Here is a 72,089-nt window from a genome sequence, read left to right on the forward strand (position 1 = left end):
TCTTTTAATAGTTACCTGAATAGCAAGCCAGAGGTGACTATGAGAAGAAAACAGTCCCTTGGAAGACAATAGAAAGAAAGCTTCAAAGGAATCAAACTGAAATGGAACCCATCCTCTTCTACATTACAAAACATACTGGGAATATGAGTATCAGGGATTCTACTGATTAATCGGCAAAAATATTTAATCGTGATTAATCACACGATTGTGAATAATCGCAACTTAATTGCCAATTTTGTCAATTGTACTCAACTCAACATGGGCATGGACAAATATTGATGCTTTATGCAAATGTATGTTGACTTTTAGTAAAATATTCCAAATATTATGTAATTATGGTGTTTTAAATGATGTAAATCATCAGAACACCCAAAAAAACTTTTACTATGTTTCCACACCGACGGTTATAATTGTTTGAATTAATATGCGGGCATTAGGGCGCATTTTGGTGCTTGATTTGAGACGCAAAATGAATGTTCAGTGATTCCAAAATATTTTTTCAGTGGAGTTTATTTATTGATTTTTTTTTATAACTAAGTTTAAAAAAGGATGACATAAAGAAATGTATGTTGCTGTCAGGGAGCTACCTGTTCCTTCTCCTGTGCGGGCCACGCCCGCTCAAAGCTCATCTCCAGCATACTAGACACACACACCTGAACCTCGTTAAGCACTGATCACCAAACCCCATATAAGCCCCTCACCTCCACTTACACCTTGTCAGTTATTGTTCTATGGTTTTGCTGCTCGTCACACGCGTACCCGTGGACTGTTCAGTACCGCGCTTCTTCCCAAGCGCACCGTGGATCTTTACACCAACTACCTGTCTGTTTTGTTCGTGCACCGTGGACCGTGCTGCCGCTGCGCCCCACCGGAACTCTCTTTTGCATCCACATCGGCTTTCGCCTCAAGATTCCTCGCATAACAGAATAACTGAACGAAGGAAACAGTAAGGAGCGATTTTCCGGCTCTTACCTGGCGATGGATACCAGACCCAGCAGCTCCTCCGATCCGGTTTGGGATCTCGTCGCCACGCTGCAAGCCGCCTTTCCATCTGCCGCGGCTCGAACAAACCCCCCCGCGGTCACCGGCAGTCCCATGGCTCTCCCGGGAATGTTTTCGGGAGAAGCGTCGGAGTGCCGCGGCTTCCTGCTCCAGGTAAACCTCTATATAGAGATGCAGCCGCAGCGATTTCCATCTGAACAGTCCAAGGTAGCATTCTTCATCTCACTCCTCTCTGGGAGAGCGCTAGCTTGGGCTGAATCGCTGTGGGATTCGGAAAGCCGGTATTAAACGCCTACGCTTTGTTTACCGCGCACTTCCTGGAGGTTTTCAGCGCCGCTTCCGGGGTCCTAACCACAGCCGACCAGCTGCTCAGTTTTCGCCAGGGGAGTGATGACATCACGGCTTACAGCCTGCGTTTCCGCACACTGGCGGCATCTAGTGGTTGGAACGAGTCGGCGCTTCTGAGTATATACCGAGTGGGTCTTTCACCAGAGATTAAATAGGCTATGGCGATTTATGATGACACGATGGGACTGGAGGAGTTCATAGGAAAACCCATCGGCCTTTCACAGCGGCTGGCGGCGTGCCCGCCTATACCCCATCCCTCAGGGGCCCATCCTGGATCCACCATGGCCTCCGACACCGAACCGATGCAGCTGGGCTCTCAAAGGTTGTCCAGGAGGGAGAGAAACAGCCGCTTGGCCGCCGGTAAATGCCTGTACTGTGGAAACCTGGGCCACTCCATCGCCAGATGCACTAGACGTCCTGTTCGCACAGCGGTGAGTACGGTTGAGTTCCCCACAGACATATCTCCCTTGTCTAAGCTCACAGTTCTAACCCCAAACCTCTCTATTTCTGTATGTGCTCTGGTGGACTCTGGATCAGCAGGAAACTTCATCTCCCAAGATTGCCTCGACCGCCTGCGGCTCCCCCGAGAGAGGGGCTCCCAGGACTTATCCGTCCAGACCATCCAGGGACGCCCACTGGGACGGGGCTGGGTGAAGTACTGTGCGCCAGTTGTCACTCTCCAGGTGGGGCTATTTCATCGTGAGGACATCAGGTTCATGGTGCTCGACGACTCAACCGTCAGTGTGATCCTGGGACGGCCCTGGTTACAACAACACGCCCCCCAATGTTCCTCGGACCCGTGTGACATTCTGGAGTGGATTGCACACTGCAGGGAAAACTGCCTCTCCCAGCTCCCCACACGGGCCCCCAAGGCCGTGGTCGGCGCCACCAGGGAGGAGGAAGCCACTACAAAGACCCAGGCGGCGATTCCCAAGGAATACCAGGCGTTCGAGGATGTGTTTTGTGCCAAAGCAGCCACTTGTCTCCCCCCTCACCGGCCTGGGATTGCTGCATTGACCTGCTTCCTGGAGCTAAGCTGCCCAAGGGCCATGTTTATCCCCTGTCCGCTCCTGAACACCGAGCTATGGAGGAGTATGTCCAACAGGCGCTCCAGCAGGGATTTATCACCCAATCTTTCTCTCCGGCGGCCTCAAGCTTTTTCTTTGTGGGGAAGAAGGACGGGGGTCTTCGACCATGCATTGACTACCGGCAGCTAAACGCCCAGATCGCTCCTCTCCCTTACCCCTCCTTCTCATACCTTCAGCTCTGGAGGACCTAAGGGAGGCGAGGGTTTTTTCCAAACTCGACCTCCGGAGCGCATACAACCTGGTACGCATCAGAAGGGGAAGTGGAACACCGCCTTCATTACACCCTAAGGGCACCACGAGTACCGGGTCATGCCGTACGGCCTCTCCATCGCTCCGGCCGTATTCCAGGGGTTCATGAACGAGGTGCTCCGGCCCTTCCTCCAGAAGTGTGTCATGGTCTACATCGATGACATCCTGATCTACTCATGGAACCTGGAGGAGCACCATCGTCATGTGCACGATGTCCTAGGGGCACTTCGTTCCAACCAGCTCTATCTGAACCTCTCAAAGTGCGAATTCCACCTGGAGAAGATACAGTTCCTGGGATACGTGATCAGTGCACAGGGGATACAGATGGACGAAGGCAAGGTGAGAGTTGTGTGGAACTGGCCCATTCCGGGGTCGATTAAGGAGCTCCAGCGGTTCCTGGGCTTCGCTAATTTCTATCGTCGGTTCATCCAGGGTTACAGCCAGATCACTGCACCCCTCACGACCCTCCTCAGGGGTAAAGCACGAACCCTGAAATGGACCCCAGAGGCTCAGGAGGCCTTTGACGAGCTCCGCCAGCGCTTCAGCCTCGCCCCTGTGTTGCGTCATCCTGATCCCCGGAGACCATTTGTGGTCGAGGTCGATGTGTACTCAACGGTGTAGGGACTGCTCTCTCCCAGCTATCAGGCACCCCGCCAGAGCTCCACCCCTGCGCTCACTTCTCGCACAAGCTCTCAGCTGCTGAACAGAATTACGATATCGGCAACCGTGAGCTTTTGGCCATAAAGATGGCCCTGGACGAATGGAGGCACTGGCTGGAGGGCGCCGAGCACCCATTTACCGTGATCACCGACCACAAGAACCTCCAGTACCTACGGGAGGCCCGGAGGCTCAACCCCAGGCAGGCTCGCTGGGCCCTCTTCTTCACCCGGTTCCGGTTTCACGTCACCTACCGAGCAGGGGCGCTCAATGGAAAGGCCGACGCCCTCTCCCGGGTGTTCGGGCCTGAGGAACCCAGCGATCCGGACCCCATCCTTTCTCCCGCACTCATCGTGGGGCCCATCGTTTGGGACATGGACAGTGAGATCCGCTCGGCTTCTCTCCAGGAACCGGGCCCCGAGGGGTGTCCAGAGGGACGTGTCTTTGTCCCCACCTCCTGCCGACGAGGGCTCATGCAGTTGGTTCACGAGGGACTGGGCACGGGCCACCCAGGGGAGAAGAGGACGGTTCAGCTCATCCAGACGCGATACTGGTGGCCAAGGATGGCAGAGGAGATTACCCGGTTCATCCAGGAGTGTCCCACCTGCGCCATGTCCTAGGTGCCACGCTACCTACCCGTAGGCAAGTTGGTGCCGCTCCCCGTCCCGCAGCGCCCCTGGTCCCACCTGGGAATCGACTTCGTGACCGACCTGCCACGGTCAGGGGGACACACGTGCGTCCTGGTAGCGGTGGACCACTTCTCCAAAGCCTGCCATTTTGTTCCCCTCAAGGGCCTGCCAACCGCCCTCGAAACAGCCGAGGCCCTGTTCACCCATGTTTTCAGGAACTTCGGTCTCCCGGAGGAGATAGTCTCGGACCGTGGGCCCCAGTTCACGTCTCGGGTTTGGAAGGCCTTCTTCCAGCTCCTGGGGGTTTCGGTGAACCTAACGTCTGGTTACCACCCGCAGTCAAATGGCCAGGTGGAACGAAAGATCCAGGAGCTGAGCAGGTACCTAAGGATGTACTGCAGCCAAGACCAGGAGGACTGGGCTCGTTTCCTGCCCTGGGTGGAGTATGCCCAGAACTCGCTCCGCCAGGATTCCACAGGCCTCACCCCTTTCCAATGCGTGCTGGGGTTCCAGCCGCCCCTGTTCCCGTGGTCGGACGAGCCCAGCAACGTGCCCTCGGTGGATGTCTGGTTCCGGGAGAGCAACCGGGCTGGGAGTGGGCACACACCCAGCTGCGTCGGGCCCTCCGCAGCACTCGCAGGCACGCTGACGCCAGGCGTCTGGAGGCTCCTCGTTTCCACCCAGGGGATCTGGTGTGGCTATCAACAAGGGACCTGAGGCTGAAGCTGCCGTGCCTTAAGCTGAGCCCCGGTACATCGGGCCCTTCAGGGTTTCCAGGCAGATCAGCGACGTGTCCTACCGGCTGGAGCTGCCACCCAGGTACCGCATTCACCCTACCTTCCATGTGTCCCTGCTAAAACCGTGTGTCTCGCCTTCCTCTCGTCCTCCAGGTGACCCCGTGGCGTCCGTCCAGCCGGAGGTCGTAGCTCAGCCAGACGTCTACGCGGTGTGGGAGGTCCTGGATTCCAGACGGCACAGGGGCCGCCTCGAGTACCTCGTGGATTGGGAGGGGTACGGTCCAGAGGAGCGGTCTTGGGTGGCCCGACAGGACGTGCTGGACCCGGCGTTGCTGGCAGAGTTCCACGCTGCTCACCCACACCGCCCGGCGCCCCGGGCTAGAGGTCGTCCTCGTCGCAGGGTCAGGGCATCCGGTGCCGCCCCTGGGGGAGGGGGTGGTGTCAGGGAGCTACCTGTTCCTTCTCCTGTGCGGGCCACGCCCGCTCAAAGCTCATCTCCAGCATACTAGACACACACACCTGAACCTCGTTAAGCACTCATCACCAAACCCATATAAGCCCCTCACCTCCACTTACACCTTGTCAGTTATTGTTCTATGGTTTTGCTGCTCGTCACACGCGTACCCGTGGACTGTTCAGTACCGCGCTTCTTCCCAAGCGCACCGTGGATCTTTACACCGACTACCTGTCTGTTTTGTTCGTGCACCGTGGACCGGGCTGCCGCTGCGCCCCACCGGATTCTTTCACCTTTTTGCTAAGTGTGTTTGGATTTGCCCTGTGTCTCAAATAAACTCTCTTTTGCGTTCACATCGGCTTTCGCCTCCAGATTCCTCGCATAACAGTTGCGTTGGTTTTGATTTCGCCTTTTTTTATATTTATTTTGTATATATATATATATATATATATATTAAAAAAAAGGTCAAACAGAAATGCGTGCTGCATTATTCGTGTGTTAATAAAATTTGTGCCGTTGAAATAGATTTGCGTTAATGCGTTATTAGCGCGTTCATTTTGACAGCCCTAATATAATATATAATTACATGAATATATATTATATTATATTATATTATATTATAATATAGACTTACGATACAGATGTGTTCCGATGACCCCATTATAACTTGAGAGTATTGTTTAGGTCAAAAATATCTACACTAGAAAAATCACCAAGGGGCTCAACATCAGAAAATACTTTAAATAAGCATTTAAATAAGTAGAGACAAATATTTAACAAATAATCAACAAGAATTTGCAAGCCACAAAAGGAAAAAGACACAAAACAAACAAAATTTGTCATTATCAAATTCTTCTAATTACGGAAAATCCCAAAATCCAACAGGATCAACTGGAGCCTTTGTTGGACAAGACTTCTGAAGGATACAGAATGGAAATAAAAATTGGAAATGTGATTTTTTATCTTTTAAAAGCTAAATACAGCACGCTGCCATTGTTTTTGTAGTGCCTTTAAAAAAGAAGGTGACATAGACAACAATAGGCATTACTAGGTCAGCAACTTGCATCCTGGCTCTTGAGAAGAACAAGTCTATCTGGGAAGATATGTTTCTCCCTTTGAGCTTTCCAGCTGACCTGGCAATATGTTCCACTCTGTTAACTCATTGCTGGTTTCAGAGCCAATCCAGACTGTTAGTGAGGTGCCGAAGACAGACTGACTGGTACAAAACTGGGCCAATGGTTCCTGTGGTGATTTGTGGTTTCTCAGCTGATGCTGGAAATATTTGCACTGCTGGCAAAACCGTTGATGCTGGCTTCCTGATTCAATCAAGTCCCGAGAAATTGCAGCTTCCCAAAAATGTAACTGTGATAGCTTTAGGGACTGTGGTGTCCAGTAGCTGTTAGGGAAGTCAGCCATGGGGGCACATGCTCAAATCTTTTGTCAGGAACACTGTTTTAAGTGCATTAAACACTAGATGGACCAAATGACCAGCTGTAACTCTTCTTCTCTAAATGATGCCAAGGAAAGAAAGAAGACCTTCAGGTTTGCCAGAAAATTTTGAGGCAATGCCAGCTAATCATTGATGAGGACTTTCTTGCCAGACTCCAAGGCAGGAAATATAATTAGAATTTCAGAATATTGACCATTTAAGCACTATAATGTTTGCTCAAAGATTCTTATGAGTGCTTTCTTAATAGGTCTTTATCTATGTTTTGGAAGAATGTTCTACTCAAGCTTTTTAAAGAAAGCACCTTTGTTACAGGGTTGAACATAAGCCAATGGTGAATAAAACCATTTAAAAATTGCACACCAGGAACATGGACTAATACAACCTCCAACATGTAGAAACCTGAGCATCTTAGCAAAAAAACACTGTATAATCCTGTAGAATTTAGTACAGTGAAGAACCAGAAGATAGAAGGTTGCACTGACCATTAAACGCTAGAAATATTCAACCCTTCCCTAGAACAGTCACTAATCCTTATGTGCTTTAAATAGTTGATTATAGAGCTTCACCACTTCAATGATTATTGTAGAGTAATCCAGGTGAAGTTCAGTGAAAGATTGGTCAGAGTGCTCACTTCTTTGACACCCTGGACCATCTGGACACCAGGAAGGGAAACCATATCAAAATGCTTGTTTGTGGTCTACAGGTGAGCAATTACCACTATAATTTCCTCCAAACTCACCACCAAGTTGAAAAACCTGGAACTTGACTCTGGGTCAGAGAGAGGATTAAAATCCTAAAGAACCAATGCCAGGAGAATCTTCTGGATGTTAGCAGGACAAAAGACCACCACAATCCAGGAAATAAGCTACTACCACCTTAAGATCTGTTTGACCTCAGTTAACAGAATGAACAGTTTCCACCACCTTTTCCCACCTATGATATTTACAGTTGAAGACTTTCAACTGCACTCCATGGTGCATGGGAACATTTACACCTCCATCCTGAAGGGAAACATTACAGCCTGGATTATTGCACCAAGCTGGGATGTGGTGGGCTCCTCAGAGGGCGATGCAATCAGCAGGGTGCCCCATTACCACTGTGCTCCTGACTTGCAGTCAATCTCCAACAGGTGGAGCTGTATTAATTCCAGGAAGACAAGGGCCTCAGCCTTTCAAACAATAAACTTTTCTTTATGTTGCGGTCAGGATAGTGTTTCTGCTTCCTGAAGACAAACACAGACGGAATAAGGAGCTCCTGAGGCAATTTCAGCTTGCAACAAGGAGAAGAGCTTGGATTCATTGCACCCATTAGATTTTTTTTATTTTTTGCATTCTTCACAAACAATTACATACCTTACACGTTTGGACTTATTAGGTATACTCAACATAAACCTTTTTTGTTTTCAGAATATAAATGCAATATATCTTTTTTTTTTCTATATTATTATATTGTAAATGTATTCTTTTTAGATTTTTTTAAATGTTTTTTCCAACCCCAGCCACTCTTAGTGCCGGTCCCAAGCCCAGATAAATGGGAAGGGTTGCGGTAGGAAGGGCATCCAGCGCAAAAACATGTGTCAAATCAAACATGCGGAGGATCTGCTGTGGTGACCCCTGATGGGAGAAGCCAAAAGAAAGAAAGTTTTTATCATAAAAAAAAACCATAAAAAATAAATCTTATTATACTCCTTTTTAATTATTATCCTTGCATTTTTTTTCCTATTCCATTTGATATCATAGACCAGTTATTGGAAGCATTACACTGCATGTCATACTGTGTATTTCTGCTTATGAAACAAGTCAAATTTGTAATTGAACATTTACTTTGACCATACAAATATATAAATGACCAGATCTTCAACTTTATTCTCATTGAAGATTCTCTCTTAGCACGAATAACTGCTTTACCCACTCTTGGCATCCAGACAGTTTGTTTCCTCAAACATCTCCAAAATTTAACTGAAATACTTTGCCAGGGCTCTTGCCAAAGGTGGAGATTTTTATCTGACCTTGTGATCCAGTTCATCCCAGAGAAGTTCAACAGGATTTAGGTGCGGTGACTGGGCCAGCATTCAATTATAGATTACACTCCTGTTTGCTCTCTAAATAATGCTTATAGAAGCTTACACATATTCTACAGGTTATTGTTTTTTTATATGGTGATTTTTTTTTTTTTTTCCAATTAGAAACAGTCCAGACAGAATTTCATGGCAATGAAGTATGGAATGGTAGCCATGTTGGTTTTCTTTCAATAAATCTTCAATCAACCTTCCCTGCTCCTAAACAACTCAAACCCATTGCATATTCACCTCCATGTTTGACTATTGTGGTGAGAAAGTCTGGTAACAATTTCTTTCTATCTATCTTACAGAAGATCTTTGTCAAATTTGGACTCACAGAACTTCCTTTTAGTCATTCACTGCGCAATACTTTTGCGTTTCTTGCATATAAACAAAAGGAACATGCAAGAACGATAAAAGACTAGATGTTTCCAAAATTTTGACAGGCTTAATGCTCAGAATTGTCTACATAATTACAGACTACAGTGATTTTGGCTGAAATCACACCCCATTCTCCATGTAGACTTGAGCATTGTTCTGAAATGAGGAGCAGTATTATGTCCAGAGTTGCCAATTGTAACCACAATGCTTTTTCTTTTTTTTATTTGTTCATTTTTAGCGCTCTAAATTCACTTTAAAGCATTAAGTAACATGGGTAACATAGTATACGTATACCTCTTTATAATTTGTCAAGCTTATTTTTACATTCTTTTTCCCATAAGAAAGAAAACATAGCATGCGATATCAGCTCGGTTGTGTGCAATGCGTTTTTCAAGGCCAAAATGTTATAAATAAAATCCAGAAATAGCTCTAGTTGAGTGAAATGAAGTGTAGTGCTTGATTTGCTTATTTTCAAACAATGGGCACATTTTCTTCAACAGTAGAACCTGCTACATTTAAACAACTTGCATTGCGTATATACCTACGCAGCTAGCCTTAAATTAACTGTGAATTGGCGTTCTTAGAAATTACAGGGTTGAACATATAACCAGAGACGTTTATGAAACTTTGGGTGGGTTAAAGAACATCATATTTAAGACCCTAATTTTCTGTTTACAAGTTATCTGGTAACTTCAAGTACAACTATGTATAGTGATTACAACCATAAGCCATTGGTGGATAAAACCATTTACAAAATGCACACCAGGAACATGCACTAATACAACCTCCAACAGGCTCAAAGTGGTGAAGGAGATAAAGTAGCCCTACTAGAGACCAGCAGTTCCAGCAGGGCGGCTGTAGAAACCTGAGCATCTCAGCAGAAAACACCTCATCCTGAGGCCTTTAGGCTTAAATGAACTGTGAATTGGCGTTCTCAGATGTTACAGGGTTGAACATATAACCAGAGACGTTTATGAACTTTGGGTGGGTTAAAGAACATCATATTTAAGACCCTAATTTTCTGTTTACAAGTTATCTGGTGACTTCAAGTACAAATATGTATAGTGATTACAACCATAAGCCATTGGTGAATAAAACCATTTTCAAAATGCACACCAGGAACATGGACTAATACAACATCCAACAGGCTCAAAGTGGTGAAGAAGATAAAGTAGCCCTACTAGAGACCAGCAGTTCCAGCTGTAGAAACCTGAGCGTCTCAGCAGAAAACACTGTATCATCCTGAGGCCTTTAGGCTTAAATTAACTGTGAATTGGCTTTCTCAAATGAGCGCAAGTTCATTTTTATTATAATAGCAATAGCAATGTTCAGGTAGAAGGGGGTGTAATTATTAAAATCAGGAGGTAATAGTTTGGTTTCAGGGAAGCACAATTGCTTACATTATCCATGTGGGACCTTCTGGAGCAACAGACCATGAGTCATTATCGCAGAATCTCCAAGAAAAGTGTTGCATAATCTATTGTTATTCAGATAAGCAATTAAAAACATGATCGTTTCCAAGTACACTTGTTTTTGTTGTATTACAGGCCACCTAGTTAACTAATGAGCTGAATTTTAGATGGATTTGGGAAATTAATGGAAAAACAAAAATCTTTGATAAAGTTGATATACATTGAGAAATGCCTAGCTAATGGTTGATCTTATGAACCGCCGGTAGCAAACGGTACCCGCTTCAAAAAACAAATCATACTGATTGAGCAGCTTTAATAGCATTTCCCCCTGACTAATTCGCCCGATCCTGATACTCAGCAGTGCTGAAGACATTTTTACTGCATTGTGGTGCTTTTACTGCGGTGCGGGGGCTTTTATTGAGGCTTGCGGGTTTTACAGCTCGAATAACATCACCGTCTACACGTTTCGAGTGTACAGTCCTCTTGGGGAACGTTTCTCTTTTTGTCTTCTGTAGATCATGTGCATAATCCGTCAGTGCCGAAGCCATGAGTCAGTTCATTTCGGTCCACCCGCTTGATTTAGTCCAAACACATCCCACATACGACTAATTAATTAGCGGCAAACCCGGTAAAGCTGCGCAGAAAGGACTTTTTTTTTTTAAAGCTTGCACACTGGAAACATTAAGACCCTCTACAATCGCTAGAATATCAGTGGCTTTTAAATTATGGTCTTTTGTTTAATTAATGATACAAGTACTTTAAATCCTTTCAGTGGTTACAGTGAACGAAGCATGAGAAATGCAATGGGTTCCAATAAAGTGTATCAGTGGGAGTCGAAGTTTGCATCAACTGTTTCAATGTGGTTCAAGGTTTAATGGTTCCAAATGTAAATGTTTTGGGGAAAAAAATCACCTGTGAAGTGCAAGTAAAAAAGAACGAAAGACGATAAGCTAAGCAAGAAAGAAAAAAGTAAATAGAAAAACATGAATGAGGAAGAAACCTGAAAAGAAACAAAAGCAAAAGAAAGAAGAACAGCAAGCAAGCAAGGGAAAAAAATGCAAACAGAAAGACATGAATGATGAAGAAACCTGAAAAGAAGAAAAAGCAAGCAAGAAAGGAAGAAAGTAAAAAAATTGCAAACATAAAGACATGAATGATGAAGAAAAACCTAAAAAGAAACAAAAGCAAAAGAAGAAAGAAGAAAATCAGTCGAGTAAGAAAGAATATATTATAAAAGGGAAAACAGGCAGGGCAGAATATAGATGCAGAGAGAGAGAGAGAAAGAGAGAGAGAGAAAACATTCAGGGCAGAATGATAAAGCAAAATGGTCGGACGAACGAACGAACGAACGACTCACCTGCCTAAAACTGGGCTGGTCCTGCTTCTAGCTCTGATCTATTGACCCATGGCCTCCACAAGCCCTCTGTAGGTGTTCTGTAAGATCTGTGAATTTGGGATCAACACATTAGCGGTATGTTCTTTATGTTGTACTTTATGTTCTTTAAGATCTGAGGTGGAGCCTCAGGATGGACTGAACATGTTTGTCGAGCACATCCTACAGATCCTAAACCTAATCCTAACCCAGCCACTTGATATGATGAAGAGGAATCTGGAGGCCGAAAGTTAACATTGTGAAAAACCATTGCCCTAAAGGTGGTCTGTGTCAAAGTACCTAAAGATACTACAGGAATACTAGGGCATCTAGTAGGTATCTAGAAGGTATCTGAGCAGAACATTGCCAGAACATCAGTATCACACTGAGTCTGCTGGCTTGCCTTCTTCCATCTCCTCTATAGGCACCTTCTTCTAGATGGTTTTGATGGTCACTTGCCCACTGAAGGTACTTTTGGTGGTGGTTTCTTAGCTTTTTTCAGCTTCTACTACAGCAGAAGTATATTAAAACAGAGTTAAACTGTCTTTAATTCTCATCAGGACAGGTGACTATGTTGATTAAAACACTTGAATAGCAGTGTTGCGTGCTGAATATTCAGTTCACACTTCAACCTGCTCAGTGTTTCTCCTCCTCACAAACCTGTTGTGACAAAAGAGAAATAGGATTTGGCAGATCTGGAATTCACAGCGTGACAAAATGTCAAGAGTCTTTACCAGGAACATCTCTTCTTTAAAAATTAATATTCACCACAGTGGCTCATGTTCCGGCCTCCCTGCTGGGTGTGTGTGTGTGTTTATGTTTTTGTTTAAGTGTGTGTCTGAAGGACACTTTATCACGACAAAAATAACTCGTATTCATTTTCTTCTTTGGTCCATTTCAAAGTGATTATTATTAATAATTAGTATTTCAATTATATTTGAAAATTTTGAAATAAATATAATTTAAAGGCAAATACATACAAAGTTATTTAGAGAGCAAACAGTCGTCTGGAGTGTGTTATCAATCTTGGAATGTCCTGTTCAGTCACCGCACCTAAATCCGATTGTAATGCTCTGTTAGGAACTGGACCTCAAGGTCAAAAAGAAATCTTTTTATTATGAAGAACACCTTTGGCAAGGTTTACAAGAGGCATGGCAAAGTATTTCATTCAACTGTCCGGATGCTATGAGTGTTTAAAGCTGTTATTCATGTGAAAGGAAGATCTTTCAATGAAAATAAAATGGAACATCTGGATTTATATATTTGTTTGGTCAAAGTTAATCTTAATACCATTAACAGACCTCGTCTGTTGAATACAAACACAAGAAACTTGCATGTGACTCTCAAAAACTATAAAAGTCTAGGTGGTTCCAAACCTTATACCGTAATTTCCAGACTATAAAGCACACCCATATATAAGCCGCACCCACTGAATTTGACAAAGATTTTCATTTTAAACATAAATAAGCCGCACCTGTCTATAAGTCTAAAATGTCTACATTGAAACTAATAAACTTTACACAGGTTTTTACCAAAGACAGTGTCTGTTACACGGTGTAACAGGAGCATAGCGGTATTTTGGGAATAGCCAGCTGCCGCATTTTTACGCTATTACTGCATGTGTGCAAGACCGAGGAATATGTCCTTATTATTTTCTGATGCTCATTTCTAAGTTTCTTTGACTAACCCGTAACGCTGTTGCCAAGAAAAAAAAAAGCAGGAGTTTTGGAAACCTGTCTGTGCTTATATGATTTCTGTTGCAACTGGAGTTAGCGAGCTCTCCCTTCACCCAGACTCAATGCGCTACAACGGCTTGTATCTAAACCAGGGGTGGCCAACCAGTCAGAGACCGAGAGCCACATTTTTTACTGTGTTCCCGCAAAGAGCCACATCATACACATGGGCACACGTGAACATCACCCATCCCTTCCTCTTACACAGACACACACACACACACACACACACACACACACCTCTGCTCAGCCAGATTTTTGTAAATGTCACACACCAACATAATGACAGAAATTGACTCCTACAGTTCTAAAACCACAGGCCAGTCATTTTCAACAATGAACATTGTGTGCACTGTCTCACACACAAAACCCACAAACAAAAATATAATAATTTACAATAGCGTTTTTCTTTTACTATGCATGTTGCTTAGTGGGACTTTTGGCATTCCTTGCCTTGAACAATCCCCTTCAATTCAATTCAATTCATTTTTATTTGTATAGCGCTTTTAACAATGAACATTGTCTCAAAGCAGCTTTACACAGATAATGTGGTGATTAAACGTAAATATGTTCTTTGTAAGTAAGTTTGTCCCTGATGAGCAACTGTGGCAAGGAAAAACTCCCCAAGATGGCACAAGGAAGAAACCTTGAGAGGAACCAGACTCAAGAGGGAACCCATCCTCATCTGGGTTGCACCAAATGTCCATTTGAAGCAGATATACAAAGTTGCGGGGTACAGTGATGACGATCAGAAGCAAACTGCACTCCCGGGTCAGTGCAGCAGACCGCCAACACCAACTACAGTCCAATCCGTCCTCAAAAGCACCTGTTCTACTCCGGAATTATATGGAACCACCCAAGGTGTTGATGAGATACCGTCCCAAGCTGCACAGAAGTGTGAAGATCCACGGAGGGGAGAGGGGCAGGAACAGTGGTCACTGGAGCCTCAGGAGCATGTTTAACTCGACCGAGAGAGAGAGAGAGAGAGAGAGAGAGAAGGATATGGATTATTAAGTGTCCCTATTGGTGTATGAAAGTTAATGTCACTGTGCAGTTTGGACTCCGGCAAGACTCGCTATGGCAGCATAACTAAAAGAGAGGACCAGAAGGTAACACAGACATGAGGGATCTCTGGGATAAGAGACGACCCACCACACCACCGTCAACAAACCCGAGTAAACGTGTGAATGTGAGGGGACGACAGCATACAAATATACCAGTTCACCAAACACTCTATATCCATGCTCCATCCAGATCTGAGCCTTTACCTAAGAAAAACCTACTGATAAAAGGCTTGACTAAATAAATAAGTTTTCAACCTCGACTTGAACACTGAGACTGTGTCCGAGTCCCAAACACTGGTTGGAAGGTTGTTCCATAACTGTGGGGCTTTATAAGAGAAAGATCTGCCCCCTGTTGTAGTCTTCATTATTTGAGGAACCAACAGATAGCCAGCACCTTTTGATCTAAGTAGGCGTGGAGGATCATACTGGTACAGAAGTTCACTCAGATACTGTGGTGCGAGACCGTTAAGTGCTTTATACATCAGTAGTAATATTTTATAATCAATGCGAGATTTGATTGGGAGCCAGTGTAGATTGATTAAAACAGGGGTGATGTGGTCGTATTTCCTGGATCTAGTGAGGACCCTTGCTGCTGCATTCTGGACTAACTGAAGCTTATTTATGCACTTACTCGAACTTACCCTTCAAATCTGGCTCGTATTCCGTTGTTGCCACTCGAAGCAATTCTTTCACGTGTGTAAGTCAGAACAGATCTATGCTTTGATTTCACGTGAAAACACAGACTTTGTTTGTGGGTTTTTTTTTTTTATGTGCGTGTTCACTTCGCTTGAGTTCAATACGGTATTTTTGTCAAATGCACATGTGTGTGAGATGAATATACCGCAGGGGTGGGCAATTAATTTTTACAAGGGGCCACATGAGAAACCTGAATTGTGTCAGAGGGCCACACCAACGATAATATTTTAGAGATGCACCGAAATGAAAATTCAATTCAAAAGGCAATGAATTCCATCATTTTTTGTGTTATGCTTTTTGCCTTGGCACCATCACTGGAAAACTTTCCTGCCTTTTCCAAAACGTCCTCTACAGACGGAGTGCGCATGCTCGGATTGACTACTTTTCTGCGCCGCGTTCTTCTCATATTTAGAATGGCAATCGGGATGTTTGGATTTCAGGTGATAAATTAAACCCGACTTGGAGAAACTCTTTGCAGATACACCCCTCTTGAAATTTCAGCATTGCATGTTTTGCAAATCGCTATCCGCACACCGCAGACATGTTGCTCTTATCCAGATAACCGTGTGCTGCTGCGCTTTTTTATTGCGTCATTACAATTGTTTTTCTGCCATGGTGTTTCGGTGATTTAGGTATTTTGGACGAAAATTTTCGGTGCATCCCTGTAATTTATGATTGGCGGGATGTGGCCTGCGGGCCGTAGTTTGCCCAGGTCTGATATACCGCAAAGTTTCCCAGTAGGGGCAAGCTCATTTTAGTCTTAAAAATACCATATTGAACTCAAGCGAAGCGAACACGCACATTAAAAATCAAACACACACAAATTCGATATGAACGTAAGAGCCGCATGAAACCAGCCAAACAGCCGCATGCGGCTCGCGAGCCGTGGGTTGGCCACCCCTGATCTAAACAGTAAGAAAGTCATTGTTCACTGTCTTCCTCCTTCCTTTCACAACTATTTCTCAAAAGAGTTTATCTTTTGGCATCGTCGTGCGTTTAAAAAAAACTTTTTTTCTCCCGATGCCGTGCAGCTCAGAACACAGGTGAGGTGCGTTTTTTTCGTTTCCGTTTGGAAATTTCATTGGTCTAATGTTATGGGGTTCAGTTTTTTGGCTTGAAGTTTGTGAAACTGAGAAAAACTCAGGAAAAATTCATAAATAAGCCGCTTCGTTGTTTAAGCCACGTGGGAAAAAAGTAGCGGCTTATAGTCCGAAAAATATGGTATATAATAATTTGGGGCTTGGAAAATTCGTGGGGAACCTGACTTACAGCAAGCTGCAATTGATTTTCAAATTTGTGGGAATCAGCAATGGGACCGAATAGTCAGGAACTTTAGAATGTAAACTATTACATTTATAAAGTGCCATTAAGTCTAGATGAATTTACTAAGGTACCATAGGGACTGCGTCCAAAATTTGAGGATTTTCGGAACTCTTAATACGTAACCCCCGCAAGTTCCGGTGCCACTGTAAATATAATTAGATTTTTTTTTGTTGTTTTTAACTTTTTCCTTCTTAAAGGACATTTTAATGCTTCCAGCAGAGCAAATTCAAATATATTATTATTATTTGCAATACACACAACCATACAACATTTATGTGCAGGTGGCGCTCATAATTATTTTTAGTTATTTAAACAGTTGTTTTGATTAGCTACCAATTTAGAATAAATAACAATTTCCCAGATCTGTTTTGTAGATTTGCATTTATAAAAAAAAAAAAAATCTATATATAAATATATATATATATAGTGCGTTTTAAAAGGGCAAGCAATATACATGTTAAATAAATTGATTATCTGGACTTAACAATTAATTGTTTAATATAATACATTTTCAACAGTTAATTGTTTGCTCCAGAAAATAATTACTGTCATTTATACAAAAAATATATATATCTGGGAAAGTGTTATTTATTCTAAATTGGTAGCTACTCAAGACAACTGTTTAAATAACTGAACATAATTATGAGCGGCACCTGCACAATACAAGAAAAGGAATAAAATAAGATGTCTTCTTTACCCCCTTTTTTTTTCTTTTTTGCATAAGCATGGCTCTAAGCTCCTTTGCAGTTCAGAAATCGAATTCATAAAATGTCCTGCTTTAGCTGCTTTGCTTGTTTATATTCTCCGAATGTATGATTTATATTTCTGTTGTGCTCGATGCGAACCGAAATGCCGATGGGGCTCTTTCTTTTCTTTTCTTTTTTTTAATCTGTACAAATTGGAGTTGATGCAGCCGTTCATAAGCTCTGATTTTGTTCGCATCAAGTTTGTGAGCTACGTTGAACTCGGCCATTGGGGCGAAAAAGCCCGGAGAGAAGCTTCTTAGAAAAGGAATTGCTTTGAGATGACGGTTCAAAAGCACCAAGCTGCTCAGCATTACCAGAAAAATGTTTCGTCATTTTATGCATTTTTTTTTTTTAATCCAGCCTGCAGATGCAGCTTTGTGAAAATGAAGGCAGAGGGACATTCAAAACACTTTTAATGGTGTGCTTAAAAAGAAAAAAAGAAAAATGCAATTTATGAAACAACAAAGTTGCTGATGTTCTACAATCTCTCTTCTTTGCAGATGTCTGAGGCTGTTGTATATTTATAAACATCATCTTGGAACTTCTAATCAAAAGGATCTTCTTTTATGGAGAAAACTACTGATCTTTGGTTTAAAAAATGTCTTAATCTCGATTCCTCATTAAAAATTTAGTTAGGGGGTGGGTCACATTTCCGTAATGCAAATGAATTGCCACCTGGAGCCTGGAACCTCAACTCTATTTAACACTATGGGGATGAATTGGAAAGATGACCGCACCCCAGGCCTCCTCACCTCACCTACATCAGTACCTACTCTATTAACACCCTTGTGGCTGAATGAGTTAAAATCCCCACAAGATCTAGTGGAACTCTTCTTCTTCTTCTTTCGGCTGCTCCCATTAGGGGTCGCCACAGCGGATCATCCGTCTCCATACCACCCTGTCCTCTACATCTGCCTCTTTCACACCAACTTCCTGCATGTCTTCCCTCACCACATCCATGAACCTCTCCTTGGCCTTCCTCTTTTCCACCTTCCTGGTGGCTCCATTCTCAGCATTCTCCTATTTATAACTCATGTCCCTTCTCTGCACATGTCCAAACCATCTCAAACAAGATCTAGTGGAACATCTTCCCAAAAGAATGGAGTTTATTATAATAGCAAATGATACTACATGTGGAATGTGATGCCCAAAAAAGCACATGTAAATCTTATGGTCAGGTGTCCAGAAACTTTTGTCAGTATAACCAAAGCAAGATAACAGCTAAAGACTCAAAGCAAAGGTAATGGAGAAAGGAACATTTGCACAGCACTCACTCTGTCGCCATTCTTATAAAAGGTTTTACAGATAACTGCTCCATTATAACTAATGGCAAGTGGTTCTTTACAAGGTCACTCCGGTTCCAAAGAATTGCCTACGTCCAAACTCCTAGCTCCAAATGTACCCATTTTTCTGTATAACAAATGTAAAAAAAAAATATTCAGCAAAAGTAGAGTTCAACCTTGCTGACTAATAAGAGGGGAAACCCAGGTAAGTCACATGAATCATAAAGAAACATGAGTTTAGAAGTTAAAAGTGATTAATGAATTCATTTGAAAATGAAGTCAGTAAAAGGTTTTTCTGTTGCACCGTGTTTGCACTCCGGTCTAACAGTCAACATTCAGCTTAATGAACGCCTTCCGACAGAATCGCACATGCTTCTGATCTGGATTTCTTGCCTCGGCGGGAAGATAAAATAATCCGAGTGCTTGCGTCATCATTTCTCTCGTCATTCTGTGGGAGAAAGAAACTGCTAAATCCACAATCCAGTGGAGATGAGTCACTTTCGATTTCGCTTCTATTTCTGCGTTTTTCTCATTCGGGAAAATGAGCTCACTTCACCTTACAGCTCGATTCATTTCCATTATTGCTATATGTGCATATCCTCCTGTTTGTTTTGTAAATTAGATGACCCCCCTCTCCCTCCTCTCGCCCCCTTCAGCCCACCCCCTCCTTGCCCTCAACTCGTGTCCTTCTTCCCTCAGTCTGGTTATTACATACCCTGAGTATGTCGCTTCCCTGGAAACCCATTTAGCAAGTGAAATATGGGCCAGCATGTTTGCTTATGTTGCCTCGTAGCGAAAACAATTTCAGGCTGTGAGATTGGTTTCCCTCAACGAGGACGTGCCAATTTCATTCAACAGCCCGGTGCTCTGCGTGAGGAGCCGGCGCACCTGATCCCATTTCTCGGAGGCCTTCATCAGAACTCTGATAACATGTGAAAATCCTGCACTATTAGTCCCATATCGAGGCGAATGTGTGATGCGGAGTCCTTTTTTCTATTGTGATACGATTTGTCGCACGAACGCTTACATTGTTAACCAAAACCAGCTGTGAACTCCAAAACTCCTAACAGCCCCTACAGGTCACTTCCAATTTAATGCCTACATAGTAACCTGCTGGTTAATTCATTAAAAATATATATTTTTTTGGTGTAGTATCGGAGGAATTTAAACTAATTAAAGAGACACTTTTTTTTCCCCTAGTAATTAATCTATAATTACTTTAACCTTGCTTTCTCAAGCAATTCCCTCCATCTCTTTACACTGCTAATGAAATAAGCTATAACCTTCTGAACATACACGCATCTCCTTATAAATATTGTACAGCCTACATCTTGCTTGCCCATTAAGCATTCGTGTGTTGCGTATTGATTAATGATTCGGACGTTCTTTAAAAAATAAAGAATATGTAAATGCAAGATCTAATGATCGGTTCTCCTTTGAGGATGTGGAAGGACTTCTATAGGAAGGGTTAATTAGGATTACTGGTGAGTGGGTTACAAATTAATGCACAAATACAATGCCCCTTAGCAGGCTTATGAACAGTGGAGAATGAGTTTTCGTTTTTTCCACTAGAAAGATCTCACCACTCATCCTCACTACATTCTACAGATGGATTTTTATGAGAATCCTGAGCAGCAGCATTATTGTATGGTTTGGGATTTGCACCATCTTACTGAGGACTGGTGGTAGCTCACTGGTGTAGCTGGTGGTCTTTGGCTCAGTAGGTCATAAGTTCAATTCTCAGCACTATCAACCTGCCAATGCTGGGCCAGCATAATCCTCAACTGCTCAGTTGTAAGTCTCTCTGGATATGGTTGTCCGACATATTCCATAAATGTAAATGTAGGACAGCTGAGAAGTCTTTATTCTTAGACATTTAGACTGTACAACATTCTGCAAATGTAGCGACATTATGGCTGATCACATACTGTATTTATTACTATAAGTGGTGTAAAGTATTTGAGTAAATTAACTGGTGGTCTAGTGGTTAGGATGCGGCACTCTCACCGCTGCGACCCGGGTTCGATCCCCGGTCAGGGAACCAACCCCAGCCACTCTTAGTGCCGGTCCCAAGCCTGGATAAATGGGGAGGGTTGCGTTAGGAAGGGCATCCAGCGTAAAAAACGTGCCAAATCAAACATGCGGATGATCCGCCGTGGCGACCCCTAACAGGAAAAGCTGAAAGAAAGTTACTCTACTAAAGTTATTGTTTATAGGACTGTGGTGAGACCTGCAATGTTGTATGGTTTAGACAGTGGCATTGAGTAAGAGACAAGAGGTGGAGCTGGAGGTAGCAGAGCTGAAGATGTTGAGGTTTTTGTTGGGAGTGACAACGATGGACAGGATTAGAAATTAGTTTATTAGAGGGCCAGCGCATGTAGGACGTTTTGGAGACAAGGTGAGGGAGGTGAGATTAAGATGGTTTGGACAAGTGCAGAGGAGGAACATGGGGTATATTAGTGGGAGAATGCTGAGAATGGAACCACCAGGAAGGAGGAAAAGAGGAAGACCAAGGAGGAGGTTTATGGATGTGGTGAAGGAAGACATGCAGGTAGTTGGTTTAAAAGAGGCAGATGTAGAGGACAGAGGGGTATGGAGACGGATGATCCGCTGTGGCGACTACTAATGGGAGAAGCCGAAAGAAGAAGAAGACTGAACTGGAGTAATTATTTTGGCTACTTTCTAGTTTTATGGTGTATTCAAGATATAAACAACTTTTACTCTCTGCTCAACTACATTTCTGATTCAATACATGTACTTTTTTCTCTGCTCTATTTTATGACCGTTTCCAATTACTGTCGATTTTGCAATCAGTGGGTCAGCCCCGAATATATGGTTTTCCTCCATCTAAAATTATTTACTTCAATTTTATTTGTCCACAAATACTTATGGTTCTACTTTGTCACATGATACTGTAATTGTATTATTAATTAAAGAGCCCTTTTTTGAAAGATTGCTTTATACATTGTCGTTTTTTCTTTGACCCACTTGTTTGCTTCATTTTGGCATGTCGAAGAGACCGTTGTGTCTCAATCTCAATGTTGTTAATGCAGAGACGAGGTGTACAATTTGATTTGTATTTTAGGAAATAAAAAAAAAAACCTCAAAAATTAACTGTTTTTGGCATGTCTTGGTGTTGAGGACTAGTGCGTCTTTGAGCCTACGATCAATAAGAGTTAAGTACTCCAGTACTGTTCAGTACTGTAATCAGACTTTTTACTAGAGTAAATCTTAGCTTTTAACTTGTAATTGAGTGACTTTTGCAGTAAGATATATATACTTTAACTCAAGCATGATTTTCACATACTCATTACTTTACATTTCCGGTCCTTTAATTGCGTTTATAATGTGTACGGGTCAGTGCTGAATTCTAAGTGTTATTGTGTTGTCTAGTTGCACTTGATGTTGTTTGCCCCTGTGCACTTTGTGTATAGGTCTGTTTTATTCTAGTTAGTTTTCTGTTATCATGCTCATTTTTCTGTTATTTCTTGTAGCACCTTAGTCCTTAAGGAACCTGGTTTTGTTTCACTGTGAACTCTAAATAGTTCAAATGGCATTAAAACACTTGTCTTGACCATAAAATGGCTATATAATAATTATAATACATATAAATGTTTTTATTTATTTCTATAGCAATAAGCTGAGCATAAGCACTGGAAGTGAAGAGTGGCAGGGTTTTTATATTAATATTACCCAAGAAAGAAATTACTTTTGACATGCTGTAGGGCAGGCAAAGATGAGCAATCTACAAAAAAAACATAATCTAGGGCAGATGAGAGTAGGTCAAGATGCAGAAAAAACAATAAAAAAACAATATTTAAAGGATTCCATTGTGAGCCTACTGTATCTGAACCAATTCACGTCTTAATACCATCATTATGACACCACAGCTATAAAACCATCAGTATTATAGAGGAACGCAGTAGAACAGAGCGCTGCATCAAAAACAGGAATTTCATACAGTGAGAATGAATGCCATAAAGCAAGAAAACCAATGAACACAATTCGACAAGTCTCCTTTCACTGTAGCCACAGCTGCACTGCACCACATACATAATCTCTAGCAGGAGCATCCATTTTAAACTTAGAAAACTATTCCAGGTTTTCCATGTATTTTTTTTCATTCATTGTGGTTTTCCCGGAGATTCGAAATAAAGACAAGTTGTGTGTTTTTGTGTAAATTCTACGGGGAAGAAACATCAAAATATAATTTAATACATATTCATGGACAAAATAATTTTAAAACGTAAGTAAGTACTGTATATCTGAAGGCCTTGCTGGCCCTGATGGCCGACCACTTAAAATGCTTATTAATATATCAATACAAAGTGTATACTTCACATAGTGAGTGTGAACACAAGGTCCTTATAGTCTGAAGTGTTTCTAATCAAAGCAGGATGTAGTCTCATTGTTTGCAAGCTCCTAGAGTAGTCGTTAACACCACTTCCATTGTGGATAAAAATTTGCAAATTTGGTATAATCTTCTATATAATCATCTAATATTTTGAATTAGCAGGTTTATTAAGCATTACGAGCCTGCTGAAAAATGCAGAAAGACAAAATGAGATGAAATCACCTAAGATAATTCAACTGTTTATTCAAACCTTTAATAATTTTATTCAGTTTGTAAAATCGTCCATTTGGAATAAAAAAAAAAAAAAAAAAAAAAGGCTCATCCCTGGTAGGTAGTTTTGTCTCCCCATTTCCTCTAGCGCTGTAAAAGCAGTTCTACCTTCCGAACTGAGCTGGCAGTAGCTTATCTGTTCAGCTTACATGCTCAGGAAAGCTTCCATTATCAGAACGAGCCCTAAGCCTCCTTTGCTCCTCGCTGTAAGATCGTCTTTCAACAGATGATAAGCGCATCAATGCTCCATCGCCACGGGAACTGTAGCAATTAACACGCTAATCGGCTAGCCTTTGTCACTTCGCTGCAGCGCCACGACCCCGTCTCAAATCGAGGCACTCCAGAAGAGCTGCAAGTCGTGTGGCTCGTAGCGGCAATTAGAATGAGGCCCACCATGAGACAAAATGCCTTGATGCAACAAAAACAGAATATGGCGCACTTCCTAGCAAGAATGCGTCATGTAGAACGCAATTAGAAACATATGGAGTCATAGGAAACTTTGCGGGCTCTTCCAAGATGATTAGTAATTAGGTTTAAGATGATCATCCACATCTGGTCTTGTTCCGGTTGACCGCAATGTCTTTGAAACTGTGAATGATGAGAACGTTCTGATACATGCAATGTATCCCAAACGCTCCTGAATCTTATCTGATGGACATTTTAATGCTGGTTTGGGAAGAGCTGCATCGTAATGAAATGAATTGCAGGGTTGCACAGGAATCCGTTTTATGACCTTTGTTGTTCTGAGTCAGGATTATGGCCATGGACTACGATCTCATCAACTCATGCATGCTCACGTCTCATATCACGTGATGAAAACACATTTTCGGCTCATTAGCACTTGCAATAAGAACGACCTTGAACATCCTGTTTGGTTGTTGTTGTCTTTTGTGGTCCTGCATTATTCAGGTTATGTTTTTCTTGTTTATAAAACCCAATTCCAAAAGAAAGTTGGAACACAAAAAACAGACTGAAATTATTTACACATTTTTTAAACCGTTATTTAATTCACTATTGAGGTCCCCTGGTGGTCTAGTGGTTCGGATGCGGCGCTCTCACCGCTGCAGCCTGGGTTCGATCCCCGGTCAGGGAACCAACCCCAGCCACTCTTATATGATCCTCTGTGGCGACCTCTAATGGGAGAAGCCGAAAGAAAGGTTATTTAATTCACTATCGAACATACAATACGAAATAGGACCATTTTGAATTTGATAACTACAGCTTGTTTTAAAAAAATGGGTGGGGCAACAAAAGTCTGAAAAAAGTAAGTGTTATTAAAATGAAGCATGTGGAAAAACCTTTTGCAACTAATGAGGTTAATTGACAGCAGGTCAGTAAGATGACTGGGTATAAATAGTGTATCATAGGATGGCAGAGTGTCGCAGAAGTAAAGATGGCAGAGCTTCAGCAATCTGTAAAAGATTGTGTCTACAAGTTATTACAAGTTACAAGGAACAATTTCAGAAAAATGTTCCCCAACATTAAAATGCAAAACATTTGAATATATCATAATTTCCAGGACATAATATCATCAAAAGTTTCAAAGAATTTGGAGAAATCGGTATGCACGGGACAATATTGAGGGTCCGTCATTTTCAGGCCCCTGCTGCGTTTAAAACAGTTGGGATTCTTTAATGGAAATCACTGCATGGGCTCATTAACACCTCCCGAATTCAGTGCCATGTGATCCACAAATGCAGGTTAAATCTCTATCATGCACAGAAGAAGTCATGCGTGAACATGATCCAGAAACGCATTCTTCCACATTTTCACATTTTCCACTTTGTATATTTTACATGAGCGTTGGCACAAAGAGGATGAATCATGGCCCGGAGATTTCTGGATCATGTTCACGCATGCCATTTAAACAGCATTTATGGACGAATAACACGGCAAACTGTATTCACAGACTTACTTTTTGTATTTAAAAAAATTTCCTCAGTTGAAACATTTGATATATTTTCTATGTTCTACTGTGAATATAAATACGGGTTTATGAGATTTTCAAATCATTGTATTATTTTTTATTTACATTTTACACAGTGTCTTAACATTTGGCATTGGAGTTGTAATAAGAATGGCTTTTAGCATCATTTTTTGGTTGTTGTTATCTTTTGTGGTATTCAGTACTTAGGTTATGGTTTTCTTATTCATGTTTATAATAATATACATATAATTTTTTTTTTCGTTACATGTGTCCTTTATAATTTTGTAGATTGGTGAATTTATTACATTGGCATTCTTATATATAAATGGCTTTTAAGATTTATTTTCATCATAATAGATCTCTGATCATGGATGGCTCATCGGTTAAAGCATAATCCCAGAAAAATACTAGACTGCTGTTCATGCTAGGTGATTTATCTTCACGACAAGATCCCTGATCTCACATTCGTTCACTGCACCTAACCTTGAGGTAACCATGACCAACAGACCATTCTTTTCTCGACATGGTCATGCTGATTTCCCCTTCAGAACATCAAGAGAATCCTTTTATTTCTCTCCACACAAGGCTTTCCTGTGCTTGCTCAGTCCCTCGTCATTTCAAGTGCATCTTGGAGATCCAAAACAGCAGCTTCCAAAAAAAAAAAAATGTAAAAAATCTTCCCACACCACCCCACTGCTACGCTCTCTCTACAGGCTTCCTGTCAGATCTAATCACACGGATTTAATCAATTATGAAATTTAAAACTCTGACACTTGCCTGCAATGCCAAAAAAAAGGAACAGCTAACAGCTCTAACTCATGACACTTGTTTTACCCTGAAATGCTCCTGGTGCTACCATCTCTCAGCGAACAACAAAGACATACTTTAATCTCTAACAGTCTTGAAACCATGTCCAATAACTTACATCTTTCAGAAATACATAAATTAGCACTTTCCTATTTAAAAACGTTTTCCCAGTTCACTTCACTTCAGTCTCTCATCTACCCATGATTATTGTTTTGTCTATCTTTGCTGTTCGTTTTGTCTATGCTCAGTTTGTTTTCCTCATTCCTGTTTTGACTCCTTTTTTTTTTTTTACATTTGACCATCAATAATATCTGCACTTGCAACCCTTTCTTAGTTCCTTATATTACATGACACTGTTTCTATAGTATCAGCTCAATGACAGGAATTTGTGTAATGAATTTGATACATATGGAAAAAATTGCTCCAAAAAATCTTTCTGTCAGGATATATTTCATTTAGAAAGGGAGTCTCTTGTGTCAGCACTTAGTCCAAGCCAAAGGAAAATCCGTAACTATTCAAAAGAGTTTTGGAAAGTTGCTTTAATTTTTTATTATTATTATTATTATTATATATATATATATATATATATATAAGCCTATTTCCACCACATAAAAAAAAAGGAAAGTTGCCTAATTGCCTAACTTTTTTTTCTCACAATTCCGACTTTATTTCTCACAATTCCAAATATATTTCTCACAATTCCGACTTTAATTCTCGCAATTCCGACTTTATTGGTCACAATTCTGACGTTATTTCTTGCGCTTCCGATTTTCTCTTGCAATTGTGCCTTTATTTCCCCACATTTCTGCATTTATTTATTGCAATTCCCACTTTACTTTCGCAATTCTGACTTTTTTCGTCTTACATTTCCGACTTTATTTCTCGAAATTACGACTTTATTTTTTGCAGTTCTGCCTTTTTTTACTCACACTTCTGACTTAATTTTTTGCAATTCTTTCTTTTTCTCGCAATTCCAATTTTATTTTTTGTGATTCCGACTCCATCACTTGCAATTCAGAACTCAATAAATTAGGTAGGATTTTTTTTTCTGTGGCTGAAACTTCTTGTGGTTCCTTGGTAACAAGAAAAAAATAATAATAAAAGAAGATGCAAAGAGGCATGATATGTTTATTAATAAACATAGTTTTATGTTTTACATTTTTTTTTAAACTTCTTCTTCTTCTTCTTTCGGCTGCTCCCATTAGGGGTCGCCACAGCAGATCATCCGTCTCCATACCACCCTGTCCTCTAAATCTGCCTCTTTCACACCAACTACCTGCATGTCTTTCCTCACCACATCCATGAACCTCCTCTTTGGCCTTCCTCTTTTCCTCCTACCTGGTGGCTCCATCCTCAGCTTTCTTCTACCAGTATAATTCATGCCCCTTCTCTGCAAACATCCAAACCATCTCAATCTCGTTTCCCTCACCTTGTCACCAAAACATCTTATATGCGCTGTCCCTCTAATAAACTCATTTCTAATCTTGTCTATCCTCGTCACTCCCAACAAAAACCTTAACATCTTCAGCTCTGCTACCTCCAGCTCCACCTCCTGTCTTCTACTCAATGCCACTGTCTTTTTTTTTTTATATAAAGCTAAATCAGGATGATTGTGACAGAGTGGGCGTGGCCGACTCAGTGTTTGTGAATGTAAGGCGGAGCCTGTGGGATTGAGTGGGAAGGATCACACACCTGTAGCCTATTTATTTAATGACCTAGAGCTAGTGTTCTCAGTCGCAATGAGATGAGGGAGTGGATAAAAAGGGGAGAGGAAGAACTGCTCTCTTGAGAGAAAAAGACAAAGAAATTAGAGAAGTGAAAGTGTGTTGCAGACTGCTGCTGAATGAAGCCCAGGGTAAACCCTTTTTTTCAGCAGGCTCTCCACACTGATATAAAAGAAAATTCTTGAAAAAAAGTTTGCTTTAAGTGTTATTAAAAAAATACATTGTATGGTTAAACCTTTGTGGACACCCAACCAGTGTTTGAAGTAAGGGGGGCAGGGGGTGTTCTGGACCTCCTGTAAGCATTAAGCCCCATCATACAAAGAAAAAATAAAGAAAATATTTTGGTGGTCCCCTGGTACACAATAATAAAAAAGGAATTTAGTAAATAAAAAGTGGGTAAAATGTCTTGTTCATTATTTAATGCTTCTAAAAGGGTTGGGGTGATGGGAGAGTGAGGGAAGGGTGGGGGTTTTGTGTGGGTCTATTGTGTGGGTCTATAGGGGCCCCCAAGAGTTTTAACACAGCTTGAACACTGCAACCAACCATAAGATTTTGTTCTTTTTGAACAACTCTTCTGGGAAGATGTGAAGGTTAGTGCTCATTCAGATACAAGAGAATTCGCTACTCCTATAAGGTGAGGAGGTCTAGAGATGCAGCCAGCCTTTTAATTCATCCCAATGGTGTTCATTAGGGTTGAAGGCAGAGCTCTGGAGCAGGAGATCCTCCACTCCTACCCATGTAAGCTATATCTTTATGGAGTTTGCTTGGGTCCAATTCTGGAAACAAATTTCTAGTTCAAGTACAGGGAACGTTTCATGCTACCACATCGAAAGACGTCTTTTACAAATGCTTGCCTTCGTTTGTTGTACGAGTTTGAGGAAGAACCATAAATGGCTGGAAAAATCACGTCCCAATACTTTTGTTCATATAGTGTACCAGTATTTGAGTTTAAATGGAAGATTGTTGTTTTTTTTTAAGATGGAACTCGGATATAGCTAAAACGAGCAATTTTGCTTACAGAAGGAGAAGGAATATCAAATATATATTTTAAGCCGAATTGTTTTGCATCAGTCACAAGCCACACGCTAAGCTACGCTGTGATGTTCTGCGTATTTCACTCGGAATCCGGCATGAGTCATTTTTCTAATTTGCATCGCCATTATTCATCACGGCGACGCGCAGAATTTCTTCGAATTCTCCGAAATGCACCCCTCATTTGCGGCTCCTTCCCATCAGTGAGAGCCAGCTCGGACTCAGCGCTTTCATTAGCGAGCACATCAGTGAGGCGTGATGAATAAATGTGCTGGGGTAAAGTGCCATTACTACGGGCGGAGGAGGAACGGTGCATTATGGAAACTGGCAGTGGGCCTGGATCATGAAAATGAGAGAAAGAGAGAAAGAATTGGAGGGCAAAATGGGAGAGACTTTAGAGAGACTTTAGAGAGACATTAAAAGAGACAAAGACAGTTGAAGCAAGGTAGAGAGCGAAAGAAGGACAGAGACAAAGCAACCGACAGAGACCCAGAAAGATACAGAAAATAAAGTCACAGATAGACCAAAAGATGTATTTAGAGAGAAAGAGAAAAACTTAAGTGTTCTAAACCTAGGATCCAGAGCAGAAGTGACTAAGACTTTGTTTGGATATCCAGGTTGAAACACAGATAGTAAATTTCATCTTGATGCAATCTGTTCCTTCACATGAGCCTTGTATGATTTGAGTGGTGCAGTCTCAAAGCTGAACTCTGTATGGACATCTTAAGGCTTTGCGCAAGCTGTGAAGGGCAGAGGCGGTAACAGGTTGTTGCTCACTCAGTAACATCTATAGCTCCATCGAATTGCTCAAGGGCCTGAATTAACTACTCAATCAGGTTCCACTGTTTAGGCCTAAGATCCAAGGTAGTGATGTTTTCCTCTCGGAGTCACGGTCTGAAATGACAGCAGTCACCGGCCATCTTTGTTCCAGCGGCAGCATGCGAGAAGTCCTGTTCGACCGAGTATTTAAATTTTGCACCAGCATGTGTTGCCCATTTTGCACAACCAATTTCAGGGTGTGACCTGCACAGATGCCCATCCATGCTTTTCTGCTAAAATCTTCCTGTTGTCAGGCTGTGGGGACTCCATTTCTTAATAGTCCCCCCAAAAAAGTGACACATCACTCCCAGATACGCCACGGTAGCAACACTCGCCCAAATGTCTGTTAAGTGCAATGCTGTCAGTCCCCATAAGGGGTTTCTTCAAATTGCCTTTTATTTCTGTTTTTGCAGTTTTGTGAAGAAAGCATGTACCTGGGACTGAAAGTGGAACTCCTTCTCTGAAAGCCCTCATCCTCCACCATGGACAATGTGCGCATGTCTGTGACGATCATGTTCAAAATGCTGTCTGTAAACTCAGTTGCTAGGTCAGTAAAACAGCAACTACTTCTTTCGGCTGCTCCCGTTAGGGGACGCAACAGTGGATCATCCGTCTCCATACTACTCTGTCCTCTACCTCTGCCTCTTTCAAACCCTCATGTATTCCTTCACCACATCCATAAACCTCCTCCTTAGCCTTCCTCTATTCCTCCTTCCTGGAGGCTCCATCCTCAGCATTCTTCTACCATCAAAGCTGCCCATACAACTCTGTGATTTAAATAAAAAATTATGTTATTAACAAGACTCCAGACTACTAAACTCTTAGCACAACCCCATTCTTTTCGCTCAATGCAAATTTTCCAATCACATTGTTGCAAAAGTCTAAGCACAAATCATTTAGCATATTTTGTTCATCAGGAAAAGACTGGCCTTTACAAGACCACAACCTAATTACAAACTCGCTCACATTTTATCTGTTTAAACTCAATTGGCAAAACACTAAAATCATGTCTTTGAGCATAAAGGATGCCTCAGGTTACCTCTACTGTGTTTTGAAAAAAAAAAAATGGAGTAGCATGAAGAACAGATCGTTTTAAACAGTGTCTTGGAACTTAGCAAGTTCCTGAGACTGTGTAATGTATATGCATTTACTATATTTTGCTTTCTGTGGTATTTTATGTGCATCACTGTGAGAGGAGTAGGTGTGTCTGTGTTTAAGAGCAAGAGTGTGACTATTAACATGAATGATGCTTAGGCTTTTCGCAAAAATTTGCTAACTTAGCTAATCATAACTAGCCACCGTATTGATTCAAAATAGTCACAATTATTTACAGCCTTAATTTCAACTAGCAATCATGTAAAATTAGGCTAAATGTGAACGCTAACGTGGACTAGTGTTAGTGTTGTGTTATGCCAGTTCAATCTTGCAGTAAACACACTCTACTGTGTTTTCTTTGTGTTTCAGTTGGAAATAATCCCAAACTTTTGAAACTTTCTGGTGTTTTTTATTGGGCCTGGATATTCTCCTTGCCCCTCGCAGTTTTCTCCTCGTTCCTCCATTTCTTTTTTATCAGTGTTTTAATAATGGTTCGTGTGGAATAATTGTTTGTTGGGATACACATTGTAGTTAAATGGACAAGATGATTTTTCGTAATCGAAAACTAGGAATCGTTTCAACTTGTGCATGATGATCTTCAGAGAACAATCTACATGATCTCACTCTTGCACACACCTGACTCCCCAGATTTGGCTCCTGCGGACTTCGCCCTCTTCTTGAAAATAGCTCAAAAATTGCCTTTTTGACACCATTGTGTCCACTGTTTTGAAGGTGATAGAGTGTAAACGTAGATAGATAGAAAAACTTGTAATCAAATTTATTCTCAACTTTTTGATACCACCTCGTATAGGCAGGCAAACAGAAAGAAAGAGACAGACGGAATGAAAGACAGGGAGACAGAGTGAGAGACAGGTGGGGCAGCTGTTGGAAACATTCTAGCGTTTAATCATTAGAGCTGCGAGTGACCTTCTCTGACTTCTGTTAGGAAATGGATTGAAGTGAAAGTGCACCAGCAGATTAAACACTTCACTCCCTGCAATTTCCGAACTATTTTTCACCCGAACGCCGCGGGAAGCATGCCGCCACATGCCAGCTCCCATAATGCGCTTTTCACGGACAATAGCACTTTATGTACTATGATTAGCACCAGCTCTTTATACACTCTTTATAGAACAGAGCGTGTGGTCTAGAGGGCGTGACATGCTTGGGTCCTCGCTATTCACTTTAAGATGCATAATGAGTTCTTGGAAATCTTACAGTATTTTTGGGCTGAATGCTTAGAAAAGTACCCCTTAGTCTACCCACCCCCTCATCCTTGATTACAGGCTATTTGCTAATTGGACGTTTAACATTTGCATGTTAACACTTATCATAACCGGACCTCTTATTAAAAGGCTTGACATTTTTTTTTAAGAAGTGCCCTTCTTAACTCATGCCCTACATTTAGTGGATAAGTGTGGCTGTGATTAGCTAGGGTGCACACATAGGGCACTTTGGTCCAGAGATCATAATAATGTCGAATAGCTTCCCGCATTAACACTAAACGCACTGCTTCATGGCTAAATAGACTTCATCAATGAGGACGAGAAGAGTTCAAGGGGTCTTCTATATTATCCACAAAGGGCAAGTATGCTTGCTTCAGGCATCATCAGTTCACCTTAGTCTCTTATTAACTATTAAAAACGCCTCCTTGTGTAAAACATCTCTATTTTCACACAGACCTTCTTTCTTTGAATATGATAACCACATTTCTTTGTGGTGGTTCTATTTTCAGACTTGTTGAATAAATTCCGAGCCTGAGAAAGTGTTTTTCTGTACAGCCTATAGCATTTGCCTAACTATGAGAATGCCTCTGCCAATTCGGCATGGCCTGCTATAGAGCTCTAAAGGATGATTTGGATTGCTGACTGTACCCCAGGCCTCCACGACCTACATTAGTGCACACATAGGACACTTTGTTTTAGAGTTCATATTAACGTTGACTAGCTTTCTGCATTAGCACTAAGCACCCTGTAGTCTGCTTTATGGCCAAATAGGCTTAAACAATAAGGGCAAGATGAGTTTAAGGGTTTTCTATATTATCCACAAAGGGCAAGTATGCTTGCTTCAGGCATCATTGGTTCTTCTTAGTCTCTTATCAACTTTCAAGTGTGGCTTCAATATGGACTTGCAGCCAAACCGGTACTTTGCGGATAAAATGGCTGACTCCTGGTGTATAATAACTTCCAATTTCACTCAAACCGTTCTTTTACCATGCTAACATATACCTTTGTTCAATTTTCAGACTTAACGAATAAATTTTCCAGACTGGAGAATGTGTTTTTAGTGTAGCTTATATAAGTTGGGTGGAAGTGGCCCTTGAAAGTGTCTGTGCCTCCATACAAAGGCACAGACACTGCTATAGATCTTTGACTTCAACCCTTGGGATGATTACGGATCCTGACTGCACCCCAGGCCTCCTAATCCTACATCAGTAGGGCACTTTGGTCAAGAGTTCATAGTAACGTTGAATATCTTCCTGCATTAGTACGTTTATAATTGAAGAATAAGGGGAACCAAGCAGTGGTTGCTTGGTGGTTCTGGGATTTGAACCCATGACCTTGTAATCCATAGTCTGATGCTTTAACTACTGAGCTACCACCGCTAATACTCAACAGTATTGTAGTCTGATGTAGTCATCGGTTCACCTAAAGCCCGATGCACTTTTTACGATATTGGCCACGTTTTTGGTCGTCTGTAACAAATTTTGAAGATCCTAAAAGAATAATCCTAGGCTAATATCTGTAGTTTTGATCTCTGGTTTAACGTGTTGACAATCAGCCTATTAATAGCCATTGCGATCGTTTTTTTTATTGTTTGTTGTTTTTGTTTTTTTTTTGTCCGATAAAATTCTGGCAGTGTCCGAAGATTTCAAACTCTTTCCTGCAGTGAGACTACTCCTACGATGACCGTCAATACAAGAACCAACAGGAGCACCTGACCTGATAATGCGATTAGCTCAACAACTTTAAATAACGAGTTATGTCATACAGTCTGACATTATGACAGCTGAGATCCTACAGTGTAACATGGGGATTATGTTGGTACAGTCTGACAAGCAACAATTGCAAAGGACTATTAAAAATCCAATCAAGCTTGGCATTATCCTCATCAATTATTAAGAGTGCCTCCGATTTGGCTTTAAAGAAAACTTGACTGACTCCTGGTGTAAAAAAGATTTCACTCAAACCTTTTTTCTTTCACCATAATAACCCATGTCTTTATGATGGTTCTATTTTTAGACTTGAATAAATTCCTGAGCCTGAGAATGTAAGAAATAAGCGAATGCTCTCAGCCTATTGATTTTACTGGAACTGACCCGTGAGAGCACTTTATGCTTTTTAGCACTGAGACTGAAAGCGCCACTCTGGGATGGCTGAAGTGTTAAACGGCGAGCGTTTGCGCTCGCGCGATCTGTCGGACCCTTGGAGACCGGCTGCAGGCGGAGTGGGAAGCAGCCTGTTAGCGTGTTAGCGTGGCCCTCCGCGACAGAGCTCTCGCCAAAAAAACAGAGAAAGAGAATGTTAGGCGGCGCTTGGAAGCGTGGGATAGCGAGCGATTAGCGAGACAATGAAAAGGATCCAAAGGATCAAGAGAAACAAGAAAATTGTAATAGAAAATAAAACATGATAAATAGCATGTGTTTTTTTTTATTTGTTTAGCTGCTTGAGTGGAAAAGGAGTCATTGTGTATCACCTGGCTTGATAATACTCCTAGAAGTTGCCGCATCAGATTAGCAGTGTGACATGCTAGGTGTCTGGTGTACACGGTACTACTTGAAGAAAAATCTTTTATGTATTCCTTGTTTGAATTAAAATTTGCAACATCCTGTTTTCACCAAAAAAAGATATCATGCTATAATTATTTCAAAACAAAAGTATTGGATCGACTTTTTTCAGCCATTTGTGGTTCCTCCCCGAATTATTACCACAAACTTGGAAGCACTCAACTGTCTAGAAGGTCTTTAGATATGCCCTTCACTTGAACTACAACTGCACAAAGCCAGCCCCTATATTCCATACATGGGTTGGAGTGAAAGATCTTCTGCTCCAGATCGCCAACCTCAACCCCTGGGAAAACATTTGGAATGAATTGAAACACTGCACGCTAGGCATCCTCACTTAACCTACAGTACATCTGCACCTGACTTTACCTTATAATGTGACTTGGAATGTAACATCTTCCTAGAAGAGTGGAGGTTATTCCAACAGCAAAAAAAGGACTTAATGTGGAAAATGGTACTCTTTCATCAATAAAATTTTTCTTTCGGCCTCTCGACAGGCGGATTATCCGCATGTTTGATTTGGCACATGTGTTTACGCTGGATGCCCTTCCTAACGCAACCCTCCCTATTTATCCGGGCTTGAGACCGGCACTAAGGCTTGTGCAACCCTAATGGCTGGGGTTGGTTCCCTGACCGGGGATCGAACCCGGGCCGCAGTGTTGAGATCGCCGCATCCTAACAACTAGACCACCAGGGAACCTTGTACTCTTTAATCAATAAAACCTTTTATTTTCATGCTATTGCTAACGGGATGTTTGTGTTTAGCTAATGTCCGCTGATTGAAAATTTAGCTAGCACACTTGAGCCTTTCTTAAGAAGTCTCATAAATGTGTTTACTGTGTGTTGTAGGGAAAGTAGGAATTTAATCAATAACCAGTTCCAAAAACTGTATACTGAACCTTAGACTCTATCAACCCCTTTAGGAAACATTTAAAATGTTGTCCATAAATGCATGAAAATAAATCAAAGAATTGAAAGCAAAGTTTCCTTTAACTAATGGCAAAACCAGGTAAAGAACACACACAATCAGCCTCTGATTACAGCTGAAATGTACTTGACATCTCTCATTCTAGTGACTCATTCTGTAATTACTGTATATTACAGACGTGGCTCGGAATAAAAGCATTAGTCATGTGGTACGCTAGAAAAAGAAATGTCGATAGCCTGAAAGTTCCAGAAACTTCCAGAATACCTGTTTATCACTTTTTAATAGGAACTTCTTGTTGTAAATCAGCCATTAATGCCATGCTGAGTATAGAAACATCTCAGAATGCACACCATAGTAATCAGTGAGGCGGATTGGACACACCAGCACTGAGATAACATTGTTTTTTTGCCCTATGCTAATGTTTGATGTAAACTTTAACTAACACTCTTGTCTTTAACACACTCTAATCTGGGAGAAGATACGAGAATTTTTTTTTCCAGAACCAGAAAGGTTCTATAATATACAGTGTATTATCTCGAGTGCTGTCATATATACAATGCGCATATCTCATACTATACACTTCCTGCATATCTGAACCCAATTCCTCACTGAGCGGTGAAAACTTCAACTCGTCTTAGTTTTCAGTACATTTCAAATGAGCTTTGGCACAGAGAAGGCGGCGGTGATTCTGGATCATGTTCACGCATGCCTTCTTCTTTGTATGATTAGCGATTTAACCTGCATTTGTCGATGACATGGCAAACTGTGTTCACACACTGAATTCTGGAGGTCTTAGATGCAGTGATTTCCATTACAGAATCATGACTGCTTCAAATGCAGTGCCCCCTAAAGGCCTGAAGATCACAGATATTGCTCTTGTCAAATGTGCGCAGAGATTTCTCCAAATTTTTTTTTTTTCTTTTACTTTTGGTGATATCATGTACTGTAAATGATGATACATTTAACTTTTTTGCACCCATTTTTAATTCTGAGAGACTGTCTCTCTAAAACACACTATTTATACTATTTATATAAAAATATATTTATATCAGCTTACTGACCTGTCGTCAATGAACTTTATTAGTTGCGACTTTTTTTGAGACGTGTTGCATCAATTAAAAATGACCTAATTTTTTCCTTAAAATGGTATTTGGTTTAAACATTGCTAAGTGTTCTATGTCCTATTGTGAATAAAATGTGGGTATGTAATTATTTTTTTACATTTTAGAGTGTCACTTTCATGGAATTGCGGATTTACATTAATTTGCATTTCTAATTACAGTTTTTTCATTGACACTTTTGGTGGTTAAACTGCATTTTATTGCTGTTCTAATAATATTGTGAAAAGAATTGCAATATCTATCTATCTATCTATCTATCTATCTATCTATCTATCTATCTATCTATCTATCTATCTATCTATCTATCTATCTATCTATCTATCTATCTATCTATCTATCTATCTATCTATCTATCTATCTATCTGAACAGGCATCCTCCTGGATACGTCTCTCTTGCAGCGGCACATAAATAATACATTAGCTGCTAATCTAATAAAAGAAAATGGCTGACATTAGGATGTTGTATATTTGCAGCACGGCACTGTCAAATAAGGTCAAGACCTCGGTCAATACATAAAGATGCACCTCAGCTGCATTTCTGCACAAATTACAGGCAGAAGAAAAGAGCACAGGTTAATCTATATTTGGCAACTTCATTATTTGAGGGTCAGGATTTATATTTCTTGTAAATGTAAGACATTTGCGAAAGATATTCACTGTGAATTGTTTTTATACCATTTTCAGTCTGAACACTTGATTCTGATTAGATGAATGGAGACCATCTGGAATGATGAATGCTCTGCTTTAATGTAACATACAGTAACCAGTACGTATGCGACCTTACTGAGCACAATAGAACATTTCTGCACATCCACCTTCTAAACATCTACTGTATATACAAAAGTTTGCAGACACCTGACCATAAGATTGGTATGTGCTTTTTTGAACATACCAGTCCACATTTAATCCCAGTTTGTTTTAATAAAACCGTAATTTTTTCTGGAAAGATGGCATTACAAAATTCAGAAACCGATGTAGGTGAGGTGAAGAGGCCTGGGGTGCAGTCGGCGTTCAAATCCATCCAATAAGATCGAGGCCAGAAATCTATAGCAGAAGATCTTCCACTCTAACCCATGTAACCTATATCTTCATGGAGCTGATTATGTGCACAGATGTAATTCAAATTATCTTTATTTGTATAGCACTTTTAACAATGAACATTGTCTCAAAGCAGCGTTACACAAAAAATGTGGTGATTAAAAGTGAATATGTTCTTTATAAGTAAGTTTGTCCCTGAGGAGTGAGCTGGTGGCGACTGTGGAGAAGGAAAAACTCCCCAAGATGGCATAAGGAAGAAACCTTGAGAGGAACCAGACTCAAGAGGGAACCCATCCTCATTTGGGTTGCATCGAATGTCCATTTATAGCAGATATACAATGTTGCAGGGTGCAGTGAAGATGATCAGAAGCGAAAAGAAGTCCTGAGTCAATGTAGCAGACTGTTGACATTAGCTACAGTCCAAATCCATCCTCAAAGCTCCTGTTCTTACTCCGGAATTTCATGGAATCACCCAAGGCGCTGATGAGAAACCATTCAAAGCTGCACAGAGTGGCCTTCAATCGAAGAGAACACTGGGACAGGTTTGATTCTCCTATTTGGTGTGAAGGCACAATTTAATGCTAAAGTCATCCTATACAATTGTGGTTACAGTTTTTGGGGATGAGCCAATTCAATTGGCTGGAAAATTCAGGTGTCCCGTTTACTTTTATCCATACTTTCTTTTGGCTTCTCCCATTAGGGTTTGCCACAGCAGTTCATCCGTATTCATGATCCGCACGTTCGATTTGGCTCATGTTTTTACGCTGGATGCCCTTCCTAACGCAACCCTCCCTATTTATCCGGGCTTGGGACCTGCACTATGAGTTTAGTAAGAGTAGGTTCCCTGACCGGGGATCGAACCCGGGCCACAGCGGTGAGAGCACCAAATCCTAACCACTAGACCACCAGGGAACCTTCCACATGTCATAAATATTGAAAGTGTACCTTTTTTAATCTTCAGAATTCTACCCTTTTTGTTTTACAATTCTGACCAATTCTTTAACTGATATAGAAACATTAATACATGCTATAATAGAGAATAAGAACATGCTTTGGTCAAGAGCCATGTTCTTTACATGTGTGATATTTGACAGACATTCTTATCCAGAGCAACTTACTATTATCTCAATTTATACACATGGGATTAAGGGTGAAGGATCTTGCTAATGGACCCAGCAGTGGTGGTGCTGGGATTTGAATTCACCACCTTCTAATTAGAAATCCAACACCTTATCCACTAGCCAATGAGGTCACTTTTCCAAATCAACACAGCGTAATAAAAAATAAATCTCCACAAAATCTAGTAAAATATTATCCCAGTAGATATTATTACAACTGAAAATGAGCACTATATGGTCTTGTGGTCAGGTGTCCACAAACCATATAGTAAATGCCTGTAGCAAGCTGTGGTTCCAAAACCCTGACATCAAACCATGAGAGGAGATCATCAGGGTGTAGAAACACTTTGAAGCTAAAGTGACAAAAATCGATGCATTTTGTAAATTAGAAATGCAGTTGAACGCTTTCCTTGGATTCTGATGAGACTTAACTGAGACGGATAAAACGGGGACAGAACACCTCAATGTGTGTCCTAGTGTGGACTAATGATGCGTTGCTCATGAATGATTCGTCAAATGACTCAGAAGAACGAGTAGTTTTAAAGTAAAATTTTCTACTAGACACAAATGAGCAAAGCATCGCAAAAGAAAAAAAACTAACCAGTTTATGTTCAGAACACAGAATTAAGTCGTTGACCTCTTGACTCCTCAAGCCCGTTTATCAAGTGACTCCCACACTGGAAACAGAATTGAGTAGTTCATCTCACAAGTTCTCTGGCTCGAGTCACTTGTTATTTTGTCACGCTAAACAATGCAATAGATCAGGTTTTTTTGGTCCGAATCTTGACATTATTGTTTCAATTCTGATGAGAGTCATGTGACAAAAGAACTAACGATCCGGAGCATAAGATATGAGAGGTGAAGCTACTCATTCTGTTTATTATAATTTGTCCTCAGTTGCGTTGTCATTTTCATTATTGGAACTATAGTCAAGTTGGGTTGGGTATCTGCTTATTTAAAATGGAAAATTTAATATTAATTCTAAACAAAATAAACAAATGAACTGAAAGAATCAACAAAAAGATTCATTCATTTTGATGAACAAGATTCAAAGAACCGAGACACCGATCTGAACACCGTATGACTCCCATATACTCTATGCATTTAAATATACATTTATATATACAAAATGATTCGAAATAAAATTTAAAAAAAGCGTTCCTTATAAAGAACCAATTCAGTATAATGATCTGATCATCCCATCACTAGTGACCTTTTTTTTTAATCTCGTTCTTTTTTTGTCATTTAGTTCATTTCATTTGTTGTGTTTTTATATATATATATATATATAATCTTGCATATACTGGTGACAAAAGAATGAATAATTCGGACCAGAGGACTCATGAAATTAACTACTCTCTTGTTTTATGTACATAACCTTGAGATTTTGCGATGCTCTGGTCATACGCGTCCTGTAGGAAATGTACGAATCACTCTTTGAGACGACTCGTTCATCTGAATCACATAAAATAACTGAATCGTTCATGAACGACTCAGCACTAAAATGAACCGATCTCCTCATCACTAGTGTGGACTGGAAACCTGACTTGAATGCTGTGTAATGTGTACGGTATAAATGCCACCTGATGAATCTGCCCCCTGACCTCCACATCACATTCTGTTCTTTTATCCTTAATGTGCAGGTGAACATATTCCAAGCTCTTATTTTGTTACAAGAAGTTTAACAGAAAAGTCAGTCTGTACCATGCGCTTAATTGAGCTGAAAGTCTGCGTTTCCGATGAACACATTGGTATTTTAGTTGCCTGGTGTGCCGCTTGGCACCAAGCCTGGCATACTTGGCTACAATGGTGCCAGTTTCATTAACAGACCCCCCCATTCGCTGAAGCGTGAAACCGCCAATAAAACCGTTGCCTTCACCTGTTTGTGGGAAACGATGATGCGTAAAGCACATATGGCGCTCATCAGTCAAGGCAAGAGCTGCAGAACAGAGAATGTTGGCACCATTCGAAACCTGACAGCAGTGGAACAGGAATCCCACAGGTCCTAAAACCCACTGCTCGGCCATCATTTATATACTGTGTGACACCTGTGAATGCTTTTAGGTTAATTGGTTCTGTCTCTGAGCTAAAGACGAGACAAGAACATCAATTTCCACACACTGTGGTATCCATCCGCTGCGTCCGCTGGAAAACAAAAATGAAGACGTTTTTTTTATATTGGTAATAGTAAACTATTAAACAAAAATGAATTGTCATAGAGGTAAAAAAAACAATCAAACAAGAATCTTTTTGTTCGAGTTGTTCGTTCTTTTGTAACATGACTCCCACACACAATGCAATAGATCAGGGGTTTTTGTGGTCTGAATTTTGACATTATTGTTCACATAACAGCTTTAGCTGCTAATATTGTTTTTATTTTCATTAGTGGAACTATTTTCAAAGTTCATGTATGTAGACTTGTTGGGGGATTTGCTTATTAAAATAGGAACATTAAAATTAATTTCTGATCGAAGGAATGAAATGAACTAAATTACATAAAGATTTGTTCATTTTGATTAATGAGATTCAAAGAACGAAGCAACTAAAATGAGCCGATCTTAAAGCTAAAATAAAACAATTGTTGACCAGGATATTAAAGATTATACCCACAATTGTACTACTATAAATATCAACTAGAAGCAATTCAGATATTTTGCCAGAATTCAGATTGAAAGTCGATGGTTTTAAGAATCAAATTTCTCAGGGCTATCAAACGCGTTAAAGTGCACAAATGCTTCGAGAGACTGCACTTCCTGGTTGACTCATACAGGCTTGGGCCCAAGAGTGGCAGCTTGGCGATACCAGGCCTTGAACCCCTCGACCTTCCGATCAGTAACTCAGCACCTTAACCACTGAGCTACCACTCCTCTGCTGGCCCGAACTACATCATAATCACCAACTCGCGTTTTAACTGATTTGGTCACAGATATGCTTATAAGAACATTTACAAGACTGACTTCGTGAGGAAAAAGTCGGCCAAAACGGTTAAAAAAATAAAGCTTTTTTTATAAACCATGTCTATTTTTGCATATTATTTCCTGTAAAAATTGCACAAAAACACGCAATTTGCCTTCGCTTGAAATCCTGAAGTAAATGCACGGAAAAAATGCACAGAAAACAGGGTGTTTATTTTACGAGGTAAATATCAATGCTTCTGATAGAGATGATGTATGCTGCTGTGGCTGCAGTGAAAGGAGACGCGGTGAATTGTGTACATCGGGTTTCTTGCTTTGGTAACATTCATTTTGACTGCATAAGATTCCTGTCTGAGGCGCACCGCTCTGTTGTACTGCGTTTCTCTTTAATATTGATGGTTTCTATAGACGTGGCGTCATAAAGATGATATTAAGATCGATTCAGGTAGGGTACCACTAAAGGCCTGGGTGTGAAATACACGGCCCGCCATTAAATCTGACACAAAAAAATATACTACCTACTGTTACTGATAGGGAAGCCCTGTTGGATTGTAATGGCAATCGATGAATTTATATGTACAGTACAGCGCTTTTAACAGTGGACACTTGCCCCAAAGCGGCATTGGGGTCCCTATATATTTACCCTAACAACCAAGCCAGTGGTTGCAGTGGCTAGGACAAAACCTTGAGATGATATTAAATTTTTGTTGCAGTTATCAGCTGGTCACCTATTGCAAATCTCTTTGTGGCAATCATAAACCACTTCATATTAATTATGTCCAAAACTATTTTCATAGTTTTTAGGTGGAACCTTCCACAGTAACCTTATGTTTATTAAAGCTGGTAATATGGAGCCATTTTCAGTGGTTTCTAATGTTGAAACCACTAGAATCATGTTCTTGATCAGTCCTGGTTGCTGATATTCCAACTGCTCCATGCTGGTAAAACACTTTAAAGCAATACTGATACTGAAAAACATAATGTCTATTACGTTGGCATGGTTGATTTGACCAAATATATATATTTTTTTTCCTTGTTTTGGGAATTTCATGTAAAGAGTGTCTTCAAGCAAAAACACTGTGATAATAAGGGAGCTCAGAGGAGATTGATTTGAGATGACAGGAAGTCTGTAGTAACTATTACTCTAAAAAATAATTGCAATAAATTATCAGTCTTTAAAACCATCATGAGAAGTAATATCTCAAACCTTGAGGTGGATGGGCTACAATAACAAAAGACCACATTAGTTTCTGCTCCTGTCAGCCGAGATCAGAAATTTGAAGCTATTATGAACACAGGATCACTGAAACCTTTCTCAGATGCATGCTCTTTGCTGACAGCTGATGCCCAGTGTGGGTTATCCACCTCAAGGTTTGATGTTTTGAGCATTCTGAAATATCCACTTCGGTTACACCATTAGTCTCGAAACGTTTTGATACCATCCTCATATGTAAAATATTTTTTACATAGATAAAGAAGTTATAAAGTTGTATAAAAGAATGTATAAATGTGTTCCTTAGAACTGTACATTTATTGCTAATGAGTTAGCCTGTGGTGACTGTGCAAGAAAAATCTCCCTGTAAAGAAACCTTCAGAGGAACCAGACTTACAAGGAAAACCCATTCTCATCCTGGTTGCACCGAATATCTAATTAATCACAGTTCAGTCAGTGTTTAAATGCAACCTGTGGTCCTAAGCCATTGTAGCAGAGTGTTGATATTAATTCCAGTCTAAATCCATGCTTGAAGTTCTTGAGTTGCTCAGAAACTCAATGGATCTTTTCCCACCATTCTGATGTTTGATTACCCAAATCTCTGGGCCAGTATGAATGGTCGTTTCGTGCATGTTCATATTTCAAACGTTTTCCGATTATTCGTCTAGGCAGCCGTCGTAACTGTGCTCGGAACACCAATAAGCGATGGCTATGAAAGGCTCTGACATGCGAAAGTTCGTTTCACAGGCATATTGACTTCTTGCCGGGACTATTGGGGATGATCATACAGGGAAACGGCATCTGATCCAGGGTCTGCGAACGATAAAGGATGGAAGCATCTGGTGCCTCAGCATGATATCGCAAACTGCCTTAGAGAGAGAGAGAGAGAAAGAGAGGCTGAGAAAAAAGAGAGGCGAAGAATAACAGAGCAGAAGTGCTGGTTTTCCTCTTGGCAGCTCGTGAGGGGATAAATAGCTTTTTTTTTTTTTTTTTTTTAAAGCCTCAGCAGAAAAATCCGAGCAGCTGCTAACACTGAGACAGACAGAGATAAAGAGACTGGAGGAATAAATCACTAATATTTATAATCTTGATAACATCACAAAAAAAAATTAGAAAAGAAGCCGCTATGTACAGAGTGTATAAGGGTATGTGGATTTACTTATTTCCCAGTGTTTTATATCAGGAAAGAAATGACCATAAGGTTGGTTGTGCTTTTTTAACTTGTCTCTATTTCTTGTTATAATAACCTCCACTAGATGTTCCACTAAACTTTGTGGAGTTTTGTGCTTATTCATTGATTCATTGTCATGCTAGTACAGGTTTGTGTTTTCTAGTTCAAGTGAAGGGGAAAGTCTCATGCTACCGCATCCAAAAACGTCCTATATAATTGTGTGCTTTCAACTTTTGTGGTAACATTTTGGAAAAGAATCACATATGGCTGAAAAAGTCAGGTGTCCCAATAACCATGTTCTGGTCAAAGTCATCAAGGTGTTGCACCATGACAGATACAGTTGTTTCGAAATGATCTAAAATCTGTACAAGGATTTCCTCATACAACTCCAATCTAATGTCATTTTTTATGTATTAAAGTATTAACAAACACAAGCTGGTGAAGGTGAAGTCCATATCGGATTTTGAAGCAGAAACTGTAAAAGCAAGATCGTTCGACCACATTTCCAGTCTGCAGCAAGACTGTTGAAATGTTTTCTCCTGATCATGTCCTGGTTTCCAGCTGTGATACTGGCGAGTGTTAGCAAAAGGCATGAGTACACTCTGTCCATGCCGCTGATCAGGTTAATGGGCCGTGCGATTGAACAGTTGAAGATGATATGCACTTCAGACTGAACACCTAATGAGATGCTAACTCCTGCTAAGGCTTTTTAGCTAGAATGTAACAAAAATGTTTATTTTTTTTATCGAATTAATTATTTTTACAAAGTTCACATCATAATCAGTCATACAAATAAATAGATAGGTAGATAAATAAATAATTAAATAAATACCAGTAAAATGAATTGCATGTTAGTTAAAATTTATAAAATGTATTTATTTATTTTAATCAGTTTTTATTTTTGTTATTATTATTATTATTATTATTATTATTATTAATATTATCATTATTATATTATTATTATTATTATTATTATTATTATTATTATTATTATTATTATAATGATTAATATACTAAGTTATTTATAAATGGAGCACATGGATGGATGGATGGATGGATGGATGGATGGATGGATGGATGGATGGATAGATAGATAGATAGATAGATAGATAGATAGATAGATAGATAGATAGATAGATAGATAGATAGATAGATAGATAGATAGATAGAAAAACATGCATATTATATACCAATCAGACATAACATTATGACCACCTGCCTAATATTGTGTTGGAATTGTTGTAGTTGGAACGCTAACTGCACCCCAGGCCTCCTCACCTACATCAGAATCACCTACAAATCATCAAAATCGGATGAAACATTCTCCCAGAAGAGTGGAAGTTATTAACAGCAAAATGGGGAATAAATTTGGGATGGGCTGTTTTTAAAAACCACATACCAATTGTTGAATTATTATCAGGTGTTCAAAAACCTTTGGAGTTGGTTTGGAGTATTTGAGAAATGTCTAGAGATCTTTTGGAGGCAAAAACATCTTGTAAATGAGAAAGGTCAGAGGAAAATGTTTCGAGCTGAAAGATATTCTAACTGAAATGACAAGCCATTAGATCCACGCTGAGCAGAATGCACAGCTCATCAAACCCATGATGTGGAAAGGCTCCAAAGATGAAAACCACCAAGGATTCCATTACTGTCCCATTAAAACAGGATTCTAAGGGACACTGGAAGTGACCAGTTCTACTGATGGACATATCCTTCAGATTTGACCTGGTTTTATGGAACAAAACGAGAGTATCAGGTAGAACATGAACGATGCCTGAATGAGGTAATGGTCATCCCGATCTCTGTGTGTAAATAACCCAAGTGGATGCTCAGAATTCGGCTTGCTGTCTGACAGACAGGACACGAGATGCTGAATCGTGGATAATTGTGTTTACCCAAAAAGCACCTGTTCCGCAGCAGCACATAATAGTTGTAATTAGAGTGGGGAAGAGAAAAAAAGCCACTGTCGCTCAGAGCCATGCCAACATGGCCGGCATCCCGGGGTAGAACAGCTGAATAACCATATCATCCGTTTGCTTTCATCTCTCCCGGCGTGAAGAACGAATCCTGACAAGATGCGCTCGGATTGTAATGTATCTCTCTTTCTGCAAGCCCAGATGAGTTCCTGCTGCTGATGTGGAACGAGGTCGGGTGCGACCAGTGCAGGGATGAAAGTGGTGTCACTCTAAACCAATAACACACACTACACTTCCAGGCTGGAATCTCAGAACCATGGCATATTTTATAATTAAAGGTAAATTTGCACATAAACGCAATTACACTGATTGTTATATATATATATATATATATATATATATATATATATATATATATATATATATATATATATATATATATGTATGTATATATATGTATGTATATATTTGTACCAGTCATTAAATATTTCATTAAAGACATGATCAAAGGAAAGAGTGTGTGTGAAGCAGAAAAGCAAAGACACAAAGAGACAAATAGAGAACCGGGTTGACATGTAATTCCATGCTAATTAATTAGAGAGAGAGAGAGAGAGAGAGAGAGATGAAACACAGGCCTGACCTTTCTTCAGCTTTTCTTGAAAAACCCATCTTGTAAACATCCCTGTATCTGCAAACAAATCAGTTTTTTCCCCACTGTCTGCTATTAAATCCACACGAATATACAGTATTTCAGCTTGCGTCGTTTGCTACAGATGAGGGCTGTGAGCTCTGACTAGCGCACTCTCTGACCATCCAATCAAAAGACATGAAAATGCTGACGTTATTGGACGCCTGCTAGATGGCCCCTAGTACTGTCAAATCTGACAGCTTTACACTGCAGGTGCCTGCACTGAAAACGTTTCTTTAGAGCCAAGAAAGAAAGTGCATCCAATTCACTAGATCCACTGCATAATTGTTCTTTTTTAATAATTGCGGCCTTTTCTCTCACAATTCTTTTTTTTCCTCAGAATTATGTGATGCAAACTTTATATCGCAAGCAAAAACTTACAAATTGCGATATAAGCTCGCAGTTGCGAGTTATAAAGTCAGAATTCTGACTTTTTTTTCTTGCAATTGCGAGTTTATAACCCCTTTGCGACACTTCCTGGCAAACCGACCGTAGAAAACCGCGAGATGCGATTCTTACAGAATACGGGAGTTACCTTTTTTTATTGGAAACACAGCTTTGTATGCCATTTTCCCAACAACAATTTACAGCCATATTGACTCTTCTGCATGATAATCCTTTACTATTTGCATATGTTACAATAGATATGGAAGCCTATTTTGTGCTTTGCCAGAATGTGTCGCAAACGAGATCTAAACTCGCGAAAAAGTTTGCAGAACTCTGAGAAAAAAATTTGCAATAAACATTTTTTTTATATATTTTTATTTTTATTCGGTGGCGAAAACAGGCTTCCATAGACGAATTATCTTTCTGAAAATCTACATTATATAATTACTATGCAATGAAAATTGACATTTTGTGGTTTGCTCATAATTTGTCTACTTGCAGTTAATTGATACAAAGTGCTAGAACCTGACCAACATGCATTTCTAACAGCCAGAAGTTTACGTAATGAAACAAATATGAGATTAAATCAAAAATCTCAGAGCTTTATGGTGATTTTGACCCACACCCGATGGTTTAAAATTTAACCCTCTTTTACCCACAATGTTCAGCACTGAAGGTGCAGTTCCAGATCCGAGCTCTTTGATCACCACATATGTGTGTGGGTTTTTATTTTTTTATGTGATAAAACACGTTTGAATCCTAATTAACACTTTGAACCTGACATCAAAACATCTGGTAAATTGCACATCTGTTCAGCACCGCCGATTATTTTCACTGAACACTAAACAGGCTGTTTCTTTCTTTCGTTTTTCTTTCCTTGCATCTTACATTTTTTTTTTTTGCATTTTTTTCTTTTTTAGATTTGTAATTAAAAAAAAAAATGTGTAAAATACGTTTCTGAGAAAAAGCATTTGCCCCCTTCCTGAATCAGACCATTAAGCAAATTTTAATATTACACGAAAAAAATGAAGTAAATACAAAATGATAATTTCATTTACTGGGGGTGGGGTGGTTGTGGGATGCCTGGTCCTATGTAAAAAATGAATTGCCCCCTAAACCTAATAACTGGTTGTGCCAAGAACTGCAATCCAGGATGAAGGATCGGAACCCAGCAGTGCCCATCGTGGAGTCCAGAGCCTGAGTGCCGTTCACAGCAGAGAGCAGAGGCCGAGAGACGCCCTCCACGGAGGCTTGGAACAGAGTGGCGCCCATGGCGGATCCTGGAGGCGAAGAGACGACCCCCACGGAGACCCGGAGCAGAGCGACGCCCTCGGCGGAGACCGGATGCGGGGAAACGTCCACCACGGAGACCTGGAGCAGACTGACATTACCCAGGAAGGTCTGGAACGGAGCCGCATCACCCACGGGGACCTTGAATGGAGTGACTGCCCCGGCAGAGACAGGAGGAGGAGGGACGCCCATCACGGAGACCTGGAGCAGAGTGACGCCCACCTTGAAGACCTGCAGTGGATCGACGACACCCAGGAGGTCTGGAACGGAGCCCTGTCCACCACAGAAACCTGGACCAGCACGACGACCTCAGCGAAGAACGAAGACAGCGTGACGTCCTCAGCAGAGGTCTGGGTGAAGTCCCTGGCGGCTATCAGAGGTAGAGCAACCTCCACGGCAGGGAACCGGAACTGGACGGTGCTTGTGATGCCGACTGGAGGCTGGAGGACGTCCCCGGCGGGATCCGGAAGCCGAGCGATGCCCTTGGAGGACCTCTGGAGTGCCTTGTCATCCTCTGAGAGCCCTGGAAGGCCGACTTCACCATCGGAAAAACCTGGAGGACCGACGTCGCTGTGGGAGGAGCTCGGGAGCGAGATGTCACCGTGGGAGGAGCTCGGGAGCGAGACGTCGCCAGGAGTGGAGCTCTGTGACGTGACTTCGTCTTCTAAATGCTCTTGGGGCGAGCCGTTGCCTTCGGTGGAGCCCGGGGGCGACGGGTCGACTTCCCTTTCGCAGTCTCAGGGGTGAGTTGAGTGCTCCGGGATCCCATTGGGTGAAGAGGTACTCTCGGGGATGCGCTAGCACTGAGCTGAGTACTCCTTGGGATGCTGGAGCGTAACTGAGCTCTCTTTGGGACGTTGGAGCGGAATCGAGCTCGCCTGGAGACCCTGGAGCGAACCGAGCTCCCCTCGGGAACCAGAAGCGAAGCTGAGCTCCCATCGGGGATCTGGAGCGAAGCTGAGCTCTCCTCTGGGATCTGGAGCAAAGCTGAGCTCTCCTGGAAGCCCTGGAGTGGAGAGGGGTTCTCCTGGAAGCCTTGGAGCGGGACTGAGCTCTCGGGGAATCTCTGGAGCAGGACCGAGCTCTCGGGGACTCTCTGGGACAGAGAGGAGCTCACGGGGTCGCTTGGGGACAGAGTGGAGCTCACGGGGTCGCTCAGGGACAGAGAGGAGCTCACGGGGTCACTCGGGGACAGAGAGGAGCTCATGAGCGAGAAGTCGCCTTTGGCACAATCTGGGTCTCTGGGCCTGCAACATCCCGATCAGGTGGCTCTGGAAGGGGCCTGTGGCTGTCCGTGGGTCCGTGGATGGCGATGGAGCTTTCCACAGGGCCTTTATCCACTGCCTTTTCCTCAGAGAGGTCCAGCTGTGCGAGGGTGTTTCCCTTCAGACCTGGGCTGGTGTTTTCTCTTTCTGAGGGCCTTGGGACTGCCAGGCCGTCCTTACATGCTCCTGGAGGCTTGGCGTCACCTCCAGCGTGGCTCTGGGACAAGGCGTTGCTGCCGACGGAGCTCAGGAGCGAGACGTCGCCCGGAGTGGAGCTCCGTGACGAGGCGTCGCCCGGAAAGGGACTCAGAGGCGTGACTTTGCCTTCTGAGGGACTGTGGGGCGAGCCGTCGCCTTCGGTGGAGCCCGGGTTCAACTTCCCTTCCGCAGTCCTGGAGCTGATTCGTGTGCTCGGGGGACCCCTTGGGCAGAGAGAAGCTCGGCAGGATGCCCTGGAGCGGAGAGGAGCTCGCCTGGAGGTCCTGGGACGAAGCCGAGCTCGCCTGGAGGTCCTGGGATGAAGCCGAGCTCTCCTGGAGGTCCTGGGACGAAACCGAGCTCTCCTGGGGGTCCTTGGACGAAGCCGAGCTCTCTTCAGGATTTCGGAGTGGAACGGAGCTCTCGTAGGAGACCTTGAGCGGAGCTGAGCCCTCCTGGAGGTTCTGGAGCGGGGCGGAGCCATCCCGGAGGTTCTGGAGCAGGGAGGAGAGCTCCTGGAGGTCCTGTAGTGGACGGAGCCGTCCTGGATGGCCTGGAGTACGGTGGAGATCCCCTGGAGAACCTGAGGTGGAGCGGAGCTCTCCTGGAGGGCCTGGAGCAGTGTGATTCCTGACAAGTACAGTACAGACAAAATTATTGGCACCCTTTCCTAAAACTGAGAGCAGAATTTCAGATATTGAGAGGAAAATATAAACATTTGCTTTCCTTTAAATACATTTACTATTATACAGCAGTCCAAAAGTAATGGCACTCTCTCTTAAATTGACTCTTTTAGTCAATACTTTGCTCTTTATCTTCTCCTCTAATTGCTGATGAGGTGGGGGAATGCAGGGCAAAGGATCCGATTCCATTCCTCCATACAGAATCTCTCCAGAGCGTTCACATTTTGAGGTTCTCAAAGATGGACTGTATTTATATCCCACAGGTTTTTTTTATGGAGTAGACCATGGCAGGGACTTCTTTTCTGGTTGATTTTGGTTTGGATTTAGTTTAAAGTCTTTTTGTAACTTTCTGCCAGATATCTCAGATTGTCATGCAGAAAGGCAGCCCCAAAACATAAATTATTACTATTACAGACAAACCACCACAAGGACTAAATCCTTGGGCATTTACTTTTGAAATGTGAAAAATGATAACTTCTGTGACTTCTAATAAAAGCACCTTTAAAAATAAACAAGAAAACCCTCTTTAAAAATGCATTTAAAAGTTAATAAATCTTTAATAAATGTAATCAGTAAAAAAGCCTATAATTATTCACTTCATTTTTTTTTTGTTTGTTCCACAGTGATCGCAATGATTAAAGAGCCTTTTAATATACTCTACAAAGTGAATTTTATGATGTTATGACTTCGGTTTAATGAAAAAAACGAGTGAGTAAAATTTAATCATACATTTTCTCCTGGACAGTATTTTCATCCTCATGACAGTTTTGTTTTTAGCTTCAATCACGTATAGATCATGTGCATATGGGTATGTGTGCACGCACACACACACACACACACACACACACACACACACATAATTGTGCTAGGCTGAGACCTGTGTTCAATAAATTTCCATGCTGTGATTGCAGGCCGTTCTGGAGCATTGGTTTTATTGGTAAGAGGGATGGGGCGTGTGTGTGTGTGTGTGTGTGTATATATATATATATATATATATATATATATATATATATATATATATATATATATATATATATATATATATATATATATATATATATATATATATATATATATATATATATATATATATATCACACACACACACACACACAGCATTTGCAGAAACTCCACCAACTCTATGTAGATTCTCTTGAGTCCATTTGGAGAGAGTCAAGTCAAGTTTATTTCTATAGCGCTTTGCACAACAGACATTGTCTCGAAGCAGCTTTACAGAATTTAACAGTATCAGTCAGCGTTTGTTGAGAAGAGTGAAAATATATCTAGGGTTGATATCTTCAGCAGCTCTTAAATAACCTTTGATCAAGTGTTACAGGCAAATTGTTTTTCTTTTTTTTTCCCAAATTAAAAAAAATATTTTTTATAAAAGTAAATATTATTATGTATATTATAATCTATATATTTTTTATTATTTTGAATTATTGTTTTTTTTTATATATTTCATAAATAAAACACGATTATTTATAGCTACAAATAAAGAAAAAGAAAAGCAGTAAATGTAACATACAGTATAAAAAACTAACTAAGAATTGGGCAAATAGCAGCAAATCCAAAAAAATATATATGATAATAATTGTGATGTAGACAAAGAAAGTACTTGGAGAAAGGGGAAAAAATAAATAAATAGAAATAAAAAAATACAAAGAAAGAAAATCTAATTAAATAATAGAAAGATGTGGAGAAAAAAGTACTAGATTTAAAGAAATAAAAAAAATTAATACAGGAGAAAAAAAGAAAATTCAAAGTAAAAGGAATGATCAATAAATAAATAAATAAATAAATAAATAAATAAATAAAAGCATTCCTCCAAGCTGTAGCAGTCAGAAATAGGGAGATACGGGGGATCAAACTGCTCGAGTCTGAGACAAATGAGAGAAAATGAGCTGAGAGAAAAGCAGAAAAATGTCTTGCTGTTTGATTCCTCTTTGATCTTCATGCGATTCTTAAAGCATCTGAAGATTTAGCAAGAAAACACACACACACATACCAGCTTCAAATTAACATTCTTTACAGATATTTATTATTTCGCAAAAAGTCATGCTTTCTTTTTTGATGTGTATGTGCTTTCTGAACATCCCATCGAATTCCATATTTAGTCCCCATTTGATGACTTCCACTCTTCTGGGAAGACGTTCCATTAGATTTTGTGGAGATTTGTACTCATTTAGACACATTAGTAAAGTCAGATTCTGATGTAGGTGAGGTGTGGAGGCCTGGGGTGCATTCACATTAATCCCAAAGGTGTTCAATAGGGTTGAGGTCAGAGCTTTATAGTAGAAGATCGTCTACTTTAATCCATGTAAGGCATATCTTCATAATAATAATAATAATAAGTTTAATTTATATAGCGCCTTTCCCAAGCTTCATGCCGAAGCTCTCTTTGTGCACATGGGCATTGTCATGCAGGAGCAGTTTTGGGTCTCCTAGTTCTAGTGAAGGCAAAATTTAATGCTATCAAATGCATTCAAAGACATTCTATACAATTGTGTACCTTCAATTTTGCACAGTAAAATTCCTTCCTTGGTATATCCCAGCTTGCTCGGCTTGGGGTCAGAGCTCAGGGTCAGCCATGATATGGCACCCCTGGAGCACAGAGGGTTGAAGGGCCCAAAAGTGGCAGCTTGGCGATAACAGGGCTAGACCTTCCGATCAGCAACACAGCCTTGAATGCTGAGCCACCACCAACATTAACTGCTTTACCTTCTTCAGCAATTTGAGCTACAGGAGCTCATCTGTTGGATCGGACCATACAGATTGGTCATCTAGACCAGTGGTCCCCAACCCCCGGGCCCCCTGGGCCAATTGGTACCGGGCCATACAGAAAGAATACTTACATTATTTCCATTTTTATTTATTATCTGAAAATGACCGGATTCTCTTCACCACATCTGTCTATGACTCTCTCTTGATGCATGTCAATATGCCTCAGTCACATCAGTCCATCTGCTACCTTCTTAAAGGGGCTGCTCTGGCCGCTAACACATAATACATTACCGCTAAATTGAAACCCCCAAGCTAACAAAATGAACAAAAAACAACACAGTGGATTCACGTTGTTTATTATATTTGAAAAAATACCAGCTTTTATACTGGAGGTATCATTTTATTTTGTTTTATTTTTCCGCCACACCTTTAAGACCGCTCCTTGAAAATAGTGTCTGACATTAAACCGGTTCTTGGTGCAAAAAAGGGTTGGGGACCCCTGGTCTAGACATCACAATTAGTCTAACTTAAATCCCTACGCTCGCCCATTTTTCCTGCTTCTAACACACCAACTTTGAGGCCAGAATTGCTGGCTGATGTATCCCACCCACTAACAGGTGCCATGGTAAAGAAATAATCAGTGTTATTCACTTCACTGCTCATAATGTTGTAAAGTGTTAATAATGTTATGCCTGATTGGTTTATAGTGTACTATACTGTACATACATTATGGACGGTTAAATTCAAGAACCATGAGGATGGATTTGGACTGAAATTAGTATAAACAGTTTGCTACAATGGTTTAGTCTTAAATATTGTTTTTATGTCCAAAATCATCCTCATAGTTCTTGAGATTCTAAACTTCATGGGTCGTTAGGTTGGTTATGTGGAACCATCCTTAGCTGCACAGGTCTCCAATTGAAGAGAATTCCATCCATAGCTTACCTCAAAAAATGTTAGAACTATAATAAATAGACATTCGGCAATTACTGAGTTTGACTTACCCATTCATAGTTACAATATCATCAGCTGTACATTCATGACATTACTGTATGCATTAGGGTTAAACAAGAACCATGCATCTGGTTTTGGACTGTAATTAATATAGACAGTCTGCTACAACGGCTTAGGCCCACTTCAATCAGGCTAATCTCAGCAATGATGAAATTATAACGAATGGACATTCTGTGTTGCCCAAATGAGGATATGTTCCCTTTTCAATCAGGTTCCTGTCAGAGTTTCTTATTCATACATCTTAGGGAGTTCTTCCTTGCCACTGTAACCACTGGCTTGACCATTAGGGATAAACTAATAGGGACTAATACGTTTAAAATTGATATTTGTAATCAAATTATTTCTGTAAACCTGCTTTGGGACAATGTTCTTTGTTTAAAATCGTAGATAAATTGGATTGGATTGGATTGGATTAGATAGATAGATAGATAGATAGATAGATAGATAGATAGATAGATAGATAGATAGATAGATAGATAGATAGATAGATAGATAGAAATGAAATTATAGATGATCTATACAGTAGAAATGGGCACAGTGTGAAGGGTCTAATGTGGGAGTGCAAATAGATAAGTAGACCTGAGGTAAATTAAATGGGCAGTGTGGAGCAAATCATACCAAATTGAACATAACAGATTGAAAAAAAATATATAAAGAGAAATAACTGCCTGCTTGTTGTTATTTGAGTTGAAAATAGTCAACCATTTGTCAAACAATTCGAACGGGTTCTTGCCGTTCGCGAACTAAATGAACGCATTAGTTGAAGGAGCGAGGATCTGCTGACTCGCCGATACCTGCTCAGCTGATATATTTATGTACTCCATTCAGTTTTCCACCCATTCAACAAGAAAAGAGCGAGGGGAAAAATAGAAAGCTTTGTTTGTTGTTGTTTATAGCATAGGATATTTTGTAAATGATTGCGGCATTGTGAAAGCACGTCATTGTGTACTTTTCTTTCTTTTCTTTTTCTTTTTTTACTTTTATTATGTCTATAAACCCATTTGGGACCACTCTCCCAAAACTAGGGTGCGCTGAAAATTGAAAAGAGTCCCTTGATACAGTGCAATCTGGATGTAATGAACAGTTCCTCCTGTGAGGGGAAAAAAAAAAAATTATTGTGGCAAAACTTTTCATATGAAAGAATTTATATCGAGATCAATGCTGAGAAGTAAAGCCTGATGTTTAGATCCATCTAAATATTACACAAGCGGGCCACAAAAAGTGTGGTTATGTAGTGCGAAATAATATCCAATTAAATTTTATTTTGTTTAATTGAATGTAATTTGTTTAGCACTTTTAAAAATGTTGTAACTTTTGGCGATAGTGGCAAGGAAAAACTCCCTGAGATAGTATGAGGAAGAAACCTTGAAAAAAACCTGACACTAAAACCTCATCTGGATGATGCCAAAATTAATTTTATATATAAAATATTATATAAAACCGCCCGTGATAAACAGACGCCACACCAAAAATGCTTTTTCATGTATACAGCACTGTTCTGTATTAACATTTTACTTACATTATATTTTGTAATAAATAATTATGTTTTTATTGATACATTTCATTATTTTAACATTACATTTTATTCAAAACGATTCAACAAAAGTGTTTTGCTCTATCATGCTACTTGTGAGAGACCGGGAAAATCAGCCAAACAAGTTAGTTATGTGGCAAATGCAATTTCGCGATAAACCGGGGGGCGCCAGATTCGAATCCGTGGTAAAGCGAGGGATTACTGTATAATATAATTACATTTAATATTCATTCATTATAATTTCATCATTATCCTAATTAGTCTAAGCCATTGTAGCAGACTATATCTATGTATAGATTATCAAAACCATCTTCATGATTCTTGTTTAACCCTTTTACATACAATAATTTTATGGATCTGATTATATTGTAACTGGAGATAGTGTAACTATGACTGAGTATTGTAGGTCAAATCCTTTTCCCAAAATGCCATTTTTTTTAAGATGTTATATATTTATTTTAAATTTCATTTCATCCAATGTCTCTTCTATATATTTTCAGTTTTAAAGCAAAATATAAAGCAGTCACATCAAACATTTCAAAGAGTCACCTACAAGAGAACAGATGTTGAATATAAAACATTTTTATTTGTATAGGGCTTTTAACAATGCACATTGGAGATTTACAGAGCTAAAGTGGTTCTAAAAGAAAGATTGATCGTTCCTATAATTGTGGATTTATTCCTAATGAGTGAGCAAGTGGAAATTGTGGCAAGGAAAAAATGCCCTGAGAAACCTTGAGAGAAACCAGACTCTAAGTCCTTTCATTACAGTTCCATCATTGTTGAGCTGCGCATTGATAAACGCTTGTATGAACAACAATAATGGGGCACCTGACTTTTCCAGCAATATGTGGTTCTTCCCTAAACTGTTCCCACAAACTCAGATGTTCACAATTTTATAGGATGTCTTGCTTAGGATGCCATAGTATTTAATTTCGTCTTCAGACCTAAATCTAGCCTGATGGTACCCCTGTGCACAAAAGACAATGCCATGAGGATATGCTTTACATGGTTTGGAGTAAAGATCTCCTGTTAAGGAGCTCCAACCTTATTAAACACCTTTGGGATTCATTAGAATGTTAACTGCACCCCAGGCCTCCCTACCTCACCTACAGCAGTACCTGACTTTACTAATGCAGATGGATCAGCAAATAATCTCCGCAAGCACACGCCAAAATTTAGTGGAACATCTTCCCAAAAGAGTGGAGGTTATTATAAGACTAAATATGTATCAGTTGTTAAAGCATATAAATATATGGTGTTTTTATATAATATATGCCAGTCTTTTCTTTTGAGTTTTTTTTTCCATTGTGAAAAAAATTAACATTAGCTATTCATTTAAGTTGCAATTATTCTATTAGCTTACTTGTATCGATTGCAGAGTGCTACATGACAGTGATAAGTGACTTGCAATAATCCTGAAAAGAGCAGATCTAAATGTTAATGAAGACCATAAAAGCGTGTCTTCTAAGCTTGGTCTAGAACCTTCCTTGCTTATCCTAATACGTTTTTATGTGTCAAAAATCATTTCAAAATTTCCAATGCACACTATGGTGAACAATGTATAACTGCTGTCTCCGTCTTTACACTTAATATGCACTTTCAGTGTCTTGTCTATATTATAAAAATGCATAAATTCCTCTTGTTTAATTGCTAAAGCATGTTTGGCTGATGTGTTTTTTTGCAGTCATTTTAGTTGAACTGGTTTCTTGAAACAAGCCAACTCGTTCATAAAACTTCAATTGGTATAGCAAATACATATAGAGGTGCCATTAATTACTATATAATTTTACTATAATCTGCTATTAATAAATCAATTCTGCAAGCTTTTTTAAGGAAAACAACATTGGCTTTATTATAGCTTTGTCACGACTAACTACATATCCTCCATAATTGATCTACTCTCAGTGTCAGACATATACATATGGGAGACAGACAGATGGGTGGATTAATAGCTAGAAAAATACACAGATAAATGGATAGAAAGCAGAGTAGACATTCAAAAGTCAGATTGTCCAAAGTAGCCAAAGTAGTCACCTAGAATTCACAGCTGTGCCTTGTCAAGAGTTAATTTGTGCCATTTCTTGCCTTCTTAATGCGCTTGAGATATCAGTTATCTTGCGCAGAGGAAAGGGTGAGCCGCAGAGTCAATAGCACGATTAGTGCTACTACAACTACTTTACAAATCCATTCAAAAGCAAGAACCACTCCGTTAAGTAAAGAGAAAAGAGAGTCAATCATTACTGTAAGAAATAAAGGTCTGTCAATCTGAAAAATCTCAAAAACATTTATAAATGGAAAAAGTGTAGTCCCCAAAACCACCAAACTACAATGAAACAGGCTCTAGTGAGGGCCTCTGGGAGGAGAGAAAGGCCAGGAGCTACCTCTGCTGCAGAGGATAAGCTTATTAGAATTAGCACTCTCAGAAACCACAGATTTACATAAATACTGCTAGAAGTGGCAGACATATTTCCACTGATTACTTTGGAATAACAACAAGCAGAGGAGAAGGAAAAATTCTGGAGTGAGTTAGAAGAAGTGGTGGAAAGTGAACCTAGGAATGACTGATTGGTGATTGGGGCAGACTTTAATGGGCGTGTAGGTGAAGGGAACAGAGGTGATGAGAAGGTGAGGGGTAGGGATGGCTTTAAGGAGAGGAATGTGGAAGGGCAGATGGTGGTAGATTTTGCTAAAATGATGGAAATGGCAGTGGTAAATACTTATTTTAAGAAGAAGGAGGATCATAGGGTGATGTATAAGAGTGGAGGAAGGTGCATACAGGTGGACTATGTTCTATGTAGGAGATGCAACCTGAAGGAGACTGTATGGTGTTGGCAGGGGACAGTGTAGCTAGACAGCTTCGGATTGTGGTCTGTAGGATGGTTTTGGAAGAAGGATGTCCTTTTTCTTTCACAAAAAGTAAGCCATATTCAAGAAACCATGTGTAAAAGTACACAATAGGAATTAAGAGGCTATGTAGCAGCACTGATCATCAGCAGGTTTGAACACCTCTAGCAGTTTGCTGGTTTGCAGCATTCAGGTGTGTATTAACACAACACCCCATCAAACTGCCCATCAATCAGGGTTATAAGGTCATTTCCAAACAAATGTCTAGATTATTATTCTACAGTGAAGAAGATTATTCAAAATAGTTGCCTTCCCAGGAGTGGGTGTCCCAGTAAATTCTCCCCAAGGTCAGACAGAGCAATGGTCAGAAAAAAAACGAGTTTCATCTCAGAATCTACAGACCTCGTTTAGCATGCTGAATGTAAATAAAAAATGACTGACGAAGAATGGTTTGTTTGAAATAGATAGGAAAAATCTCTCCATGGCTTAGGTTTGCAAAGTCGCATCTTAACAGACTTCTGAAACAATGTCCTTTGGACAGACAATACCAAAGTGGAAATGTTTGTCCATAATGCAGAGCAGCACACTGAGTGAAAACCAAACACAGCATATCAGCATAAACACCTCATACTAACTGCCAAGCAGAGTGGTGGAGGAGTGAGGATCCGGGCTTGTTTTGCAGCAACAAGACCTGGGTACCATACATTTATTGAGCTGATCATGGACTCCTCTGAATACCAAAGTATTCGAGAGTCCAATGTGAGGCCATCTGTCCTGTAGCTAAAGCTTGGCTAAACCTGGGCAAATCAACTGGAAAATTATCCCAAGCACACCAGTAAATCCAGAACAAGATGGCTAAAAAAAAAACTATTATATAAAAAAAAAAATGACTATTAAATCATAAAGGATACTTAATTTTCATATATATATATATATATATATATATATATATATATATATATATATATATATATATATATATATATAATATAAATGTCATATGTTGTTCTTAAGGTTGTATTTACTTCATTCTAAAACCTGATAATGACCAGATAATGTTTTAAATCCTGATTAAACCATAGAATTCAATTAATATATGTGCTTTTGTGCAAACTCGAAAGAAAAGAAAACGCAAAAGTATAATCAGTTTATGAAAATTTTCCTTATGATGTGCAGCTTTCCTTCAAAAGTATGTCTTGGTAAGCCTTGTAAGTATATCTGTGACCAAATCGATTTCTTCTCTTGTTAGCCATTGTGGAACGAAAAATACAGCTACTAAAATTAGACAAATATATTTGAGCTTGTGCAGTTTGCTACAGATCCGGGTAGCGAGCTCCGACCTGTCGGCTCTCTGACCATCCAATCAAAGGACCTGAAAATACTGACTTTATTGTACGCCTGCTAGATGGCCCCAGTGCTGTCAACTGAAAATCTGATTGGTTGAACAACAGCTTCAAGCACCATGTACTCTAAATTAAAGGTGCCAGCAGAGGGAGGGAGGCATGGAAAGATAGATGGATAGGTGGACGGACAAACAGACAGACAGACAGACGTAATCTAAGGTCCCAACCCAGGTTTGCTGCATGCTTGCTCTTTCTGTGAATAAAAAAGGTAAAAAAAAAAGTAAACCTGTTGTCCCAGTGCATTGTGGGAAAATGGTGTTTTGTAGAGAGCGAATGAAAAGCTCACACCTCAGAGACCTCAATTTACAGAAGCGAAGCAAAGTCCCGACCCTTTCACTTGGTTAATGAGGACGCAACGGAGGACTGCAGGAGTGTGTACAATCTATACCGGATATATACAAATGCACACACACACACACAAACACACAGAGGAACACTGTTGTCATGTTATGTTTGTGTGCTTGTGTGTGAAGAAGAGGAAGAGCGAGAGAGAAAAAGAAAAAGAGCGGGAGAGAGGAAAGAATGTAATTTGATAAATAAATTTGGCTCACAAAGGTCTCACAGCAGGACCATGTTTGAGACAAAACGAGAGAGAGAGAGAGAGAGAGAGAGAGAGAGGAAGAGAAAGTGTGTGCACACCAATGTCACAGTGTCTAACTGTAAATCTGCTACACACCTGCATTAGAGAGATTACATAAAAAACGGTTTGTTTGTGTGTGTGTGTGTGTGTGTGTGTGTGTGTGTGTGTGTGTTCTGGCTGACTCTCAGGCCCTGCACTGCCAACACATTTGGGACAATCCTGCATGTGCGAGTGTGTGTGTGTGTGTGTGTGTGTGTGTGTGTGTGTGTGTGTGTGTGTGTGTGTGTGTGTGTTTGGACAGACTGACACAGCAGACATTTGGCAAACTGACGGCATAATCCGTTTTTTTGTCAGCAGGTCAGTGTGAGGACATGGCCAGACAAACGAGAGATACACTTTCACAAGGGACAGACAGGTGTGTGTGTGTGTGGGTGTGTGTGTTTGCATGTGTGTGCCAGGTTGCTTTGTGATCCCTGGGCTTTAGTAAAGTGATCAGGATATTATATTATATTATATTATAATATAATATAATATAATATAATATATTATATTATATTATATTATATTATTGCTGAATTATGGATTCTGATTGTACAGAAAATCTTGAGGATTCCCAATAACTGCAGCTAATTTGTCTCTCGCTAACTTATGCTACTTCTCTCGTTTACTTCGCTTGACTTTCGCAGTTTCTGCATCTGTTCACACGTTCGCGTGTTCTTCTGATCTTCGTCACAGGCGCTCTTGACGAGGGTTAATTGTTTCACAGGCTAATTAGCATTCCACTATATTTAGCACGAATTAGCATCGGTGGCTGTGCACGGCGCTATTTTCAGCACCGATCGGTTCAGCGTTAGAAAGGATTATGACATTTGCGGCGTGGCTGGGTCTCGGTGCGCGCAAGAGGAAAGTTCCCTGAGGCAGAGGAGCTCTTTGCTAGCTGATCAAAAAGGCATGTCGGAAAACAAAACACACACAATGCGGATGTGTGTAACACACATTCGCAGGCTAAATATAGTGTTTAGGAAGGCAGGTGGAGTGAAGAAAAAGAGAGAGGGAGAGAAAAAGGTTTCACGAGTGAAATCTTTAGCCAGTTCAGTCTATGATTCACCACTAAGATTTCTCCAAGAATCAAGATGACTCACACACAAACACGTTTTATATGCAGTTACATACCTATATAAACTAGAAGGACAAAAATATTTTGCCACCTGACTTTTTAAGCCATATGCCATTTTTCACCACAAACTTGCTCAATGAGGATTTGCCATGCAGACATGGGTTGGAGTCAAAGATCTCCTGGTATAGATCTTCAACAATACTGAACACATTTGGGACTTAAGCTTGTGGCTAAATGAAATCTCACCAAAGCACACTTTAAAATCTAGTGGAACATTATCCCAGAAGAGCAAATAAGAATGGGATGTTTAAAAAAAGCACATTCAATGTTATGGTCAGGTGTCCACAAAATGTTTCCATTTAGAGGATCCCTAATCTGAAGTTCTAGTATTCTTACTAGATACATGACAGAATATATATATATATATATATATATATATATATATATATATATATATATATATATATATATATATATATGTGTAGGCAGTGTGACAGCAGGCTGGACTGCATCAAGGATCAGCTCTGAGCTCTGAGGTCAGTTAATAATATTTACATCTTTCAATTACATAATTGTTGTACTGTTGTGTTGCATCAGTGTCACGATTTAAGTGTCATTTGAAATGAATAAAAAGTGTTTTATTTTAGTAGTAGACCTGCTGATGTTGCATTTGTGCATTACAGTATAACCAATCACACACCTTTGTTGAGAATGCAGCGTCCAATCAAAGCGCTTTGATTCATCAATGGGCAGAGTTGTTAAATTTGTGAGCTCACCATTTCTCTCATTATCATAAATTACATTATAAAAGGAGATGATTTTTTTGCTGCGAAAGTGCACTTTAATACGAAGGGGTTTTAGGGCCAATATGGGATTTTTTAAAAAATTAATTGGAACGGAAGAGGCAGGGAATTTCCGAGTTTACAACTCAAAAGATTACGACAAAATAACAAATTTACGAGAAGGAAATAGAAATGTTCAAGTTTAGAACTCAGAAATTCTAAATTTTACTTACGTATAAGTAAAGTTACAGGTCTGAAAATTTACTTAAGTAAAAGTAAATTTTCAGACCTGTAACTTTAATTATACTTAAGTAAATTTAATTGAAGTAACAGTATTCGTATTTGAGTAGAATGTTTTATTACCCTTTCACCTCTGTAAGACACATACCCATCAAATTATTGCATGCACAAATCAATCATATAAGCATAAAATGTCATTGAATGTGCAATAACAAAATTTTGATAAGCTTTAGCCCAAGATAACAATCATATGTTTGGTAAATAATGCAATATATTTATATCTGATTACCAGCACATGTGTATCATGGTGTCAAACACACGTGTCTATAATAACCGCTTTCCCTCCGGGCGTAATGATGGACGTGGTGCAGTGACACGGATCAGAACACAATGAGAATGTTCGCCATTTATCACAATTTATCAATGTCATGCTGTCAATCATTCTCGTTATGCTCGCATGAGCCACGGCTCACAGCGATGTGCAAATCTGGCCGAAAATAAATCCTCGAATCAATGGTACCGTGCTAATCCGGAGAGATGACCAGGGGAGTGTAAAGTGGTGTCTGGGCCAAATTTATACCTAAGAGAACACGTCTGCTCTAAAAATGCATACAATGTATACAGTAACACTTTTGGTTTTGCCCCCATATTTCATGAGCTGAACTAAAAGATCTAAGCACTTCCTCTTTGTCCAGATAATCCATCCACAATAAAAGGCTACTCTAAAATGTGCAGTTTTACTGTTTTGGGGTCCAGGGGGGGGTCTGAAAACCAGTCAGCATCTAGTGTGAACACAATTTGCCTCACGCAGTGCAACACATCTCCTTCGTATAGAGTTGATTAGGTTGTTGATTGTGGCCTGTGGAATGTTGGTCCACTCCTCGTCGATGGCTGTGCAAAGTTGCTGGATATTGGCAGGAACTAGAACACGTTGTCGTATACACCGTTGAGATGACGAGCATGCAGATTAGCTTCCCTGAGACGCTTTCTGACAGTTTGAGCAGGAATTCTTTGGTTAGGCAAAGCAATTGTTGCAGCAGCTGTCCGGGTGGCTGGTTTCAGACAATCTTGGAGGTGAACATGCTGGAAGGTCCTAGGCCAGTGTGGTTACACGTGGTCTGAGGTTGCGAGGCCGGTTGGATGTACTGCCAAATTCTCTGAAACGCCATTGGAGACGGCTTATGGTAAAGAAATCACCATTCAAATCAGGAGCAACATTCTTGCAGTCAGCATGCCAATTGCAGGCTTCCTCAAAACTTGCGACATCTGTGGCATTGTGATAAAACTGCACATTTTAGAGTGGCTTTTTATTGTGACCAGCTTAAAGCAAACCTGTGCAATAATCATGCTGTCTAATCAGCATCTTGATATGCCACACCTGTAAGATGATCTGGGCAAAGGAAAAGTGCTCACTAACACAGATTCAGACAGACTTTTTGAACAACATTTGAGAGAAATAGGCCTTTTGTGTACATAGAAAATGTCTTAGATCTTTGAGATCAGCTCATGAAAAATATGGGCAAAACAAGTGTTGTGTTTTGTTCAGTATAATAAGTTCACTCTGTATGTATCTGTAAAAAAAAAGGCCCTATTCAGGAGGAAGTAGAACAGAAATAGTGATTCAAACCTAATTACCCTGTCTGGTCTCAACATCTCATCATTTAACTGCTGTGCTATTACCTATTGTCCATCTGGACCCCTAGGAAACGTCATGAACGAGCTGGACATCCTCCTTAGTCCCTTTCCTACTTATTGCACCTCTTTCACTCTCCTCAGAGACAAGCTCCAGTTTATGTTCTCTCTACCTCACATTCTTTTAACCTGCAATTCAAATGCTGCCCTCTGCCAAAAGGAAAGAAATGTTCTGTGAATGGTTTTTAGTCCCCTGATGGACCCATCAATGGTAGCCGACTCCAATTTCGTGATTATCAACTTGCTATTGTAGTTTTTACCTCCAGACTCCTTTTTCTATCTATCCTTTGCCTCTGCTACCAATAGGTTTCTCATCACTTACTTTATTAATTGTTATCCATCTTGAGAAACAAGTATTCAATTCAATTCAATTCAATTCAATTCAATTCAATTCAATTCAATTCAATTCTCGCCATGGTCCTTGACTAACACATATATTGTTTAGCAATGTAAAAGAATAGAGGCGCGGAGAAAAAAAAAAGGTAGAAGTCACAACTGATCTTTTATTCCTCTCTCTTCTATAGCAGGATATGACAGCTGCAAAGACATTCTTCTCCAGAAATTTGGATGCATCTGCATCAGATCAGCACGATACGAATAACATTTTTACCGCTGTTCAATATTCTGCCTACTGCACCCTCTTTGATGAAAAGATTAGCTCAATCTGCCAGTCTTATCCTCCTACCCCTTTTCCAACGCTATGCAAACTCTCTTTTTCTATTTTTTTGAACGTTTTTTTTTTTTTTTCATTTGACAGACGCATCTTGCAAAAGATTTTATCCAGCAATCTGCTTAACCTGCCTGCTGGATCCCAACCTTTCCACAATTCTTTAAAGGGTCTCCCAAGACCTTCTACGCTTTATCAAATATGATGCACAATCAAATCTGGTTCAGTACAGTAAGGCTTCATGAAAAGAAAAGAAAAAATATTTTAGATACCTATCTTGTTCTTATACGGAAAGACCCCCTAAGATCTCGCCTTCAAAGTGGCGTGCTCCTCCGAATCTGGCAGGGTGGTTGTTACTGAAAAACTTCATGCTGCTAGATCATCCAAAATGTCAGCACTCCTAATCATCCTTGACCTTTCAGCACCCTTTAACACAACACAGTCAATCACAAGATTCTCCCTGTCAATTCTTGTGAGTCCTGGAATTGGCATGAAGGTTTGAAGGGGGAGACATCAAATTCAAAGTCATCTTTATTTAAATTGCTTTGCTACATCCAGATAAGAGGATGCCTGATATGCCTGATGTCCTCAATAAACTGTGTATCAATGGTAGTCCAAAGCTATCTTTAAGATTTGTAGAATGGTATCATCTACAGTAATCTTATGTATATTTATGTCCTCAAAAGCAGCAAGACTTTTCAAGTCATTACAACACCAACTCCAACCAACTCGAGCCATTTACCAGGACCAATTGGATCCCACTTCAGGAAGATTTTAGACATTGGACTTTGAGGACAAACAACCTTAATCAAAACCCTTCTACATATGCTGTTTCTACATAATTGAATATTTAAAGGCTCTAGCATAGAGGAGTTGGGGTTGAATCTATAATGAGCTCAGGTGTTGGACTAATTTATGAGTTGTTCAGGAACCCCTGGTTCCACAACTTCAACTGATGGTAGAAAGGACATTACTCCTAAATACTCAAGTGCTCATGATATTTCTTACTCTCCAGTGTTTGTATTTTTTAATGGTTTATAATCACACTCTGGAGAAGGTGGTTGCCTAGGGGATAAGGCATTGGACTTTGGATTTTGGGGGGTTTGGGTTTAAGTCCTAGCCATATCAGGCTGCTACTCTTGGTCCCTAGAGCCTTTAACCCCCCACATGTGTCCTCAGTTGTGGGAATAGAGATAAAGTACTCCACCTTGGACGGTCGTTGGACTGTGCGTTGGGCCAGAAGAAAATATAATAATGTATATTTATAAAATAAAATATATTTCTTACTGGGTAGTCAAATGGCACAATATTTATAATTTAAGCAATATTTCTCAGATGAAAGAAGACTATGCTATTTAAAATATCTTAGTGACCTCAAGAAGTGGTAGCTCAATGGTTAAGGCCTTGGGTTACTCAGCAAGCTGGATCTTCATCTTCAGGAAGAGGGTGAAGTCTGCAGGAGCCAGATCTGGCAAGTATGGTGGGTGCAAAAATGAGATCATGTGGATTGTTCTCTCATCATGCACTAGCTGCTGAATGGTTATGGAATTTTCGGGGGTTGAGCTCCTTGAAGGTCTTCCTGATGTCTTGTCGTCTTCCGACGATGTTCTTCCGTTCTTGAAGCACGCCACTCAAAACACACCAAAACACCTCGCATGTCAAACAAACGTAATGCCAAATGTCTCTGTGGCAGATTTGCACAGTTTCTTGCAGAATTTCAGGTTTGCACTTTGTTTTAATTTGCTGTCCGTGATGAAATTGCAGACGGTTTAATGCACATGGTCAGAATAGCACCATTTACACCATTTGTCTCGAAACTTTTTGATACCACCTCATAGACTTAAATAGATAATTGCTCCTCCAAAGGTATGAGCATATCTACTGTCCCACAACCTTTTCCAGGTGCCTATAGATAAAAGGAAAGTTTAAATTGCCATATAATTGGAAAATAAGAGGGTTTGAGGCTAGGTTTCTTGAACAGGGATGCATCTTTCAGTGCAAGTCTTATTCCTAGTGAATGTTCTACATTATTAAACAAGAACGGAATATTTCTTGTCAGGGTTTAGAGTTACACATGAACCTAACAGCACTACATGCATTTCAATAATACAGGAAGCTTTCTTTCAATGCTGTTTGATGTACTAGCAATTTATTTGACCTCTGTTTTGATGTGTGTGGTCTGTAGTGTTTTTTTCTCCAATTATTTGCGAAGCTACATTATCCTGAGTGTAGCCTAACTCTAACTCTAAGCATTCAGCGATGTCTTTTTTTTATATCCGGGGGTTATATGTGAGAAAGTTTAACGGTGAAAATGTCGGCCTTTGAATCTGAAGGTCATGAGTTTAAATCTCAGCAACACCAAGCTGCTATTGTTGGACCCCTGAGCAAGGCACTAGAACCCTCAAGTACCCGGTTGTATAAATGAAACAATTGTAATTTGCTCTCGATTTAGGCATCTTCCAAAATGCAATAAATGTACAGTATATAACTCATTAAATGCTACACATTCATTGTATTTTGCTTCATTGCAACACCAAAAGCGCATTCATAACAGCTACTCTACAGAGTTTTATCAGTAACCTCCAAAAACTGGATGCTTAGAGTTAGGGTTAGGCTACACTCAGGTGAATGTAGCTAATGTAGCAAATAATTAGAGAAAAAACACTACAACTCCACACAATATTAAAATGAAGTTAAAAGAAAATGCGAGTACATCGAACAGCATTGAAATGAAGCTTCCTGTGCTTCTGACATGCATGTAGTGCTCTAAACCCTGACAAGAAATACTAAATTCTTCTTCAATATTGTAGCAAAATTTACTAGGTATAAGACATGCACTGAAAGACGCACCCCGGATTAAAAACCCTAGGCTCAACCCCTCTTATTTTTTTATTATATGCCAATATTAAATGATCCTTTTATCTCTAGGATCCCGGAAACTTGTAGGACAGTAGACTGTAGGACAGTAGATATGCTCATACCTTTATAGGAGCAACTATCTATTTTTTTCAACTATTTCTCTACGAGGTGGTACTGCTATTCTGATTCTAGTGTGTTACCACGTCTCTATGATATCATGAAATAAACATGAAATTCTGCGTGAAACTGGGCAAATCTACCACAGAGACGTTTGACATACAGTGACGCTGCAACGAGTCATTTAAGGTGTTTCAGTGGCACGCGCGCTTCAAGAGCAGAAGAACATCACTGGAGGATGACAAGAGTTTAGAAAGACCTTCAATGAGGTCAAATCACAAAAATGTCAAATCCACAACAACTTCGGAGAACAATCCACACAATTTCACTTCTGCATCCACCCTACTCACCAGATTTGGCTCCTGCGGACTTCACCCTCTTCCTAAAGATGAAAATTCAGCTCAAAGGTTGCCACTTTAACACTGTTGCAGAGATCCAGTGCTAATCGCCAAAGGTGCTTGACACGATTCGAAAAGAAGACTTCCAGGACACATTCCAGAACTACGTTTTTGAGGGTAATAGTGTACAAACATAAATAAATAAAGTACTTTCTTATAAACAGAGCCGGTCTTGTATAGGGGCACACTCTAGTAGGCCCCTATACATTTATTGCATTGAGTAGACAGCCTTATCCAGAGTAAATTACAATGGTGTCATATTCAGATTAAATGAATAGTTAAGGGTCTTGTTTAAGGTGTTTGGATATGGACTCCTGACCTGCAATTCCAAAGTCCAACTCTATAAACCACTGAGCCACCACTGAACTCGATCTACACTTTAGTCAACTCTTGATTGCTTCATTTCGAATTCATTGTGGTATACAGATGTAACATATATTAAAAAAACAGTGTAACTTTTGAAATACTTATGGACCCAATTGTAATTACACATATGGGAATGTGCTGTAGCAATTTCGTTTGCAAGTAAACTGGTGAGACATGCAGAACATCTGCTCATGCTAGACATGTTCTATATGGGGTATCTGACAAATGTCTTGTCTTGAGTGGCAGTTTATCAAGTAAAACCCATTTAGCAATACTGTAGCTGTTCCTGGAGTAGTATCCCTGTGTCAAACCCTTGCAAACTCCCTGGATAGGCCTCACAATCAGGCAACACTATCCTTCTTACCTTAGATTGTTAACCTCACACTGTCATGCTTATTTGTCCGTTACAACAATAACGTTTAAGGCATTGGGCAACTTACATTTATCTCACTTATCCAACTGACAAGTTAAGAGTCTTGCTCAAGGGCTCTTGAACTTGCAACCTTCTGATCAGTAGTCAAATGGCTTAACCACTGAGCCTATAAATGCAGTAGTAGGATTTGCCAGTTTCCATCCATGGGGAGCACTCAGGTGCTTGTTCAATCCTTAATAACTGAGACTGGATTGCATCTCACTTCTGGCATTTACTCCTAGACTTTTTTTTTATCTCGTTCCTTCTATTTATTGGATTTGCGCATCTGCAGTCTGCCTATGATTTAAAACACTGTTGCTTGACTACAAAGCTAAGAAAATACCTCAGGCATTTATCACACCCTGCTCTTCACTATTCAAGCCTCTAGCATGGCCTGTATCAAGGCTTTTCTCCTTCCTAGCAACCAGGTGGTTGAGAGAAGACAAACTCCATATCTCTTTGTATAAAAATTCAGGGCAAAGTTTCTTCACCAAGAACTTGAAATTACACTAAATTTATCGACAACCCCAATTCCAAAGCAGCTGGGACACTAGGTGAAATGTGAATAAGAAACAGAAGACAATGATTTGCAAATCTTTTAAACCCATATTTTATTCACAAAAGAACATAGAACACTTATCAAACGTTTAACCTGAGAAAATGTACCATTTCAAGAAAAGAAAATATCATTGGACAATCTGGGGAAATTTCTGTGTGTTAGGAAAAAGGGAGAAAATCTACTGTATATTGGATGCCCGTGATCTTTGGGCCCTCAGGTGGCACTGCATTAAAAACAGACATGATTCTGTAATAGAAATCACAGCAATGGCTCAGGAATACTTAAAAAAAAATCACAGGCTTCATGCAAAGAAGGAGCCATAATCAGTATGAACATGGTCTAAAAACACTACCAAAGCTCATTTGAAATGGTCTGTGGCAAAGTGGAAAACTGTTGTCAGACGAATCCAAAAAATATTTTTGCAACCATGGGGGCCGTGTCCTTCAGACTAAAGAGGAAAGGGATCTTCAGGCTTATTATCAGAGCTCAGTTCAAAGCCTGCATCTCTGATGGAATGTTAGTGCATTAGTGGAATGGGCAGCTTACACATCTGCAAAGCCTCCATCTATGCTGAATGGTATATACAAGTTTTAGAGCAACAAATGTTTCCCACCAAATTGGTGTAACTTGACTTTTAAGCAGAATCGTAAAGGCAAGAATAAGACAAAATTCCTCTCTCAAAACTCCAGCACCTGGTTTCCTCAGTTCGCAGCCATTTACACATTAAAAAAAATGAATAAATACAAAATAAAAAATAAATTTGCAACAGGCTCACCTTTTTTTGAGACGTGTTGCTGTCATCAATTTTATTAATTTTTTTTTTTATATGGTACATTTTCTTAATTGAAACATTTTATATTTTGTCTATGTTTTATTGTGAATAAAAACCTGGTTTATGAGATTTGCAAATCCTAGCATTCTGGTTTTATGTACATTTTACACATAGTCTTGGAATTGGTGTTATATTACCAATTATTGTCGTGGATTTCTTTTACCCATGATTTAATAATCACCCCAAGTAGGGTTTTAGATAGACTTTGTGAACTATCATTAATAAATTTGTGATAGAAACAGCAAATGTGAACGTCTATTGTATAGGTCATGAAAATACCATTGACGTTCTGAATCCCACACTCTGATATACAGCCAAAAAAATTTGTATGTAAAGACAAAATACTAATTATGTGAGTGATTTTTGTAAATGGGTGATAATCAGTTAATCAGTGATATGTTTTAAATATAACATTTAGCTTTTTAATTAAAATGCAAACAGCGCTGGGACATAAATATGACATGCTTATCATAGCGTGTGCATGCGCGTGCGTGTGTCCTCTGCTGCTAAGAGCATTTTTTAATAATCAGTAATTAACATAAACAGCCGAGCTGCACTAAGCCATCTGCTGAACACAGCTCATCGCTCAGTGATGTGAAAATCCCTCTGCCGGCGCAACTAATTTCCACTAACATACACCTTTTTACATACATTGCTGCCATTTATTGATCATAACATAAAAATCAAAGCCTGTACGGTTTTTTTTTTTTTTTGAGTGAAAGCAGTGAATCATGCAATAATTCAATACATTTATTACACATTATATGTCGATTCTGTATATAAACCCAGATGCCTTATTGCCTCCTTAATTGCCCGAATAAACACATTTTTATTGTTCATGAGCATGTAAAAAAATAAAAAAAATAGAAACAGGATCCTGGACCATGCTAAAACACTCAATTGCAAAAATGTAATTGTCTATTGTTCACTTGACTTGAACTTGTCTCTTGATCTTAAAACAATCTGTGAAAATTATTTCAGATCCACCAGGAATGATACCATCAGACATCTCACCTCATTTCTATGCTGAATTAAGAACTGAAGCTATTTTTTTTAGGCACATTATTTAAAGTTTTGGGTCAGAGAATGATTTTTGTGTTTTAGTTCCACATTCATGACTCAGTGTAGATCCACCTCTGTTTTTTGCAGGAAATTGCCCATTGTATGTTGTATAATTTATTGAATTATACAATTATCATTAAAATGGACAGACTTGCCTCTATTATATATAAATACACTATATTTCCAAAAGTATTGTGTCACCAGACAGTATTGTGTCACCTACAGGACGTCTTCAGATGCGCTTTAATAAAAATTTGCATTCACTTAAACTTGGAAACCCAAACCTGTTCCAGCATGCCGATGCCCCTCTGCACAAAGTGAGTTCCTTAAACATCTGGTTTACATGCTTTGTAGAGGAAGATCCTGAGCTATAGAGCTCTGATCTCATTCCTACTGAACACCTTTGGGATGAATGTGAATGCTGACTGCACCCCAGACCTCCTCACCTGCATCAGTAC

At 40.2% G+C, this 72,089-nt stretch overlaps 1 long non-coding RNA gene across 1 annotated transcript; it reads left to right on the forward strand.

The window, feature by feature from the left end:
• Positions 1 to 27,805: 27,805 nt before the first annotated feature.
• On the forward strand, positions 27,806 to 30,106 carry LOC124378277. The gene is made up of 2 exons (XR_006924193.1): positions 27,806 to 27,896; positions 30,030 to 30,106. It is a non-coding gene; the product is annotated as an uncharacterized LOC124378277 (long non-coding RNA).
• The last annotated feature ends 41,983 nt before the right edge of the window (positions 30,107 to 72,089 follow it).

The sequence above is a fragment of the Silurus meridionalis genome, chromosome 24, assembly GCF_014805685.1.
Source record: "Silurus meridionalis isolate SWU-2019-XX chromosome 24, ASM1480568v1, whole genome shotgun sequence".
In the NCBI taxonomy this organism is placed as follows: domain Eukaryota; kingdom Metazoa; phylum Chordata; class Actinopteri; order Siluriformes; family Siluridae; genus Silurus; species Silurus meridionalis.